This window comes from Stenella coeruleoalba, assembly GCF_951394435.1.
Source record: "Stenella coeruleoalba genome assembly, chromosome: 4".
Taxonomy (NCBI): domain Eukaryota; kingdom Metazoa; phylum Chordata; class Mammalia; order Artiodactyla; family Delphinidae; genus Stenella; species Stenella coeruleoalba.
Window position 1 is genome coordinate 144725151 of NC_137149.1, and position 72089 is coordinate 144797239.

Consider the following 72089-nt stretch of genomic DNA (forward strand, 5'->3'; position numbering starts at 1 on the left):
CTTAGTACATACCATCAGGGGCTCCAATATAACAACAGTGGATTAGGCTGGAAGAGCTGTGAGACATAGACTCTCTCTAAGGAGGACCACTACTTAGGAAAGCCTGAAGTCAACAGGGGAGAAAGAAGAAAAAAAAGAAAAAGAGGATTTTAGAGAAATTTGAAGCCTCTGGTACTTACAGCACTGACATAGACATTAAACACAAGTGAGTTCCTAGCCCGACTAATATAAAACCTCACCCTGAAGACTGTTTACCTTATTACCTGATATATCATGTCTGGCTTTTAATAAAAATATTACAAGGCATGCTAAGAAGCCAGAAAGACCAGTGTGAAGAGGCAATGCAAGCATCAGAACCAGGCTTAGATATGACACATATGTTGAAATTATGGGACAGGGAATTTAAAATACTATGCTGAATATGTTAAATGCTCTAATGGAAAAGGTAGACAACATGCAAGAACAGATTGGTAATATAGAGATGGAAAACCTAAGAAAGAATCAAAAGGAAACTTCAGAAATAAAATACACTTAGAAATGAAGAATGCGTTTGATAAGCTCATCAGTAGACTGGATGTGAGATCAGTGAGCTTGAGATAGGTTCACAGAAAATTTCCCAACAAAATGCAAAGAAAAGTGTAAAAGGACAGAATAAAATATCAAAGAACTGTGGGACAATTTCAAACGGTGTAACATATGTGTAATTGGCACACCAAACAGAGAAGAAAGAAAAAATGGAGCAGAAGAAATATTTAAAGTCATAATGACTAAGAACTTTCCAAAAGTACTGACAGATAGCAAATCACAGATCTAGAAAGCTCAGAGAATACTGACTGGGTATATTCACCCAAAGGGGGATGTCTGACAATACACTGAGTAGGAATAAATAAATCTTTAGAGCTTCCCTTTGTATTTATTTTTTAATTGCAAGAATTTCGGAAAAAAATAAGCTTTATAAATATTGCCTATGGATTGACCCTGTTGTCCTCATTCTGTCTTTAGATTAGTACTGATTTCCCTGTAATAAGAGAGGTATGATTTTTTCAATTAACTAATTTTTATTGGCATATAGTTGCTTTACAATGTTGAGTTAGTTTCTGTTGTGCAGCAAAGTGAATCTGCTATATGTACACATATATCCCCTCTTTTTTGGATTTCCTTCCCATTTAGGTCACCACAGAGCATTGAGTAGTGTTCCCTGTGCTATACAGTAGAGTCTCATTAGTTATCTATTTTATACATAGTTGTGTATATACATCAATCCCAATCTCCCATTCACCCCCACCCCTTCCCCCTTGGTATCCATACATTTGTTCTCTGCGTCTGTGTCTCTATTTCTGCCTTGCATCCTAAGGGGAGGATGACGGTCCCCCAGGACAGGGGGCTTCATAGCAGAGTGCACCCTGTCCTTTACTTGAAGTATACGGTAACACATTGAATTTTAAGTGTGACTTAAGTGGATTTATGGCTTACATATGGTTTTACGATATGTGATATATGATAGATGGTTTTAACTAAAGTAGCTCTCGTAACATGTACAAGCAGCTTTAAAATATTATTCTAAGAAACCAGTGATACTAGTAAAGCAATTGTGATGCTAGTAAAGCAAGCAAGAAATAAGCAAGGATACTGGTAAAGCAGCAACGGCAGAGCTGAACCTCCTGTTTCTTAGTAAGAGCTCTTTTTATAGTTAACAGTACAGTATTATATAATTCAAAGCAGTTAAGAGACAAGATCTTAAATGTTTTCATCATAAAAAAGAAATGATAACTTTGTAAGATGATGGAGGTGTTAGCTAACCCATCATATTGCAATGTATAAAGGTACCAAATTGTTACCGAATCAGGTCCAGCTGCTCATCACTCACAACATTAATACTTGGGCTTCCCTGGTGGCGCAGTGGTTAAGAGTCCGCCTGCCAATGCAGGGGACACGGGTTCGTGCTCTGGTCTGGGAAAATCCCACATGCCGCGGAGCGGCTGGGCCCGTGAGCCATGGCCGCTGAGCCTGCGCGTCCGGAGCCTGTGCTCCGCAGCGGGAGAGGCCACAACAGTGAGAGGCCCACGTACCGCAAAAAAAAAAAAAAAAAAAAAAAAAAAAAATTAAGCCTCCCGAGGATCCAGAGGCTAAACCCTTGATTTCTTTTACTCCCTGGACTAAAGCTGAACTGTGAGCCATAGTCAAAAATTTTCCCAAAATAACCCAAGATCCTGCCAGAAATAGTGAGGAATTTAATATAGTCATTCAGACGTATCAACCTGGTTTCTCTTTCATCAGCTAGTTTATATGCTTGTTGGTGAAGGCCAGACCCACATTGGATGAAAACCAGTAATTGGGAAAGTCCTGACAGGTCTCTAGAATTACACCTAGGAGACCATCCACTAACTTATTATATGATCGGGCTCAAGCAATTGCTAGGTGTGTTCATCAGGACATTTTTTCAAAGCTTGTTAACTGGAACAAAATTCAGGCTCGCACATAAAATCTGATGAACCTGTTCATGACTATTCTATGGACTTCCGATTATTTATTTATTTATTTGCGGTACGCGGGCCTCTCACTGTTGTGGCCTCTCCCGTTGCGGAGCACAGGCTCCGGACGCACAGGCTCAGTGACCATGGCTCACGGGCCCAGCCGCTCCGCGGCATGTGGGATCTTCCCGGACCGGGGCACGAACCCGTGTCCCCTGCATCGGCAGGTGGACTCTCAACCACTGCTCCACCAGGGAAGCCCGACTTCAGATTATTCTTTTTTTCTTTTTTTCTTTTTTTTTTTTTTTGCAGTTTGGGGATGAATCTCTTCCAGTCCTAAGTGACACCAGAGCCACACACTTGGTGTTCAACCCCATTATTATAAAGCAGCCCCTGCCTCAGAATACTAAAACAGTTCAAATAGTGGGGATCTCTAATGAACCTCAAGAGGTTCCTGTCTCTGAACCTGTTCCCTTTTGTTTAGGCCCTTTGAGAGATACACACCATTTTCCCCTTTGTTACTCTGACCCTATCTATTTATTAGGCTTCTTGGAAAACTATCATACTGGAATGTCTTTCTTCCAAAAGGGGAAAATAATTCTAGAATTTGACAGTAGTCATCAAAGTAACCAGCCAAGTGAATTAAATGACCCTTTGACACCTTTTATTTGCTCCATCTCTGATGGTACTAGAGCTGATTCTGGAAACACTTATCATTTGTTCCTATTGAATCAGCTACTAACCTCCTTCTGGGGAAAATCTCCAACTGATGTTAGCAAAATTCACCGCACACCTCCCATCATGATTCAGATAGATACCTCAAAATCTCTACCCAGAATTAATCAATATCCTATAGGATATAGAGTCCTTTACCATAAGGACGTAAGGCATAAAGCCCACAATAGAAGATTACAGGGCTTAAGGCCTCTTATCCCTGTACTAGCCCCTGTCACACTGTCATTTCACTATTAAGAAAACTTAAGGACTAAGGATGGAGGTTTGTCTGGGACCTCTGAGCAATAAACGACATTGTTATCCCTTGACACCCTGTTGTTCCTAATCTCATACTAACATCCATTCCCACCAGAAGTAAATTCTTCACTGTAACTGATTTGTGCAGTGCATTCTTTCATATTCCAGTTGATGAAGCTACCCGATATCTTTTTGCCTTCACTTGGGAAGAGAAATATTCACCTGTACACGTGATACTAATATAATACTGTAAATCATTTATACATTGTCGACTGAAACAAAAATGCACAACCTAAAAGTTGAGAATTATGTTTTATTTGGTGGACATACTGAAGACGTAAGCCCAGAAGACACCCTCTCAGATAGCTCTGAGGGACTGTTCTGAAGGGGTAAGGCAGGAGCCAGGTATATAGGGATTTTTGCAAAAACAACAGCAACATCAAAAAAGCAAAACAACAACAAAACACAAAACAAACAAACAAAAAAAAACCAAAACAGGTAGCTAGAAATCAAAAGATGACTGTTAATTAAAGAAAACCAGACATCTCAAAGTAAGAGTTTAGTGCTTTTCTGTGTATGGGAAGAAGCAAGAGTCTGGGCTCATTGAAATCATTCCTATGATGTGTACCTTAACGATCTAGGGCCAGTGTCCTGCTTCTCTCCATCCTGAATGTCCTCAGGGTGCACAGTCTGGGGTTCCTGCTGTGGCCGATGGCTTGATGGCCACAACATCCCTTTGTTTACCAATATGGCAAGCAACATTCCTTGTCCACAACATCAATTTCAATAAAAGAAAAGAAAAAGAAAAAAGAGTCCAAATGTAGAATCAGGCCTACCTGGGGTGACATGCCAGCTCCCATCCAACCAGCGCTGTGATCTTGGGTATGTTTATTAACCTACCTAAGCCTGTTTCTTTGTGTGTGAAAAGAGGATAATAATACTTTGCAAAGATTAAATATGATGTTTATAAATAGATTAGCATAGTGTTTGGTACCTGAGAAGCAACAGGTTGCAAGGTACCTGGAGATGTATCTTCCTGTTCAAAATCAAATAGGGGAAAAAAGCAAGAACAAGGAAATAACTTTTTTACGATTTTATGATTCACATTTGCTTCATCTTAATTTGTGCTTAATACTTAATCCACAACACTTGGAATAATTGTGTTTTTATTATTTTTTTCCTAAAGTAAGAATGATGTTAAGATGTCGTGATCCTTTTATATAACCCGATAAGTTTTTTTGGCATTGTGAATAACTTCACTCCCTAATTTATCTGTGTGCAGTCAACATATTTAGGTATTAATCTTAATTATGTTTAATAATATAAAAAGCTAATCCATGTGTTGAGTGATACAGCTCTACAGAAAAACAAAAACAAAGACAAACAAACCAAAAAAGAACAAAAATATTTCATCTGGACAGTAATGTCTTAAGGTTATACTGACAGTCCTTCTTATTTCTTAGAAATCCTGAAGTCTGATCTGGATGATATAAAGTCCCTAGAGGTTCTCTTTGTTGCAGTATGTGGATGATTTGCTTCTTTGCTCTCCTTCTTAAGCTTCTTCACAGGGAGACAGCATCCACTTCCTAGAGCTTTCAGGCTTAAAGATACAAAAAGTCTCCAAAGAAAGATTGCAGTTTTCCCAAACTCAGATTTGGTACTTAGGGGATCTGATATCAGAACAAGATCCACATGACATCATGGTGTCCTCAGTTTCCAAAAACCCAAAACTAAACACCAACTGTAAGGTTTTCTCAGGATAGTTGGTTATTGCCAAAACTGGATTCCAAATTTCTTCCTTATGGCCAAGCCTTTACATGTTTTACTCAACAGTAACAACGTTGACCCAATTTTATGGGAAGAACTTGACAACATAGCCTTCAAGACTTCAAATGAGAGTTGGATGAACCCACCTGCCCTTGGGCATCCCAATCATCAGATTTCCTTTCTCCATTTTGTGTATGAAAAGATTGGAACACCCTTGGGGTACTCACCCGAAAACATGGGGACCACCATCGACCCATAGGGTATTATAGCCTACAACTGGACCCTGTGGCATGGGGATACCCCCCTTGTCATAAAGCCATTATGAAAACTGCCCTTTTGCTTAATATCTCCAAGAAAATCATGGGATTCCCTTTAACCATTTTTGTACCTCATGCAATAGAATCTCCCCTGAATTCTCATCGCACTCAACATTTCTCAGTCAGCAGCCTCAACTCCCATGAAGTTCTCTTTAACTGCCCCTCACAGAACCATTTTACATCGTAATAATCTTAACCTGGATACTCTTCTTCCCTCCATCACTGACAAAATCCCTCTCAACTGCTTAATGCTGACAGACCACTACTGGCTCTTCGTAATGATCTACAGAAAACTCCTGTGGGTAACTCTGACCTCAAATGGTTCACTGATGGTTCTTATTTAAAAGGTGACAATAACAAATATTGTGCTATGTATGGTATTACAACTCCTTTTAACGTTATTGAGGCAATACATTTACCTCTGGATACTTTGGCCTTATCACCTAAATTATACACTCTTACAGGGGCTTGTACTTTAGCCAAGGACAAACCTGCCAATATTTATATTGATGGCAGATATACTCTTGGAGTAGCTCATGATTTTGGAATGTTATGGAAGCAATGTGGCTTCCTTGCTTCCAGTGGAAATAAAATTTAAAATGGCCCCTATGTTCAGGAATTATTGGATGCAATAATTTTACGTGCCACTTTAGCTATTATTAAGATCTAAGAACATTCTAAACTTCACTGTCTGGTGGCTATGGGAAATTACTTTGCTGACATTTCCTCAAGGAATGCTGTCCTTAAAGGGACCAACCAGCAGCCAAGCCTCTGTCATGATTCAAAGGGATATTTCCCCAAATGAGAATTTTAAAAAACTGGCTAAAGAAGCCCAGCAATTGGCCTCAGAAAAGGAAAAACAGGACTGGAAATTCAACAATTGTCGGTTTGATAAAAGAGAAAGCCCAAGTTTGGACCAAATAACAACCCGGTTCTAGCAGACACTCTAAAATTTCTCCCTACTGTACGTGCCTTAACCCATCAGTCTACTGACAAAATGAGAGCCTTCATGAATCAGTGTTGGTGGGGAAACATTAACAAGGCTTCAAAGAGTGTCTACCTCCTTGTCTCACTATCCAAAGTACAACTCGGGGAAGCATGTTCATCCTGCTCTGGGGGCATTTTAAACCACCTAATGGACAATCTGAGGTCTGGAAAATGGATTTCATATAACTTCCTCCTCTCATGGATATAAATATGTTTTAGTCATGGTGTGTGTGTTTTCACACTGCACTGAAGCCTTCCCTTGCAGACAGGCTACTGCCTCTTCCGCAGCTAAAATCCTTTTTAGCCCTACCTGAGGAACTCCTCTCAAACTTTATAGTGATGGAGGAACCCATTGTACCAGCCAGGTACTTTGACAAGTCTGTGCTCTTTGGCCAGCTTTGCAGCTCTTTCTTTAACTGCATTATCGGAAGACTCAACTGGCAAAATCTGTAGAGGTGCTAGAAATACCTTGGCCAAAAGCATTGCCCTTGGTCCTTTTTAATCTCAGATCCACCCTTTTTGGAACTCATAAACTCTCAGCTTTGAGGTTTGTCACAGATGCTCGATGCACTTGACTCCTGCTTCTTTTGACCCACAACAGATAAAAGGAGAGACACTCCGATATTACAAAGACCTAATTGCTTCTCTTAAAAATAACCATGTTTTGGTAGAGCAACCTTTTCACAGTGTGCCCTTGAGAGACACAGACCCTAAGCATCATGTTTTGTAAACTGGAGATTTTGTTTATTGGAAAAGACACCTCCCATAGAACTCTCTCCACCCTCACTGGAGACACCCCTATCTGGTACTGCTAACCAACTCTTGTGTCGCCAAACTCCAAGGGATAGACTCTTGGATTCACATGACACCTAAAGAAAGCGCTGAACCTTGACTGGACCTGTGCATCATCTGGTGACCTGAAAGTAAAGATTTCCTGCAACTGAAGCAGATGACATCTGATGAGACAGCTTTCTCAAGATAGCCAGACCAAGGCTGTTGGAAGTTTGTCACCAGACCTTTGATGATGACTTAGCACTTCAGATGATCTCCAGTGCCTATGCTCTTGATAACATATGGACTTCTCCCTCCTACCCCTCCTTGTTACTTGAATGTGACCTTAACAGGTTTCCAATCTGTGCACTTTCCCTCCAATGTGAGACACTACACCCAGGAAAGGTCCTTTCTGACACTGAGGGACAAAAAGTCAGTGAACCTAGAAAAACTAACTCTTGATCAATGATGCTTAGAGAGAGATCTTGATCAAGAGGGGGAAAAGTAAAAAATGTAATAAACAGAAAACTCAATTAAATAGAGTTGGGAGACCAGAAGGGGGATCTCTCACACCCTGTGACAACAGCAGAGCCCAGCAGGAAGAAGAAAGACTCCTCTTCTTTCTTGGCCAAGCCATGGATTCTTTGTTTATTACATCCCTCCCAACTTCCTTTTCCTCTCTATAAAAGCAGTCTCCTTCCCTTGCCATGCGTATGGTTTGCCATGATTACAGACCCAGAACTGCAATTCTCTGCTGATCCTGAATAAACCCATCTTTGCTGGAGAAATATCAGTTCATTTGTTTCAGATCAACATCAATATGAAGTTCTTCTACTTTCTTAGATTCTTAGATTCCTGGTTCTCTTTAAAAGTCCAGCTCAAATGTCATACTTGTTGAAAAGTCTTCCTTCACTCTCCCATCGCTTTCTCTCTCTTTCGTATTCCTTTGGTACATCCCTCTTCTGTAGTACATGCTTGTACTATAATACATTTCTCTACTAAAGTACTTATGGCTTGCTTCCAACTTGTCTTTTTTACTAAACTGTTAGTTACTTAAGGGCAGGGACTGTGTTTTTCACCTTCCTGTATGCCCAGTTCATGATGCAGTGCATAGGCATGCTAGTAAGTAAATGATCACGGAGTGAACAACTAGGTATTTGAATTGTTCCCAAACCTATGCTTCTGGTCTTAGCCTTTCTATTCAACTCCATTCTCATATTTTCAAAGGGCTGCTGGCATTTTTCAATTGACTGTGTAGTTTTTCCTCAAACTCAACATCACAAACTCATTATGTTGTTCCAACTTCTCCATCTTTATCAGTAATACCAACTTCCTTCCAGTTTCCTTGTTAGACATTTTGGAGTACTTTGAGTCTTCTTCTGATGCTGAGGATTTCCTTTACTCTATTTCACTGACTCTAGCCTCTGTTCAGACTTTCATCACTCAATTCCTGGAAAAATACAAAACCTTTTTGGCTGGCTGGAGGGTATTCTGACTCAAATTTCTTTTCTTCTTAAATTAATATGCATATCTCTGCAAGATCATCACTGAAGTATCATTTTATTCATGTCCATGTGTTGTTCTATTTATCAAATAGTTTTGTGAATGTGTATGACACATGCCATTCTCTTGCATAAAAACTTAATTAATGTTCACATGAACTAAATGAGATAGTATTTTTATCTCTATTTTATAGATAAGGAAAATGAAATTTAGGTATGTTAGACTCTCTGCCCAAAGTCAGTTACACCAACAAGGAAATGGTAGAGCTGAGATTTGAACACAGGTCTATTCAGCTGGGAACACTGAGCTCTGCTTAATCACTGCATTAGAGAACAGTTATCTCGAATTTAAATTCCTGCCTCTTTTTGGAAGGTCTCCATGATACAGCCAATCAATCTTATTTAACTTCCTTTCACATTTCAAATATCTTTCTCGTTATCTCCTGTGCGTTGACCTTTTAACTTCAATTAAATTGTAAGCTCCGGAGACTATGCATTATTCTTGTCTTAATTTCTATGAAGGTCTAGTACTGTGGAGGGCACACAGTAAAACTCCGTGAATAAATGATAACGTCTTTGGTACAGTTCTCGGCACATATGCATGCTTAATCAGTGGTCACGACGATTATTATTTATTATTACTCGAGGGGTGGATGCATCAAGCTGAAGTCCTAACAGAAAACCAGAAAATTCTGATCTCTACCTCAATCCTAAGAACTTCTTCCTTGCCTTCCTTATGACCCAGAATTATGGTTTCTCAGGCCAAGTTAGTCATTTTAATTACATCCCACCCTTTCTGCGAAGCGGTATCAACTATAACATCAACCAGCAGCAACACTTTTTCCACGATTAGTGCTCTCTTTAAATTGGGAGCGCTTTGGAGGAAAAAAAAAATGGAAGAGTTGTAATCGTTTTGAGATGGATGGTCATCGTGCTTGCTGTCTATCCACGGCTGGAACTCCATTTAACTTTAAGGAAGTCTACTAGAAGTGCCTGCTCAAGGATTCCTGGCTCAAGTTTCTGATGTGTACGGTCTCGGCCCATCAGGCATCTCCCTGTCCTGTCATCCCTCCTACCAGTCTCCGCCTCCGCGGAATTGTCCCAGATCCTGCAGCAGCTGCAGGAAAGTCTCTCCATCCCTCTTTGCGGAGTGAGACGCACTTCCCAAGACGCAGGAAATTCGGCGGCTTTCGGACCCCGCGGTCCAAGCTGCAAGGGCCTGCGGCCCGGCCCCGCCCGCCCCGGCCCCGGCCCCGGCCCCGCCCGCCCCGGCCCCGGCCCCGCCCGCCCCGGCCCCGGCCCGGCCCCGCCCCGCCCCGCCCCGCCCCAGAGAACGCCGTCGCGTCTCTCTACGTCACGCGCTGCCGGAAGTGCAGCTGCGTGCACGGCGGGGGCACGTCTCCGGACGGTTCCGCGCGCTGTTCCGCGTGCGGCTCCCCGAGCAGCGCGGGAAGTGGCCCAGCGCTTCGTTGTCGCCTCCGCCGCCGAGGTGGTGTATCTCCCCGCGCGGGCGCTCCGAGCGCGGCGCCATGGAGGTGGTGGAGGCCGCCGCCGCTCAGCTGCAAACTCTGAAATTCGGTGGCGCCGGCGTCGGGGTTGACCAAGGTCTGGCCGTGCCGGCTCCGGACCCCGCTCCGGTCGCAGCACCGGGGGCGGACGAGGGGGCCCCGGACCTTGCGGGGGAGCAGCCGCCTCAGCTCGCCCCGCCGTCGCTCCCGGAGCCGCATCCCGGAGGGAGCAGCCTGGAGACGTCGGACTCCGACTCGGACTCCGACTCGGACAGGTCGGGCGCCCGGCGGTCCGGGGCGCGGGGCCTGGGGCGGGCTCGGGGAGCGGGAGGGCCCGGGGAGCCGGGGCGCGTTCCTCGCCGGCCCCTGTGGATCGCGCTCGGGGCCTGAGCATCGCCGTCAGGGCCCCTCGTCCCCGAAGTCTGGGGGTCTTGTGTACACCATATCGTTTTCAGCTAGAGTATAGGAAATCTGTGGATATAGGGTTGTTCCGTGACCAGTCGTGTGGCGTGTCCTTGGTGGTTATAGCTTATAGTTTGGGGCAGAGCCGACTTTTCCCCTTCCAGTTTAGTGTGTGCGCTTGTTTGTGGAGCCAGATAAATGGAGCATCAGGTGAAGGATTTTATGTGTTTACAAGTTAGGTCCCGGCAGTTTTGTTCGTAGAAGCTTTCTGGTGAGGAATTATTAATGAAATTAGCGAAATATTGTTATTTTAGTGTTAGTGCAGGCTTCCGTAGGTTTTATGAGCCACCTCCCCCCTCTCTCGCGGTGTCTTTTAAATATGAAAGTTTTGTGGAGGGAGGGGACTTCGGCGTGACGTTACTACACCACGCTGCACATCGTCTACAAGTGTTTGACTGTGTCTTGTGCGACGCGGTTAACAAAATAGATACTACCCCTGCCCTGCATTCTGCTGAGAGGGACGAAAAATAAAAGTAAACATACCAATCAGCCAATGAGTTGGTGACAATTACCACGAAGGAACAAGCTAGGCACTGAGAAAGTAATAGGAGAACCCAACCCGGTCGGACCCTCTGGCCATGATAAAGTTTTAATTCTAATGGGTGGAGAAACTATTGAAGAATTTTTGAGCAGATAATTGACATGCTCAGGTTAACGTTCTGATGTTTTGTTCTGTGGATAAGGAATTGAACTGGGCTCAAGAGTGAAAGCAGAATGGGCAGGGTTAGTGTGGAAGCAGTTGGAAAGATGTTCCGTTAGTCCACGATGTGACCATGTTTGGATTGAATATTTTGACATCTCCCTGATCAGGGTCGCTAGTAGATGTTGTAGTGGCCGAGTCAGAGAGGCATCAGTTGGGTGGATGGTGGTGCTGTTTACTGGGATGGGGGCTGTAGACCAATAGGAGTATTAACTTCGGACAGTTAATTTGAGGTTTCCCTCACAACAAATTGGAGATGTCATGTAAGCAGTAGGATGATGAGTTTAGAGTTCAGAGGACAATTCTGGTATGGACATGTAAATTTGAACATCAGATTACAGATAAAACTTACTTGAACTTTTTAATATGGATGTTTTCAAACTCATACAAAGTACAGAGAGTAATACAATGAATGAACATATACTCATCACCAAACTTGACACTTTCCAATATTTTGCTCACTTTGTTTTATCTAACATTTCTAACATTTTTTTTAACCTGGTAGTGTTAAAACAAATTTCAGACAGCATGCCACCTTACCTGTAAATTCTTTACTATTCATCTCTGATAAAATACTTTTTACATAACCACCATGTCATTATAAATCATAGTAAAATGAACCCTAATTCCTTAATATCACCTAATACACACTCTGTATTCAGATTTTTCTAGCGGAATAGGAGTCACGTTTACCAGTTTTATCATTGACTGAGAATGCAATAGCTTGAAATGATTCCAAGGTTTCTACCTCTGGTGACTGGATTGAGGACTAAACAATGAAATAAAAGTAGAAGCTCGAAGGCAGAAGCAGATTTAGTAAGGAGAATGCACTTTTTTCTTTTAACTTGTGAGTGTGAGACATGTATAGGTCATTCATACCACAGTTGCTGGTAAGCAGCTAGAGATCAGGAGAGGAGCCTGGGGATATCAAGGCTGAAGATTTGGGAGTTATCTGCACATTGGTAATGATTGAGCTCGTTGGAGTGGATGAGGTTATCCATGGAAAGAGTACCAAAGAAAGAAGAGAACATGAGGATGGGACTCTTAGAAGCAGTACATACAAGGAGCTGAAGTGGCTACCAGCAAACAATTTAAGAGGAGAGTTACTGGCACTGAGAATTGCTGTGGAAGTCAAGGGCTAAAGGAGATTTCAGAGAGTAGTGTTCAGCATGGTTAGTAACTTTGAGAAGTTGCCAAATTGAAGACTGAGAAGAAACTCTCTTGGCTTAGTTGTGATTTGGTCCTTGGTGACTAATAAGAGAGGTGCCTTTCCCAGAATTCTCGTCTGTCAGTGATTTGTCACATGCTTAATTATATTCAGACTGTGGCATGACACGTGAGGCAGTTGTAATAAGAGGGTTTGGGTTATAGCAGGGATTTTGTGATCAATGGATTAAAGACTGCTTTCCAAATACCATAGTCAGTTTCGAAATGCTAAGCTTTTGAACAGCAGCCATAAACACCTAGTAAGGTAGATATTTCCTAGTTGAATAATCGTATTTTGGTACCCTCATAATAATGCTTTTGTACTGTTTTCAATTTTTTTCTTCTCTACAGTGAAACAGATTCCGATAGTTCAAGCTCCTCTTCTTCCTCCTCATCATCCTCATCGTCTTCATCCCGTATATCCCTCCCTGCAGTGCTGTCAGATGGAGAAGATGATTTACAAGTTGAGAAGGAAAATAAGAATTTTCCTCTTAAAACAAAAGATGAGTTACTTCTGAGTGTAAGTACTTAGATTTGTTACTGAACTTAATTTGCATGTTCTAAAATATTTTATGGTACCAGTATTGATCTCATTTGGCCTATATCTGCTCCATAAATTTGAATACCTTTCTCAGCTTTTATTGGTCATACCTTTGCCATGCCTTGGCTTTCTTAAGTAAAAGAAAGTATTGATCTGAATAATTTCTCAGGTTGCTTCCAACGCTAACATTTGACAGTTGTGCTGGGCATCAAGTTTGGCTTGCTGCTTTTCATTTTTTATCTTCCCTAAAGAGTGTAAAGATTTTTTTTTTTTTTTTTTGCTCTACAACTCAGGAAATTTTGCTAAGTAGCAATTGAAATTATTTTTTTAATCGACTGCATTTAGAGAAATAGTGAAATTAGGTCGGTTGCACTTTTGAGGATTTATATTTACGTGAAGTTTTTGCAGTGTTTTCATTATTACAGTTGGAAAAAACTTGTTTATTGTGGATTGGTATTGACATTTGATAGGTTTGGTCTATAAATTTAACTCTTGTGTGCTTATTTCCTTCTAAGCTGTTACTAGGAGGTTGATGGTAGTCTGGTTGAATGAAACCTTATGATCCAAGAGGAAAGTCTTCTCAGAATTTCACAGGATATTGCCACATGTTTATTCTCCCCACTCCCACGTGTACTTTAGTTATTATTAAAGCTTTTAAAAACCTTAATGATCACTGACTGTAATGATATAATACTTAAATCAATGAAGTAGTAAAGCAAGATTTGAAAAAAAATTTTAAAGCCTAGAGTCATTCAGGCACCTTTTCATGACTGTATTCACTCAATATTATTTCCTTTTTCTCGTTGTAAGAAATTTCCTATCTCACTTAACACCTCATGTATTGAGAACCCTTGGATTTGTATGCAACTTCATCATTAATTTATATTTCCCTAGTATAGACATTGATCTCTGTCAGTGGTCTTTTTACACAAAGCCTCTCCCAACTTATGACTATTTTCTGAAAGTATTGGGAAACTTGATCTTTTCCCTGTATCTTGATCACCTTTTTATTTAAGTTCTCTCTTAGAGTATAAGAGTCAACAAATAAAGGACCACAGTACTTTGATTTATGTATGTGTTTCTTATTTATCTTACTAGACCTGGAATTTTTCCCTTGGAATTTAATGCAAAATATTAGTCAATATACTTAGGTATTTTTCTGGATAGAGTGCTCGTATTTTCATCAGAAAGTCAAAAAGGGTCTGTGTCCATAGAGGCCAGGAACCACGTTCTTGAGGACTGAGTTCAGACCTGGTCTTCGCGGTTCCCTTAGAGCTCAGCAGAGTGCTTTTCGGTTGTGGGGTTCTCAGTCAACGGTAATATGTGATTGTAGAATGGGTGAGTGAACAGGCATCTTACATTCACCCACTTTTAAACTATTACAGCACACCTGCCATATGCCAAGTGCTGTAAACAAGACCCATCCCCTTTCTGCTGTCATAGTACCTACTGGAGAGAGAGAGAGAGAGAGTAAATGAAGCAGAGACAAATACAGTCACTTGCTGGAAGTGCTGTTGAATTGTGAGTGTATGCTTGGCTCATATCAGAAAATTGCATTTTTGCTGGGAAGGAAAGTATGTTAGCTTTTAAAACTTGGAATAGTGTGCTGCTCTGTTCCTTTTTGTGCCAGTTCTGAAGGATCTTTGGGAAGGATGGAAGGGGCAATTATAGTCTTTATTTTTAAATTTTGGGTTCTTAACTAGCTGTTTACTTTATATTTTCATGATTAGGAAATAAATGTACTAGAAGTTCCTAGTCTTTTAAGCCACTCTGGTGCCAGAGCTAGGTGCAGGAATGAGTTCTCTGGTCTGCCCTAAATCTTTTTGACTTAGGGTCTGAAAGAGTATCTGAGGACTCCTTCAGGACTTTAGCTCTGAAGTTCAAGGGAAGAGAATGACTTGGCCCTGAACACCAAGGATGGTGTGGCTACAAGTACTCAGTATCTTTAGGACTCTGCTCTTTTTCTGTTGCTCTGTAGGTGTTTCTGCGCAGGGCTGGTGGCTTGGCCACTGATACTCCTGTATGAAAGCCATGGAGAGAACTTGTGCTGGTTTACCGGGGGCTCGGTACTCAGGCCTGAACAAATAATTGAGTCTAGTGAGATGAGTATTCGGATTGCCTGGACATGAGTTACCTAGTCACTGCTCTTCTTGTGGAGAGTGTGTAGGAAAGTGTGTGCTTGAGAGAAAGCACAGGGTGAGTGTGAGAGCCAGGTGACAGAAAGGAAGCGTGAGAGCGTGTGGAATTTGAGGAGGGCGGGAGCTGGGTGGGTGTTTTCAACCCCATGCAAACCACAAGGAATGGGTTCTTGGTCACAGGAAAGGGAGGCTTAGAACACTTCAGACGGGGTTGCTGTTCTGTCAGTAATAGTATTTATCTTCTGTGGAGGGGAAGAGGGAAATAATAATACTTGGGAGCAGTTAATTACATGACTTACATTGGACTCTTGTGGCGGCAACAGAGACCCTCAAATTGCATCAAGAGAAGGGGGATTTGTTGGAAACTTACTTGGATAGGAAAGCCATCGGGAACCAAGCTAGCTCTTGTGGATGGCCATGCTGTTTCTTTTATACACTTCTTGGGACTCTCATCGATCCAAGTGTCATATTCTTGTTTCCTGACTCACTTCTTCTGTTTGCCTGCAGAGTCATCTTTTTAATTCTCGCTTACACCTGCATTTCTCTTCTTGCTCCTGGCTGTACGTCTGGTCTCTCCTACTTTAAACTTCTCCACGAGCTGGCTATTAGCGCCATATTCTTTCCTGACTATGACAGCTTAGATTTGTCTTTTTTCAGAAGACGGCAGTCCGCGCTTCCTGGGAAGCATCCCCTCCTTTGTTACAACTAGCTCTGGCTGGTATTGAATGTGCCATTTGTTCAGGTCTACTGGTGTGTGTCTTCTTAGGCAGCAGGGGTTGTGCAGCGGAACTGTTTGCTCTGTGTAGTCTATTAATTTAATTTCCTAATGAAATTCTGAAGAAGATGAGAGAAATATTCTGTGTTGTCTTTGCCAAAAGGCATACATAAATTAAAATGGGCCAAACAGTTAATACCAGTTTCAGAGTTTGTGCTGGATCATTGAGATCTTTAGAACATAAACATGCCCAGTTTAGCCCGGTTTTATGTCCTACCTCTTTATGAAGTATCTCATATGCCAGGCTGTTTGCTATTGTTGTTCAGGCATGCCGAGCTTAATTTTTACCTCCATTTAGCCTGTTTGTCAAACAGGAATGTTGCCTTCCTGGGTCGAGCTTTTTAAATCTTTTCCATTGTTGCAAAGTTAGGTCCTGGTGATCTACCTACTAGCTATTGCGGATCTCTCATTGTAAGAATGTGGGAGCTACAGTGAGGTAACCTCGAGATTGTTCTTTTAGAATTAAACAGTTGCTTTTTAAAAAAATTTTAGTTAATTTATTTATTTTGGGCTGTGTTGGGTCTTTGTTGCTGCGTGTGGGCTTTCTCTAGTTGCGGCAAGTGGGGGCTACTCTTTGTTGCGGTGCGCGGGCTTCTCATTGCGGTGGCTTCTCTTGTTGCGTAGCACAGGCTCTAGGCACGCGGGCTCCAGTAGTGGCTCGCGGGCTCTAGAGTGCAGGCTCAGTAGTTGTGGCACTAGATTTAAACAGTTGCAACAATCTCTTGGGATGACAAGATGTGGTATAACTTGTTTTAAAAAAAGATGAGAGGAAGAGGAAAAACGAGGGATTGGTCAGCCATAGAGGCATTGGAAAGGAAAATAGACTTAATTGGCTTTTTTCTTAATGTCACAATTACATAATATATGACAAAGTTAACCAAGTGGAATCATTCTTTTAGAACATAAACCCTTTAATGCTGAGAAGGTTTATATTAATATGTAATCTATACAGTAAATATAAAGCAGTATGCATATTACAGTTTTGGAACTACATTAAACCACATAGGGTTTATTCAGTGTTTCAGTGAATTGGAAAATTAGGTTCTATTTGAAGAAGTTTCTCATCAATTTATGTTCTTAACTGTTCTTTCAAATAAATCTGATGTAATTAAAATTTAGAATCATAAGGACATTCATGGGATTGTGACATTGCAAAGTCTTAATCAGAAATGAATTGTATAAATTAGTACCTATTGAAAACCTGAAGTTTTTACATAATATTTTAAAATTATAATCACAGTGCTTTTGGGGATAAAACATAGATAATACTGCAATATAGATAATGTGTATTTATACATGTAATATAACATGACCAAGAAAAAAACTTAATGCTTGTAGGCAATTCTTGGTAAATTTACCTTCATAATTTAGAGACTGCCTATATTATGTTGTATATATACCATATATATACACAATATATGGTATGTAATTTACAATATACAGTATATAGGCAATATACAAATGCAATGTATGTATATATACAATATACAGTATAATATAGGTAACATACAAATGCAGTATAATTAGGTTGACCCTTATAGTTGTAGTTAGGGTGAGTACACTTTTTCTGATTCTGGCAGTGCAGACCCTTATCCTAACGTGAGGATATGGAAATACGTGGGCCACCTCAAGTGGTCAGAAGTTACAGTGGATTATTTCACGTTTTTGACTTCCCACCATCTTGAAATTGTATTGCACCTTGTTCTACAGTTAATAATCGTTGATTGAATGTGGTGTTTTCAGGGCCCAACTTGGTTGATGAGTTTTGTCCTAAATGCAGGCCTTGTTCAACTTCAGCTTTTTATGACTTTAGTATATCTGGAATTATTATATCATATCTTAGAATACCGATGGCACTTACTAGCATTCTCAAAATACCTGATATTTAAGAAATGGCTTATATACTTGAGAGGAGGTAGGTTTTCATTAATACTTGGTGCTTTTTAAAAACAGTGCTCAGATTTTTTAAAAAATTAAGATTTTGTGCTTCATTGCACAGTTTTTTCAGTAAGGCTTGTATGAAGCACAAATAATCCTGAATAAATACTGATTTATTCAGTAGAGTATCCATATATACCCTGTGTATATACATGTATATGATCATTATTACACAGAAACATTCCATTTATTAGCTTTCTCCATCCCCAGTAGATTTAATAAGTGAGTTGTGATTGTTTTTAGAGAATAAAGACAAATGTCTGTAGAGAAGACTCCAGCTAGAGAGTGAGCATACACACCTGGCTGAAAGCAGAGTAACAACAGAGTTGATGACTGAATGCCCAGTGAATTGTACCAGGTACAGGAAGCTGAAGGAGTGAGTGGAAGGGGAGATGAGTTGCAGCGCAGTGGTCAGGGAACACATCGTGGCTTGACCTTAGATTGAAAGGTGGATAGGATCTCCATAGAAACGGACAGGTGAGCAGGATAGGAAATTTTCCAGTGAAAGAACCAAGTCTGTCGCAGCGGAGTTGTGTCCCCGGTGTTGGTTACGCTGTAGGGGCTCAGGAAATGTTTCTTTGTTCACTCATCATCCATGGGAGTGTTTTCAATTCTAAAATGGATACTTTTTAACCTTTTCACACTTCTGAAAAGTTGGGACTAATAATTGATGGCAGTGATTAGCTTCACAGTTTTTTGGCAGTGCTTTTAATTTTGTGGTATATAAAGTCAGTGTCTTAGATTCCGTGAGGTACGGACTCCTCAGTTAACATAAAAGATAATGCTTAGGGTTATATTCATCATTGAAGGTTTTTTCTTATGGAGATGGATTATGATTTTATTTTACTTTTATATTTATGCCAGTTAACTTTCGAGAGTATTCTTATGAGCTTTGTTTTTGTGACAATAATTTTAGAGAAAGATGGGATGAGAACATTGTAGTTTACTACAAAAGGAGAATATAAAGAAGATAAGAGAATATAAAGACATTTCAAAGAAGTGTTCACTTTCAACTTTTAGGTGAAAATATTTAATGGGCTAATGTGAATCTAGTGTCATATATGATAGGGTAATTGATGAGGGCAAATTAATGCTTGTTGGTGATGGCTAAAGGAATAGCTGAGTTCCATGGAATGTTGTAAAAGTACTTTCCGTGGAGAAGTTGATGAATCCAACTAAATGTTATATGAAGTCCTAGTTGACTCACAGTGTAGAGACCTAATCCATTCTTTTTTCCAATATGTTTTACCAGTTATAGGAAAAAAAAGTTAACAATCATGGCTCTCAGTACTCCAGAGATTGGATGCTACTTTCCAACCATATCTGAAAAGTGAAGGCTCACCTAATAGCATCAGGTAATTGGCCTCCACGTGCATGTCCTCTGTTCTTGGGTAACATGAGAAAGTGGTCAGATAACTTCATTCCACTTTCCTCACTTTTTAAAGTTCTCCCCAAACTGGCACCGAAAGAATTTGTTGCCATTTGGAATGTTTGATTCCTTTTCCACTATCTGCTGCCCTTTTTCTGTATTTGTGAGTGAAAACCCAAATCAAGGTTCTTTAGGTAATTTTACCTCAAAAGATCATAAGTTACTGATTTTTTTCCCCCTACCCCAGTGATAAGTCTTCATAGAGCTAGGGAAGTCAAGGCCATTGTAAGGTATGACTGTCTTCTCAGCGGGCCATTTTTGACCCATTAGCTCCTTCCGTTTTTGTGCTGGAAGTTTTAGGCACTGTTTTTTGACTGGTGTGTCTACAGTTTAATTTTTAATAGGCTGGATTTTTAATGTTCAGTGCTTCTCATTTGAATTTTCGTTTAACTGAGCAAACATGTAGGCCATAAAGATGTCTGAGAATCAGAATATAATCATATTCTTCTGATAGACAGTGGTTGATCTTTCACGACTGCTTGAGAAGTGTGGTTAGGACCTTGCATTTCTTTAATGCCATAGCTGTGAGCATCTGTTCTCCAGAATCAGAGTAACTTTGTTCAAGTCTGGTATGTAATTTCTGTATTAATGTTCTGTCTTTTTGATTGCATGCTGTTAAACATTTTTTAAAATTGTATTGTTAACCACTTGTGTGAATTATTCAGAACTTTTTTTGCTTAGTTTCTCACTATTTATAGCTAAGAAGCCTGAAGTAGTGAGTGGAGAGGAGCAGATTCAGAACTAGCATCAGGTGGATTCCAGGCAGCTCTGTTTTTAGTTACTGTTGTGGAGGCCTGCTTAGCAGCATTGGAATTTGATCATTTGAACTTCCTGATTATTTCCTTTCTGAATAATATAGGATAATTTGTCATGGTAGAGGCTGATTCTGTCATCTAATTTACGCTTTCCTACATTACTGTAAGAAACCCTACATTGCCTTTTAGTAAAGCCTTTGACTTGGAGGTATAGAGTGTGTCAGAGTAGAGGATTGGATTTCTTTAGTATGTTGAATTTCAGGAGTTCATTTGCCAAATGCTGTGACTTTTTTCTTTGCCTGATGATGTGAGTGAAATACTTTTCTTCCTTTCCTTGTCTACTCTTTGTTGTTAAATTTGTCATTACATGTAAACATTTTGAATAAATATGTCCATAAAAACTGTTTTTACTTTTCTTTGATTTTTGGATCAATAAAGATAATATTAATTTTATTTAAATGAGTGCATAGATATTTATATCTAGTTGCAGATACTGTACATCCAAAACAGTTGTTAGTTTGTTTTTAATTTTGGAAAATAACAATGATGACAACAGGGATTTATCACACACCTTCATTTCTGCCAGTGGAGTATTCAGGTTAGTGTTCACACCTAATATGGTGCGTGATGTCAATAATATGGCCTTAAAATTATACTTGTATTAATGGCCGAAAATAGATTGGTCCTCCTTTACCTGGGTATATATTTAGTAATGGAGGGCTCTTTGGTTGTGTGAGGGTGTAAAGCAGTGCTGTCCAGTAGATCTTCCTGCAGTGATGGAAATGTCCTATAGTGACCCTGTCTTCATACCATAGCTACAGAGCACTTGCATGTGGCCAGTATGACTGAAGACTGCAGTGCAAATTTTATTTACTTTTAATTAATTAAATTTAAATAATCAAATGTAATTAGTGTCTTGTATTGGATAAGCAGAATAGAAGGAGTCTTTTCTACTCCCTCATTAATCTTTCCATGGGGGTTGTAGGTAAACTAGGCTCATATGTTAATCTTCCTAAGCGGCTGTAAATAGCCTTCTAATCTTTTGTTTTCATTGCACTTGATTTTGTTTATATGATGAAGGGTCCGGATTTCCCTCATCAGCTCTTCCTTCAGTTTTTTAGTTTATCGTTATGCCTCTTATTTCTGATTCTTTATATCCTCTGCACTGTCAAGGCTGTAGTGTACTTTAATATGTGTTCTGGCCCCTTGTTTTTGGTTATTGGAGTGTGTCTGTTTCTCCTCGTTTCTGTCACACACACACACATCCTCTCTCCACTCCTGGAAAAGCAAAGTGCTTGATTTTTGTTTGAAGGAGATTATGAGACAGAGCAGATTCATTCATTATCTTACCAGGGCAGCCTCTGTGTTATTAGCGGGCCAGGTGTTAATCTAATGGCTGTAGTAATGTTTGACACTGCAAAGCTGAGGTATCTGTGCATCAGTCCTGGGCAGTGAAGCTTAATTGGAAGCCTGCCTTTTTTACTTTGTTATTGAGAAGGTCGGGTTGAGGTCCTTTTCATTCCTTGAGGATTCTCTTTTGAATTTTAAGAATTGTATTTTCATTATCTAATTTCTGCTCTGACTGAAAAAGTCTGCGACCTCTTCTGAGATTTTTTTTAGCTTGGACTGATGAGCTAAGCCAGTTCATTTTACTGAGCACCTACTATGTGCTCGCCATTGTTCCTCCTATAGCAACAAGCAAGGCAGACCTGGTGCCTATAGTTGTTGATGGATTTATTGTCTGGTTAGGGAAAGACTTTAAGCAGGTAAACAAATAGTATGTTAGACAGTAATGTATTTACAAGAGAGCAAAGCCACAGGATAATTTGATGAAGAGTGACTAGGCTTGGTGGTGGTGCAGTTCTTTAGATTAGTAGTTCTTTAAATTAGTAGATAAGGTAACTTGTGACATCTACATATCAAGATCAGATCTTGTATTAATGGTCTGACATTGTAGTCCAGAAACTTTCCCTTTGAACCTTCTGAAGTTCTGCCTTCAAACCTGCCAAAAATCTTCGTGGAAAGCACATCCCTTGGATGAATTGTTGAGGGAGTTTGGGAGATTTTTTTCTCCCCCTTTTTCCTTCTCCTCTCCTAGTATCCTCGTTTAAGAGGAGCTAATATCTCTTTTCTCCCTTGATTCAGTCCCCAAAATGCTATTTCCAAAGCAAATATATTGTTTGACTTAACTGGACTTTCAGAGGCTCCAGAACAGGCTCTTAACCTGGAATTATACAAGGCTGGTTTTACTTCTTGATCTCAACGTGGAATTGCACTAGGCTGATTTCACTTTTCTCTTAACAAGTTATATGTATAATATTTGGTTCTTTATATACCTTTTGTGTTCTGCAGAACATTTGGTATAGAGACTTCATGCATATCGCTTTTATAGGTAGGGTCTTTTACCATCAAGAAGCAGTGTGATGCCTTCATTGGCCTTTTTTAGGAATCTCAGAACTATGCATGCATTCCCCCATTACAGAGTACTGGGGTAGCTGAATTGGAATTAGAAGTGTGGTGTCTGTGTTCTAAGTTTTGGTTCTACATGAGATCAGAGATCCTCCCCATTTGAAGGCAAAACTTTTTGTTCTGTTAGTACATAGGTTTGAAACAGGGTAGTAACAGGAGTTAAGGGAGTCTCCCAGACTGTGTTTTGACCACAGGTGTGAGTCCCTGCCTCACTACAGATATTCTGGCTTTGTTTACCTTCCCTTGTCTCCCTCATGCTGGATGTCTCATAGATGTCCTTAGAGCAGGACATCTGGACTCCATTAGACCCTGTAGTCTGACCTGCTCAACTTACAGTAAATTATGTGGTGATGATATCAAAAGATGATGAAAGGGCATTTGGTAAAGTTCAACAGTCATTTCTGATTTTAAAAAACCAAACACACACAAATAGGAATAGGTGAATACTTTTCTTAACCTTATAAAAAGTTCCAATCAAAATGCATTATTATGCTTACCATTTGAAACATTCCTAATAGTCAGACATCATGCTCACTATCATCACAATTTTATTGTGGTCATACCAACCAGTGTCATTTGAAAAGTGAAAAATGCGATATACTAATATTGAAAAGGAGGAGGAGGACTTACTTTTTTTTGAAAATATGGTAATACAGTGAATACACAAGAAAATCACTAGACATAAATCTCAGCATGGTGTTTTCTTGTGTTCAGACAATTTTAAAATTTGAAACTAGAGAAGCAATGAAACTAGAGAAGCAATGTCAGTGAATTTTAAGTCATCTTAGTATAGGGAAGGTCTTTCTAAATGTGACACGAGTTTTAAAATCGAAAAAAATGAAAAGATTGATGTATTTGGTGTAGTCAAATGCCAGTTTAGTAAACAACTTAAATGCCAGAAAACATGGTGAGAAGTAAGGGAGTGGATATTTGCTACGTAGTTGATAAAGAGCAAATGTTCTTAAAACCCCAAAGTTTTCTTATAAATTGATAAAAAGATAAACCTTCCAAAAGAAATGTGTATAAAGTATACAAGCAATTCATAAACACACTCAGGTAGCCAGGAAACATGTCGTCCTGATTAATGAAGAAAATCAAATTAAGGCAAGATACTGTTTTAGACCTATCAGATGGGCAAAGATTTAAAGTTTGCTTCTCAGTGATGGCAAGGATGTAGGAAAATCTCTCATACATTTTTCGTGGAAGTGTGAATTGATGTAACCTTTTTGAAAAGAAATTTAGCAGTATCTGTCAAAATTAAAAATGTTTATACCTTTGGATATAGCAGCTCCACTTAGAAGAATTTATCATAGGAGTTACACAAAGATATGTTTTAAAGAACGTTCATTGTATCATTTTGTGTAATGATAAAAATTAAAACTGCAGATAAATGTTGTATCAGGTGATTGGTATACTAATTTTAGGACATCTATACAGTGGAACTGTAAGAGTGTTTAAATAAAATAGATACTTATGTTTTGGTGTAGAAAGATGTGGAAGATAGATAAAAAGGATAGCTTATATTACAATGTGGGTACTTTAATTAAGTGAAACATATCAAAGTTAAATGTTAAGTTTGTGTCCGTTTAGTAAGTGTATTTGAAAGACTGTTAACAGCTATCTATGGAGAGGAACTGGAAGGTTGAAAGGAATAGGGTGGGGGAAATTTTTGCTTTTTACTTCGTATCCTTCTATACTACTTCAGTTTTTATTTTTTTTAAAAAAGGGACATGTATAACTTCTGTACTTTAAAGTTAAAAAAGATCAAAATAGTACCAGAGTTTAGGTTTGTACCAAAACATAATTATATTGCATGGGCCTTAAATTCCTCCTAATAGAACACACAAAACAAGGAGCCTTCCATTTTGTGGTCAAATAGCATTTATTTATTTGAGAATAGTGCTGATTTTGTGTCCTAAGTGTTAACGGCATACAATCTGCCCTTCTACCCAGTTCAGAGGTTTTCATAAAAGATCTAACAGCATTTCCTCTTTTCTTCCTTTCCTCTACCTACACAGTCCTGGCTTTATTTAACCAGCGGGCTTTATCACAGTCCAGAAGGAATGAAAGTTTTTGCTCTAGACCTTAACTATAATTTGGTGAGGCAGCGGGGCAGATTTCATCACTGTGCTGCTGCATTAGAAGCTGCCATTCGCCTCTTGTAGGAGGCGCTACTCTCAGAGCCAGAGTCCTTGTGAGATGCCTGTCACATTGCCCTCTATCACTAAAGCCTCCTGCCTGCAGCTCCCAGCATTATAGTCCTCCAGTCTCATATTTCATAGGGTACGGAGTTTCTTCAGCTAAGAACTTCTTAAACAAGGCTGTTCCATGCCACATTTACCAGTTTGTTCTAACAACTGAACCCCCTTCTCTATTCTGATACACACATGGAGCATTTTCAAACCATGGTCTTTGCCAAGAAAAGGCTTTTCATATTTAATATGATAAAATGACAAGCGGTCGTCCTCTCCTTAAAAGTAGTCAGGGAAATTCCGACATATAAAGCACAATCATTTCCTTCAACACAGGCCAGGCTAACCATACAGAGATACGTCTTCTGCAATGAGTTGGCTGAGACCCTTAATGTGGCTTTTCATAACTACTCCTTGATCGGAAGGTAGCATCCGCAGAAGAAAGTTATGCTTTCGCTCTGGTTAAGTGATTTTGTTAAAAACCTCGATTTGAGTTCCCATAGAGGAAAATGATTACCCAGGATATGCTCATCCGCAATGTACTGTATAATTTAGGTTTTCCTGTCTTTTCTAACATTTCTCCCAAAGTTACCTTTTTTCTCTCAAACTAACCCCAACATGCCATTAATAAGATCTTTGCACTTTCAAGCCCTTCTTAAGGAAAAACTTCCTTCGAAGAATCAGTTGTGATCATTTAGCAAAGGTGAAGAATAGAAAGCTCTGTTTATTTAATTTAAAGCCTAAGGTCTGCTTTATTCTTAGATTTCTCTTCAACTTCATCTCTACTTCAATATCTAGTTTCTGTAGCAGCTGACATTCAGTTAACAGCTGGGTCAGAAAAGAGAAATCTTTAGATGTAAAAAAAATTTGGATTTTAACCTAGACAGGGAAGATAATCAGGCAACACCTTCACAACTTTTTGGACTGAAGCTTACATTCTGTTTCCAGGAATTCTGTACTTTTTCTTGAAGAGGCCAGAAATTCATCTCTTTCACACAGCCCCAGAAAAGTTAGCTGTTACTCTGCTTAGCTGTTTAACCACAGTCAAATTAATTAACCAACCACATTAAGGCAGCTCAGAGAACTCTCCTTGTGTGGAGAAACTGGAAATATTTCTCTTCGAATGGAATGACTCTGGGAGTTACTATGTGAGTTGTCTCTTTTCTTTACCTTGGATTCCTTAACAGCAGTTTTTGGGGGTAGGGGGAGGGTGGTTTCTTGTTCAAGTATGATTAGGAAAATCTAGAATGGTCTTCAGGCCTGTGTTCTTATGGGTTAGGCTGTAGACACTAGATCGCTCGAGTCACTTAGGTGGGGAGATGTTGAAGCGGGGAGAAATGCTCAGACACTGAAAAGGACAACATCCAAGAGATGACAAGTACTTAATGTTATGTCTCAGAAACGGGTGTAGCACTCTACATGGAAACCGTCCTTTTTTTAAAAGTTAACTTGTTGAAGCTGGAGGAAGGTTAATACTTTCTTATATTTCAGGAACTACCTACTGTTGAAGAACTCACTATTGTTCTGCCTGAAGGTATTGAATTAAAGCCTCTTGGGATGGTTTCAAGTATTATTGAACAATTAGGTATGTAAATATTTTTATTAATAAGAATTATCATTTATATCCAAGCATGTACTAATAATGAAATCAAAGACTTAATGACTGGTAAATTTTGTCTGAAAGATGTAATAACACTTCATTTTACAGTCATTAGGTTTGAACAGATAAATTTAGTTTTTGCTTATACAAGTAATACATAAATACAGTGTCTTTATAAAAAATTTAAAGTGTGCTTTTACTGACATACTTCTCCAGAATTTCTTTGATTTGGTATATTTTCTATTGCTGTTAAATTACTACAAATTTAGTGGCTTAAAACAACACATTTATTAGTTTACAGTTCTGTGGGCCAGAAGTGTGATATGGGTCCCACTGGCTAAAATCAAGGAGTCCATCAGGCTGAGTTCCTCTCTGGAGGCTCTGAGGGAGAATCCTCATATTCCTGACCTTGTCAACATCTAGAGGCTGCCGCCTTCCTTGGCTCATGGCCCCCTCCCTTCATTCTCAAAGCCCATAATGTAGCTTCTCTCTGACCTTCTTTCCTCATCACGTGTCCCTCTGACTGCAGCCTGGAAAACGTTCCCTGCTTTTAAGGACTCCTTAGGTGGGGTCTACCCACATAATCCAGGATCATCTCCCGTTTCAAGCTCCTTAACCTTAATCACATCGGCAAGGTCTCCTTTTTAACATAAAGTAACATCCACAGGTTCAGGGATTAGGGTGTGGATGTCTTTTTTTGTTTGTGGGGTGGTGGGTAGAGGACCGGTAATCTGCCTGTTGCCTTTGATTTTATCTTATAAACATGTAAATTAGAAAGTTCTGTGATTTAACACCGATATTAATATCATGAAATATGAACCCACTGGAATACATGGGAACTAGATTCTACAGATTTCTTTTAGCCCCAGGATGTGAAGTACATATAGGAGAGACTTTGAAATTAATGTCACTACCATTACCTCTCTAGTAATAGACTCCTAAAAATAGGACTCAGAGTTGACAAAGTCATAGGATTTCTTTAAAAATATTTTATTTATTTATTTATGGCTGTGTTGGGTGTTAGTTGCGGCGCGCAGGATCTTTCGTTGTGGTGCACGGGCTCTTCGTTGCAGCATGCTGGCTTCTCTCTAGTGTGGCATGCAGGCTCCAGAGCATGTGGGCTTTGTAATTTGCAGCACATGGGCCCAGTTACCCCATGGCATGTGGAATCTTAGTTCCCCGACCAGGGATCGAACCCTCGTCCCCTGCATTGGAAGGTGGATTCTCTACCACTGGACCACCAGGGAAGTCCCAAAGTTTTAGGATTTTTGAACTGGGAAAAAGACCTAAATTGTCCACCAGTCCTTAGTTTATGACTTAAGAGGCATAGAAAAATTCAGGTCGGGGCTTCCCTGGTGGTGCAGTGGTTGAGAATCTGCCTGCTAATGCAGGGGACACGGGTTCGAACCCTGGTCTGGGAGAATCCCACATGCCACGGAGCAACTAGGCCCGTGAGTCACAAGTACTGAGCCTGCGCGTCTAGAGCCTGTGCTCCCCAACAAGAGAGGCCGTGATAATGAGAGGCCCGTGCACCGCGATGAAGAGTAGCCCCCACTTGCCACAACTAGAGAAAGCCCTTGCACAGAAACGAAGACCCAACACAGTAAAAATAAATAAATAAATTAAAAAAAAAAGAATAAGGTCTTAAAAAAAAAATTCAGGTCACTTGCTCTTGTGATCAGTCAATGGTAGAAATGGAAATCTGTCTTTTTGATCTTTTTATGTGTCCATATCACTATTTTAAAAATTAATTCTTATCTAATTTTGCCATTTATTAATGAAAATTCCAATTAAAATGAAACTTTTTTACAAAAATCATAATTAAAACTCTTTACATCACTGTTGAGTCATTACATTTACTAGTTTTTGAATTACCTTATGGTATTTAATATGCACAAATAAGTCAGGAATTTATTGGACTTGATGTAGATAGAAGAAATTTAGGTCATAATGTTTATTCTCAAGGGAAAGAAATGTAAACTATATGATACACATGGACTAATGCTTTTCGAAGATACTGTTTTGAATAACACATCTTAATAGACTAACAAAATTTTCAACCTGGTGGGAATAAAGAGTAATGAATCAAACAGCACATGTTACTGTTGTATCAATAAATGCTTGTTGCACACTCTGTTTGGAAAGCTTAAAACATCTAACACTATTTGGACCTTTTACAGAAAGGAGTGTACAATAAGTATTAGTCCACTAGGTTGTGGTGATAGCTCTGTCTGGATTTGACCATGTAATCATGTTAATCTCTTGAGTACTGTTTTCTTACCTTTCTATAAAATGAGGGTTTTGGATTAGGTGATTTTTAATTTTCATGTAATTTTTGACTCCTTGAGAGGGGTATTGGGAGGGAGAGAAGACTGAGAATAAATTCTGCTCACTGTTATTACCTATCCTTGTCATCTTTATTCCAGGAGCAGATCTAACTCAAAAATTGTTGACCTGTGATCTGTTCCTTATGTGCATGTTCAGAACTTAGAAGCACTAGCTCTTGAAATTAATTGGGATACAATTGAAAATCTTTGAGTGGATTTTAATAATCTGAACTAATATTTCAAGTGGATATTCAAGTGGAAATACTTCAATATTTCCACTAATTTTCCAAGTGGAGATGGCATTATCTGTTTAATGTGACAGAGTATTCTTGTTTGTTGCTTTAATTTTCTAAGAACCTGTTGTGTGTGTGTGTGTCTGTTTGAGGTGTGTATGTTTGTTTTCCTCTTTGCTGTGGTAGATTGGTTGTTTGACATTTGTGGCACTTACACGAATTGGAGATTCTGCTAGACCAGTGGAATAATGCTTTTTGCCTTTTGAGAAGGGAAATGATAAAAATTACTGGGAGTTCTATCATTCTTACTTCAGCTGTTCAGAGGAAAATATATTTGTGAAATCTAACTTTTTCATATATCAGTAAGTAATCAGTGCTTTGCAGAAAAGAATTTCTAGGGTGAGAAAGAAGACTAATTTCTTCTAAAACAGGAGTTAGTGACTAAATGTGAGATTATTCTTTTTAGGGTAAAAATTGCTTGAGAAAATGATCAGCTTGAATTTGTTGTCTTAATGGATGATTCCAATTTTCTGTGAGATTTTGTACTTTAATTTTTTTTCTTGGAACTGTAGCTTTCATATAAAATAAAATAATGTAGAATTTATTTCCCTGTGCTACTTGGTAATAAATAGACTTTGTTTTTTTATCCAAGAGAAATAGTTACTGAGGTATATTATCCCACCTTAAATTTCATTTTAAATTATGTTGGAATTAAAGCCTAAATTCTCATTTAAATTCTACATTATCTTCTGATTAAATCTTGAAATAATCTTTTTGTTTCATTTTTCAGTAATAATTGAATCTATGACTAACGTACCTCCAGTTAATGAGGAGACTGTAGTTTTTAAAAGTGATCGACAGGCAGCAGGAAAGGTTTGTAAAAAATATTCACATCCTACTAATTACCCTGTTTCTTTGTTGATTGGTTTTTCTGACTTTCACTGTCTTAAAAAGTTTATTAATTTTAGTACATGAGCAATCTAGAGCTCTCAAATTTTAGTACATTCCCGATTTTCTTCAGTACTTCGTGTCTGCCTTTACATTGGTTTAATACTACTTATTATCCTTTGCTGTTTGTGTCATTAAATACACATGTATACAGATTTTTCCTGATGTTTGTCAGGTTGTTTGCCAGGCAGTGGGTCTGTGTATTGAATAAGATACAGTTCCTCCAGGTACTCAGTTAGGTGCAGGAGACTTTCCACTGCATAGTTGTTCATACACTTTTTTGGTTTGTGAGGGAGGCCCTTTGAATAGTGACTCTCAAAACTTTTTAGACTTTGCCTTCCTCAGGTGGAAGCTGAGAGTGGAATATTTCAAGTGGAAAAAGATTTCAGTGATAGCAGTAAAGTGTCACCGTAGGCACTTTCTGGGGAATTATGAATATGTGTATCATCGAAAGGTTGGGTCCCTTTTAACGTCTTACTAATGGAACAACCCCACATGCTGCATGTCCAACCTTAAGAGGGAGGAAAGACCCCACATTTTACCCTGCAAATAACAATTCAGAGCGGTCAGCAGAGGACGTAAAACCGTCCAAGATGAAGAATGTAAATACCAACCAGGTGTTCTTTTTCTGGCAGCAGGGACAGAGTTATATTCACCTCGGGACTCCCCACTGTGTGTAGTACAGTCCTTTGTAAATTATATGTGCTGAGTAAATATGTATTGAGTTGAAAACAAACAGGTAAGAAACCAGCTGCTATCTTTGGAGAAGCAACTTTCTGGGTTTATTTTTTCCTAGATAAGCAACAGTTGGTGTCTTTTTTTGTTCGGAGAGATATAGTTTGTGTTTAATCAGAAAAAAGCATGTATTTTGAACTATATTATTAGATCAACTCACATAACTTTCCCTTTTCTATGCCTTTTCCTGCTGTTCTATTCTAACACAAATTAGAAAGGGATCAGGCTTTTATCAGGGTCCTGCCACCCTGCACTACCTACTTTTTAGGTCACCAGACTAATTTACCAAAGAGAAATGAGTCTCTTACGATTGCAAAGCAGTCAGCAACAGAATTAATTGGGGTCTAGAGCTAATACTTTTTGGCAATTCTTGAGAAAGTTTGCAAAGAGAAGAAAGACTTTTTAATACTGAAGGATGGTGCTGTGCTTTTCTCCCTTTCAAATACTTAGGCTTAGTACTTTTGTTTCAAGTATGAATCTCAGTGCTTTTGATTCAGAGGAAGAAGTACTGCAATACAGAACAAACCCTATTTACTGCTGGTGCCTTTGTAAGGGGTTAGAGAGATTCTAGGGGCTTAACCTTGGAGGCCGTTGAGAGAGAGAGGAGTGGAAGTGGGTGGACACTGCTGGGGAGGGAACTCTCCATGTACAGGCAGGCTGGTGTGCCTCCTCAGGGGAGGCCAGGTAGCAGAGGCAAGGGAAATGCACTTCCTCCTCTTCTTGACTGAATTGAAACTGATCATTTCCATGATTCCTTTTATTTATGATTTTCATGACAGTTCCTTTTTCTTTAATAGCTAACTTAGACAATTTCAATTTCAGTATACTCAACACTTCACTAATTTTGAAAACCTCTAAACTCACATTTCTTATATCCCCCAGGACATTTGAATTTTCAGTCCTGAATAATATTAATACTCAGCCCTTCTGTCATTTGACCTTGGAACAAGTCGGATAAAAATATAATATTTACGTCTTTAACTTTAGCTATGTGGTATAAGTCTAGAAAGAAAAATTAAATCTCTCTCCAAATTTTACATAGAAAGCTTTGTAAATTCAAGAAGTGACAAGTCTTTGAAAAATATTTGATTATAAATCTAAGCACCTTGAAATAATCCCTAAGATAATGGTGGAGGTGTGGAGGGTTGAGAGTATCAGTTAAACAAACCAGTGATCAGAAAATGAAATTGAATCTCTTAGATATTTAGCATATATTATCCAGACACTAGATTGGTTTTACGTTTAATGTTAAACCTTTGCACGTCCTTCCTTTTCCCTCTCCTCTTCAATAACAATAATGATCAGCTACAGTGTCGAATGTTTTGTGTATATTTTAAAATTCACTGAAACTCTGTAAGGAAGTGGAATTATCCCCATTTACTCAAAAATCACAATAGCTAAAAAGGAACAAAGTGGAGTTTACAACCCAGGTGGTCTGATTTTTTTTTTCCCCTTCCACCTCCCTCCCTCCCCCTTTTTCACTGATTTAAGGAGGGCAACCTCAGATTTGAATTTCTACTTTTGCACTTTAATCCTAATAATGATTAGTTCCTCTTGATAATTAGTGAATGGAATTCCATTTTTAATGTGAGTTCTTTAATATTAGGGGCTTTTTAAAAAGTGACTAACCTATATCACCTGTTATATCTATATAACTTGAATTTCTTTGCATTTAGTTTTGAGCATTTGTTCAAGCAGGTTTTGTTTTTGTTATTTTTTGTTTTACTTTTTAACAAATGAGAACTTTAATAATCAAAAATCAGCAACTGAGGATGTAATAAGATAGGTACTTTTAATGCAGTTGGTTTAAATTGGTCTAAGGTATTTGGAAAGTTGTTTAGTAGTTTAAATCAAGAGTTTTAATAGTAATCATGCTTTTGGCTCCAATAATTCCATTCCTTACAAATCAATTTTCAGGAAATCTGAAGTACAGAGATTTACAGATAAAGGTATTTATTACGGGGCATCAGTTCTTACACTGAACAAATTGGAAGCTGTCTCAGTGTTCTACAATAAGACAAATTAAATAAATTCTGCTAAATGTATAAAAGAGTGTTAAGTAGCCACAGAAATTATGCTTATGAAGAATACATTTAACATGAAAAAACTTAAAGAAACTTCAGGTTTTAAAAGAGAGCAATAGATCAGTGGAACAGGATAGAAAACCCTGACATAAACTCATGCACCTTACGGTCAATTAATTTACAACAAAAGAGGCAAGCATATTACAATGGAGAAAAGACAGTCTCTTCATTAAGTGGCGTTGGGAAAACTGGACAGCTACAAGTAAAAGAGTGAAGTTAGAACATTCTGTAACACCGTATTACAAAAATAAACTCAAAATGGATTAAAGAGTTAAATGTAAGACAGGATACTGTAAAACTCCTAAAGGAAAACATAGGCAGAACACTCTGGCATAAATCGCAGCAATATTTTTTTAGATCCGTCTCCGAGAGTAATGGAAATAAGGGCAGAAATAAGCACATGAGACCTAATTAAACTTAAAAGCTTTTGCTCAGCAGAGGAAACTATAAACAAAAGAAAAGACAACCTACAGACTGGGCGAAAATATTTGCAGATGATGCTACCGATGGGATTAATTTCCAGAATAAACAAATAGCTCATACAGGTTAATGTTAAAAAAACAAATAAAAAACCCAATCAAAAAATGGGCAGAAGACCTAAATAGACATTTTTCCAAAGAAGACATACAGATGGCTAATAGGCAGGCACATGAAAAGATGCTCAATATCTCTAATTATCAGAGAAATGCAAGTCAAAACTACAATGGGGTATCATCTCACACCAGTCAGAATGGCCATCACTAGAAAGTCTACAGATAATAAATGCTGGAGAGGGTGTGGAGTAAAGGGAACCCTCCTACACTGCTGGTGGGAATGTAAACTGGTGCAGCCACTACGGAGAACCGTATGGAGGTTCCTCAATAATCTGAAAGTAGAGTTAGCATATGATCCAGCAATCCCATTTCTGGGCACATATCTAGAGAATACTGTAAAAGATACATGCTTCCCAGTGTTCATAGCAGCACTATATTTACAGTAGCCAGGACATGGAAGCAACTTACATGTCCATTGACAGATGACTGGATAAACATGTGGTATTTACATAGAATGGAATATTACTCAGCCATGAAAAAGAATGAAATAATGCCATTTGCAGCAACATCGATGGACCTAGAGATTGTCATAGTGAGTGCAGTAAGTCAGAGAAAGATAACTATTGTATGATATTACTTATATGTGGAATCTAAAACAATGATACAAATGAGCTTATTTACAAAACAGAAATAGACTTGCAGACATAGAAAACAAATTTATGGTTACCAAAGGGGATAATGGGGTGTGGGGAGATAAATTAGGAGTTTGGGATTAGCAGATACACACTACTACTATATTAAAAATATACAACCAGGACCTACTGTATAGCACAGGGAACTGTACTCAACATCTTGTAATAATCTAATGGAAAAGAATCTGAAAAAGAGTACACACACACACATGTGCATTACTGAATAACTTTAATGTACACCTGAAACGAACACATTGTAAATTAACTATGCTTCAATTTAAAAAAATAGTTAAAATAAAACGGAGCAATATACAAAAGTATGATATAGTCTCAAAAGAAAAAAAATTGTTAATAGGAAAAAGACTGGAAAAATCTACACTGCTACTGATCATGGTCTAGTTTCTATAATGTACATTTATTATCAGAAACATATTTAAAAACTCAGGCATTTATATTGGGAAGAGTTTGAAATCAAGAGGTTCCCTTTCATCATTTATAAAACATTTTCAAAAATAAAATAATAGATATGCTAAAAGCAGTTCCTTCACCTAAAAGTTAAAGGCTGTATGGTATCTTTGGTTTTTGAGAAATAAACAATTTCAAGTTCAGATCTACTTTACTACTTTTTGAATTAAAAAATGTTGTCATTTAATATTATAAAAATGTTAACAACTCTGGAAACGGCAGAAGTGACTGAATCTAAAAGAATCGAAAAGTTCCATTTCATAAGATTTTAAATGACAGCATTATATTTCTCAAACATTACCAACTGTAATTCTTTTGTTTGTATCTTATAACTTAAATGAGCAATAACAAAAACAATTTATTTGTGTCTAGTTGGTAATTGGTACCACCAAAATGATTTAAATTTAGCAAGGAACAAACTTGTCACAGTTATTTTAGATTCATAGAAAGGAAATCTGGAATAAGCTAATGCATTTTATGATCAAAATGTGAAGGCTTTATGAGTACGCAGAAATGACTTAAGCTTTTATTGGTTTTATATTGACAGCAATTACCTTTGAAAACATTTATCGGGTTTCTTTATTTTGCAGTTAAAGGAGAACTTTATGTGTCTTCTTTTTCATAGATATTTGAGATATTTGGCCCTGTTGCGCATCCATTTTATGTGTTACGGTTTAATTCTTCAGAGCACGTTGAGAATAACAGTATTAAAATAAAGGACACTATGTATTTTGCTCCATCAATGAAAGACTTCACCCAGTATATATTCACAGAAAAACTTAAACAGTAAGTACGTTATTGGCATGCTATTTCTTTGCTTATCTAATATTTATGTTTTAGGAGTAATTCTCAGTGATGTAGTTTCTTGTAGTTAAAGTGGTATCTATCTAACAAAGAGTTCATTTGTCTTCCTGGTAGCATCTCTGAAAGCTACAGTTGTTATCAGATTTTATAGGTCGAGATCATTTGTATCTTTTGCCCAAAATGACATGATCAACTAGTAAGAGCATGTTTGGGCCATATACTTTTGTCAATTTTAATTCATTATTTTTTCCATTATATACCTCCTTTCATATATATGCTACTTTACCATTAGTATTATAATTTTTTAAAAAAAACCTTTTCCATTTTAAATAAAAATTTCTTTGGATTACATTCATAGGCTTCACTATTTAATGAAACTATAATTCTCAAGAAGAAAAAAGCAAATGAGTAAATTTCAGGTTGCTTATAAATTGTTAACTTAATAGAAGAGAGAACTAAAATGTGTGTTGTGTATCAAGCCATGGTTAACAGGGTTGACTTCACCAGCAAACGAGTGGTCTCCCTTCTGTCTGGATGCTATATGAAATATGCTATATGATGCCTGTGGCATGTGTCTGATAATATTTCTGTTCCCACCGATGAGCTGTATATTTGCCAGGTGTAAATTGTGTTGCCAGGTGTTAGCTGTAGAGCTGTTTATATCAGTTAGGTTTTTTTATTATAATTACATAATTAATTTTTGCACAAACCAGTGACATATGAATTCAAGTAGAATAGCTTTTTCTATAAACATAAGTTAAATGCTTTGGAAAGATGTAATGAATATGAGCCAATAAAAATATTGCCCAGTTAGGGGCAGAAGAAAAGACCTCAAGGGATTGGCAGAGAGTAGATCTTAAATCTGAAAAGACTTTGCACTCAGTTTGTCACAGAAGTCCCTTTGAAATCTACCTGTCTTTCAGTTGGAAACTTGAAATACAGGTGAAGCATTAGGGGTGTGGTTTTTGCAGGAGCTAACAGTGAGTAGTAACCCTGGTGCTTGTCAAACCCTGGTGCCAGTCCCAGCTGCAGGCCACGAGAAGGCCTCTCTACCACCTACATATTAAATCCAGTCTGAGTTTCAGTTATGGGAAATAATCTCTGAAATGAGATGAACATTTTATTCCTGATAATTGATTAAACTCATGTTTAAGAAGCCACACGATTATCTGAAGGAACTTAAGGTGTTCTTCAGGTTGCATAAGGTTAGTTTTTCTAAATATTGACAAGAAAGGTGAATTAAATAGACAAAGTCATAGAGGTTTTAGTATGTTTTAAAATCATGCCTTAAATAATTAGCATTTCATTCTGTTTGAATATTAGGCTGTTGCTCTGGATGTGCCATATATTTAGCTTTTAACAGATAAAATATTTTAGCTAAAAATAGATAGGTTGAAAATATTTTCTGAAGATGTTTTTAGATAGATTTAGAAGCAGTCTTTGTACTGATTTGCAAGAACAAGAATTTTGTCCTAGAAAGAAAGAACAAGAAACTAAAGAATTGGGAAATTGAGCCCACCCTGCAGAAACCCAGCCTGACAAAGACTTCTGTTCTAGGCTGCGTTTTTTGTGTCAGTCGTGGGGACTCCTTTGCCTTTGAGGTGGAGAAGTTCAGCTTCTCTCCAGCTTACCTTCTTCTAGTAAGGCTATTTTAATCTTAGCTTCCCATGAACTTAGTCTTTTGTTAAAGATGCTGTTTGAAATGTTGCTTGATCTTTTCTATAGTAGATTTTGATTTTCTGTGGTGATACCCTACTTGGGGAGCGTTTACCATTTACATCTTTAAGATTCCACACTAAGGGCACCGCAGGCCATCAGATGGTATCCATACAAAAAGGAGTCCTGGAGCTATGATAAATGCATGGGTGTAAGATGATAATTAAAAGCAGAAAAATCATTGGTATACATCGTATATAATGTCAAAATTCTGAATTAAAATTTTAGAGCAAACTTAATGATTTCATGTCGTGCCAGCCCACAGACATCTGTAAATTGATTTTAATGGATTGTGGATTAATGGATTAATGATTTTAATGAATTAATTCCTGAGAATCTTCCATTTATTTTTGAGATTTGGTTTCAAGCAGGGAGGACAAAATCTACTCCTAATACCTTGTAATATTTTAATGTAATTGAATAACAAATATTGTCAAACTCTGAACTCAAGAAGATTAACCAGACAAGATTTAAAATGAGGTTTCAGAAATTATAATTGTACTTATAATAGATGTTCGCGCTTTTGTTGGTCATAGAGTGTAAAACTTTCCACCAAAAGTAGTTAATGCTTGTGATGATACTGTCCTTTGGGGTCTCCGAAGCTCCTCCTCCTTCCCAGACTAGATGCCCTTTGTCTCATCCTCTCGTCCTTGAGAGTCAGTCTTAGAGCAAGCCTTGGTTACTCAGGGAGGATCGCTGATATTCCTCAGGTAAATCGAGGAAGAAGAATTTCATGTTGTGATCTCTGTTGTTGAACCTGTGAAGTCTTAGACAAGGGAATGCCTCGTATTCATTTTTGTGTCCTTGGCACCTGGAACAGCATTTTGACCTTGTGGTATTGGTTAAGCATCTATTGAAGGAAGTTTATGAGCTGAGCTCAGGTATCATGAAACTGTCAGTCAAAGAGCATCTGGAGCTACTTAGGAACTGCAGAACCACTTTGCCCTGCACAACACAGCCTCGGCTTCTCATTCTGATTCCCCGCTCCTAATAATTACGTGTGCCTTTCCCACGTCTTCTTAAATGAGGTAAAGAACACAAAAATGAGCCTTTATTCTTTGTTCTTATTTTCATATATATTGCAAATTAAGATTGAGCTTAGGTCTTCTACTTTATTATTTTCCATACTATTAGGTTATAAGCACTTAAATCTTAGTAAGTACCTTGACCCTTTGACCTTTGTTTTTCCCCCCTAGGGATAGGGGATCAGATGCATCATGGAAGAATGATCAAGAACCACCACCAGAGGTACACGTATAAGTCTTTTTACACAGTATTTGAGAGAGGAAGGTAGGACTCAATCTTATAAATCCATCATTTTACACAGTATTTGAGAGAGGAAGGTAGGACTCAATCTTATAAATCCATCAGTCTTGTAAATCCAATCTTATAAATCCTGAAGGAGGTCCTCAAGGCTGCTCACCAGTTACGCTGCCTTTTGCCAGCCTATGTGCTCTCCCCTGTCCCAGATGGCTTTTATACCGCCCAGCGTTTGCGATCACTTCAGGAAAAAAAATTTTCAGTCACATTTTAATAATTATCACCTTATCATTTTCCTTAAAATGTCCTATTTTTATCAATTCTGTTGAGGCCTGGCAAAGGCAGAATTGTCACTATTAAAAAAAATTGTTTTTCTTTAGTAAGTTCACCATGTGGGACGTGATTATACACCATCACATTTATTGATGGTGCTTTTAATAAGCTGCTTTTCTTTTGGAGGTACAGAATCATTACAGTCTTACCTACTTCTCCATTTTTTACAGTATAATTACCTCCCTAAAAAGAGTGTTCTTGTATTTCTTTCTTAAATCCATGCCAGCAAGACTATTTTTTTGTCTCAAAGTAGCTTGATATATATAGTCTTCAAGTTATTAAAATATGAAAATTACAGCAGTGAATGTATACATTTATTAAAATAGTGTGAATTTATACAATATAAAAGAAAAATTGTAATTATTATAAGTGGGAGTTTTTAAATGTGCTCAGTAGTTCTGATGAAGTTTCTCAGTTTTGTAAATTCTTGGTATTGCAGATTTAATTTTGGTCATTTTAGATGTTCTCAAACGGTGCTGAAGGTTCATGGTCTATGTTAATTTCTGATTTTGCTGAAGCATCGGTCAGGGAGTGCCCACTTACATAGTCACTTAACCAGTGAGCAGTCCTAGTTTAGTATCCACACTGCCATGGGATTATGTTTTCTGATTTGTGTCATGTGTACATGTGATTTCCACTAAGACCCTGAAGATTCACTTAATTTTCTTAGTTATGTTCAGGACATCTTAAAAGTATTTGGAGATTCACAAAGGTCTTGAAACATATTTCTTGTGAAATCCATATATTCTAATACATCCCTGTTGTTTTAGACCTAAGCATTAAAGTTGTTAATTATGGAATTGTTAATAGTTTATAAAATTGATTTGATTGGGTTAATTTTAAAATTAAATCACAACATAGTTCGTGGGAATTGTTTTTTCCAAGTAGTCAACTGGATGTCTCTATTTCCGTAATATGAGAAACTCTGAGATTCTAATTTTATAATGATCAGATTTTGTCATATAGGATTATTGCCTGGTCTTAATCGTAGACTAGAATTTGGAATTTGTGGGGTTTAAACTTAAAAAAAAAATCATGCCCTGAAAATAGGAAATACTGAACTGGGATAAAGGAGCATAATAGTGAATACATCTTATTCATCTCCACATCCATTTCTAACATGAATACATAATTTGAGTTGAATAAATGTGTTCACTGAATGCAAATTTAAATTAATTTTAAATTAATAAGAAAAATGTGAATTTTTCTCTGATTTTGTGAGGTGGTAGCAAAATATTGCCAAAGTAGTCGCTCTAAAATAAACTATTGCCAGTTAAGATCCTTTAATACAGCCCTCCTGCTTTTTTTTTTTTCTTAACATCTTTATTAGCATATCATTGCTTTACAATGGTGTCCTCCTGCTTTTTAGGATAATGTCCAGTTGTTTAAACTGGCCCCATAAGGGTCTTTATTAACTTCTCCAATTTCATCGTCTCAAAGTTTGCTGTGTAAGAAGCTTTCGCTTTGCCTTAGAGAACCATTTGTACTTCTCTAATATACGGTGCCTTTGCATGTATCCCCCACCCACCAAAAGTTTCCTTCTCCTTGTTCATTGCTGACTCATCATCAGAGATTCATCCTGGGTCTTCCGTATCAAGTCTTCCTTGCCCTCTTTCCTCTTTCTTTTGCTCCATAATCCCAGAGCACTGTCATAGCACTTGTTTATTGGCTTATTTATCTGTTTTCTCATTTGAACCGTTTCAGAGAAAGCAGTGTCTTCCATCTGATCTCAGTACTTTCGAGTGCCTGGCTCAATACCAAATTTAACATGAGCTTAAAACTTTTAGCACATTAAAGATCAGTAATAGAAGATCATGTGTTTCAGGGTACTAAAATTAGTTGATGTTTTTGAATTTGATTATAGATTCTGAGGCATATCAACTCTTGGTTCATGGAAGATTCAATCTAGAATATATTTCAGCAAGACCATACTGAAAATCCCATACAGAAACTTTCATATGTATTTTATTTCTTCCTTTTAATTAGGGAACACATGTATACACAGTGACCCTGCTTTTGTATTTTTTTTAACAAAACATAGTAATTTTCTGAAATTAATAGAATAGTAAATTACCTGAATTCCAAGAAATCATAGAAGTTATACATAGCTAATAGGTCTTGGTTTTTGGTAGGTTGTAACAGTGGATCCCAATTCTTAGTAACATCTGAATTTTCCCTCTTGTAATTTAAAACGATTTCTTCTTGGAAGTTGGGTCATTCACGTATCTGCTTATCAAAGCCTTTTCCTACGGTCCTATCCAAAGGGCATCCTAGTGATTTTCCCCACCCTTACTTTGCCTTATTATTTATTTATATCCCTTACTATACCTCACATTGTATTATTAAAATAATCCCTATAAAGTGTTTAAAACAGTGCCTGGCATATAATGGGTGTGTGTAAATTTTTGAATAAATGATGGGTATAACATTCACTTCCATTTTTATATTAGATCTGATAATTTATGTATTTGCTTATTCCTAACTACTCCTGTCTTTCGAATTGTTTGGCAGCTGGCACTATGATGAATCGTGACTCTAAGCTGGAAGTCAGATTTCTAGCGAGGGAATGCCCATATCTGAAGGGTGTTTAAGATCAGCATTTTAAAGTTACCTATCTGAAACTTTCTAGGCATTCAAAACAAAACAATATAAAAAAAATCTTCAGTACTCATCTTCTGTGTTAGAGTCATTAGGCATTTATCAAAAAATATTTTATTTTTCTATCATATCTGATTTGAATATTACTGGTAAATATTAAGTATTGAAAAGGGTAACTTTTCTGTCAGGGTCACTGTTAAATATATACCATTGAATTGGTAAATGCATGTGACGTAAATCTATTTTTCTGTGGAAGGCCTTAGATTTCAGTGATGATGAAAAGGAAAAAGAAGCCAAACAGAGAAAAAAATCTCAGATTCAAGGCCGGAAAAAATTCAGATCTGAATTTAATGAACCAGGTGAGTTAAATGTAATATATAGTCATTTTTTCATCTTCATTTACATCTATGTAAGTTCCTCAGTAATAAAACTGAGGGAGACATCTGGGGGTCTTCTCTTTACGCTCTGGCATCTGGCTAGCATTGGAGGCATTACGCACAGCATGCGATGTGGTGGGAGAGTCGCAGGGGATATTCATTGGTGGTTTTTCAGGCTCATGGATGTAAAAATGGCTCCTAGGGGTAAAAGGCAAACTAAGCCTTGGTAGAATCATTTGTACTCATCAGTACTTTTTTTTTTTTTTTTACAAAGCTGTTTGCTTCCATTTTTAGAATTAAATGATATGGTGCTTAAGCTAAAGTCAAGGTGTTTTATTTCCTATTGACATAATGCAATCACAGAAGAAAGTCTTCATGTTGCCTTTTTATATCCACATCCACTTCCCTCCTCCTGCCTCTTCCTCAGCTCCTGACAGCCACTGATCTTTGTGCCATTTCTGTGATATATTTTGTCCTGTCAAGGATGGTTATATAAATTAATGATTGGGTTTTGTCACTGAGCACCGTTTTCTGGAAATCATCTAGATTGTTGTATGTATCAAGTTTCTTTTCATTCCAGCGTAGTATTCTGTGGTGTGAATATACCACAGGTAGTTTAACCATGCATCCATTGAAAGACATTTGGATTGTTAACAGTTTGGGGTTTTATGAAGAAAGCTGCTTTATATGTTCGTGCACAGATTTTTATGTGAACACAAATTTTCACATATCTCTGGGATAAATGTCCAAGAGTACAGTCGGGTTATATGATACAGTTGCAAGTGGACAACTTTGGGGTCAGGGGCACTGACACACACACAGCCCAATGTAGTTGAAAATCTGTGTATAACTTACAGTTGGTCCTCTGTATCTGCAGTTATGCATCTGTGGATTCAGCCAACCCTGGATAGTATAGTATGTATTTATTGAGAAAAATCTGCTTATAAGTGGACCTGTGCAGCTCAAACACATGTTATTTGAAGGGTCCACTGTAGTTGCATGTTTAGTTTCTTGCGAAACTGCCATACTGTTTTTCGTGTGGCTTTACCACTTTACATTCCTATTACCAGTGTATGAGTGGCCCAGTTTGTCTGCATTCTCACTAGCATTTGGTATTGTCATTATTTTTTATTTTAGCCATTCTGATAGGTATGTAATGATATGTAATTGTGATTTTTAACTTGCATTTTCCTAATGACTAATGATATTGAACAGCTTTCCATGAGCTCATTTGCTATCTGTGTATCTCTTCAATGATGTATTTGTTCATGTCTTTTGCCCATTTTCTAATTGTATTTCTGTGTTTTACTCTTGAGTTATGAAAGTTTGTACATAATTTCTTCCAGTCTATAGCTTGTGTTTTTATCCTCATAAAAGGATCTTTTGCAGAACAAAAATTTTTATTTTGATGAAGCCCAGTTTATCTGCTTTGCTTGTATAGAGTCTGAGAATTTCTTTCCTAGACCTACCTCCCAAAGATTTTCTCTCTCTCTTTTTTTTCTGAAAGTTTTCAAGATTATTTTAGCTATTTTAGTTCCTTTGCCTTTCCATATGAATTTTAGAATAAACTTCCCTATATTGACAGAAAGTCTTGCCAGGATTTTGATAGGAATTGGGTTAAACCTGTATGTTGGTTTGGAGAGAATTGACATCTTAACTGTATTGAGTCTTCCATTCCACAAACATGGTATATATACATCACCATTAATTTAGATCTTTAATTTCTTTCACCAGCATTATGTAGTTTTCAGAATGCGAGTCCTGTACATTTTTTTGTCAGATATACACCTGAGTATTTCATTTTTGGGGAATCATTGTAAATGGTGTTGCATTTTTAATTCATGTTCATGTGTTCATTTCTAGAATACAGAAATACAATTACTGTTTCTGTGTTTAGCTTGTGTATTGTGAGCTTGCTGAACTCACTAGTTCTAGGAGTTTCTCCCTTGAGATTTTCAATGTAGACAATTATGTCAATGGAAGTTAAGAACAATGTCCCCCCCCCACAGTCTGTATGCATATTTAGCTCTCTTTCTCACCATTACTAGCTATAATTTCTGGCACTATATTGAGTAAATATGTTTTGTTCCTGGTCATAGAAGAAAACATTCAGCCTTCCACCATTAAGTAAAATGTTAGGTGTAGGGGTACTGTAGATGTGCTTTATCAAGTTGAGGAAGTTTCTGTGTAGTTCTGTTTTCCCTGAGGTTTTTTTCAGGAATCATGAATTTTGTCAGAATTTTAAATTCTGACAATTGTTTTTCTGCATTGATTGATAAGATCACATGACTTTTTCATTACCTTGTTAGTAAAGTAGATTACATTGGTTTTAGAATATTGAATGAGCATCATGGGAATAAACTGTGGTGTATAATTGTTTGTATATGTTGTTGAATTTTGCTCATATTTTGATAAGGATTTTTATGTTTATATTCATGAGGAATATTGGTCTTTCTCTTCCTTCCTTCCTTCCTTCCTTCCTTCCTTCCTTCCTTCCTTCCTTCCTTTTTCTTTTTCTTTCTCTTTCTCTCTCTCTCCCCCTCTCTCTCTCTTTCTTTCTCTCTTTCTTTCTCTCTCTCTCTCTCTCTCTCTCTCTCTCTCTCTCTCTGTCCCTCTCATTTTTTTTATGTGGTTTTGATGTCGGCAGAAGCTTCCAACTAGCTTCATAAAATGACTTGGGAATTTTTTTTAAATTATTTTCTTGAAAACATTTTGTAGATTTGGTATTAATTGTTTAAATGTTTGGTAAAAAGTCTCCAGTGAATCACCTCAGCCTGGAGTTATCTTTTTTTGGGAGACTTTTAATTACAAGTTCAATTTCCTTAATAGTGATATCTTTTTCACATTCGATAGATTATAGTAGGTTGTGTTTTTCAAGGAATTGGTCCATTTCATCTAATTTGTCAAGTAATTTGTGTAGAGTTGTTTACAATATTGCCTTAACATCCTTTTGATGTCTTTCCTGATATCGATCATTTGTGTCTTCTATTTCTTTGTCAGTTTTGCTTGGAGGATAGCCAATTATGTTGCTTTTTCACAGAGCCAGTTCTTTACGTCATTTAATTTTCTTTATTGTTTTTCTGTTTGCAGTTTCATTCTTTCAGCTCTTTATCATTAACTTTCTGTTGCTTGCTTTGGGTTTATTTTGTTCTGGTTTTTCTAGGTTCTTGAGGTGGGAGCTTATATTATTTACTTAAGACTTTACTGCTTAAACTTGTTCCACAGATAGTGGTGTGTTTTATTTATTGTGATTTAGCTTAATGTTCCTTTGTTTGTTTTTATTTACCTTGAGACATCCTCTTTGACCAATGGATTATTTAGAAGAGTATTATTTAGTTTCCAACTGTTTGGAGATTTTTCTGTTATTGATTTCTATTTTTGATTCCATTGTGGGTTGAGAACGCAATCTGTATGATTTCAATTCTACATTTTAAAAAAAGTTTTGTGGAATATGGTCTATCTAGGAATATGATTTGGGGCAGTTGAAAGTAATGTGTATTTTGCTGTTGTGTGGTGGAGTGTTCTATAAATGTCAATTAGATCTTGTTAGTTGATGGTGGTATTGAAATTTTCTCTAGCCTTAGTGATTTTATGTATAAGTGTTTTGTCCGTTGTTGAGAGAGAGCATGTGGTTGGGGCATGCACATTTAGGATTACTATATTTTCTTGGTAGATAACCCCTTTATCATTATAAAATGTCCCAGTCTTTGCTCTGAAGCCTGTTTTATCTGATATTAATGTAGCTAATCCTTCTTTCTTTTGATTAATGTTTGCATATTATAGCTTGTTCCATCCTTTTACTTTCAACATGACTGGATCATCTGAAATGTTTCTTGTAGATTGTAGTTATGTTTTTTAATCCACTCTGCCAACTTCTGTGTTTTAATTGGTATATTTAGACCATTTATATTTAATGTAATTATTGTTATGTTTGGGCTTTAAATCTGTGTTTTTCTGTATTCTCTCTAGTTTTTATTTCTCTGTTGTTTTTCTGCCTGCTTGTGGTTACTGTAACATTTTTTAGAATTCCATTTGCATTTATCTGCGGTGTGGATTGTATCAGTTAGTGTGGTTTTCTTTCAATGGTTGCTTTAGGTCTTAAATTTTATATACATAAGTTATCACAATCTGCTGTTGTCGTTTTACCAGTTTGAGTGCAGTGTAGAAACCTTGCCTCTCTAGACGTCCCTTTATTTTCCCTTGTTAATAATATAAATTGCTTTAATGTTTCCTATGTATACAATAAGAAACACATTAGCGGTTATAATTTTTGTTCCAGCCATCAAACATAATTTAGAAGACTCAGTCACAGAAGGAAATTCTACTGTATTTACTCCTGTTTTTGCTTACTGTGTTCTTCTTTCCTTCCGGATGTCTTAACAGTCTTTTCTTTTATTGTTTCGGTTTAGAGAACTTGCTTTAGTCATTCTATTAGGGTAAGTCTGCTGGAGATAAATTTGTAGCTTTTCTTCGTCTGAGAAAGTCTTTGATTTCCCTTTTTCCTTAGGATATTTTCACTGAATATAGAATTCTAGATTGCCAGTTTTCTTTCAGCACTTGAAAAATGTTGTGCCACTTCTTTCTGGCCTCCGTGGTTTCTGAAGAGACATCTACTGTCGTTCAAATTGTTTTTTTCATGTGGGTAAGGTATCATTTCTCTCTTCCTCTGCTTTCATGTTTTTTCTTTGTTTTTAGTTTTTAAAAGTTTGTGATGTTTCTTGGTGTAGACTTCTTTGGGTTTATCCTGACTGAAATCTATTTCGCTTTTTGAATCTGTGGGTTTATGTCTTATGCCATATTTGAGAAGTGTTCAGTCATTATTTCTTGAAATATACCTTCTCCCTCATTTTTCTTCTCCTTTCCTTCTAGAATTCTGAAGATGTAAATATTAGTTATTTTGTTACAGTCCCACAGATCCCTGAAGCTCTCTGTTTATTGTTTCCCCAGTTTATTTCCTTTCTTCTTTTCAGACTAGATACTTTTCGTTGTTCTATCTTCTCTCTTCTGTCCCTTCGTTCTACTGTTGAGCCCTCCCTTCAGTTTTTAATTTTGATTATTAAATTTTCAGTTCTGAAATTTATTTTTCTTCTTTGTATTTTTTTTTTTTTTTTTGCTGAGGCTTTCTATTTTTTACTTGTTTCAGTGTGTTCCTAATTTTTTATTGAAGTGTTTTTATGATGACTACTTAAAAACATTTCTTGATAATTCTAACATCTTTGTCTTCTTGATGTTGGCCTCACTTAGTTTTCCTTTTTCATTGAGTTTCAAATCTTTGTGGTTCTAGGTATGACGAGTGGTTTTTAATTGAAACGTGGACATATTAGTTATTATGCTGTTTTTGTTTTTAAAACTGTTCTGGCGGGGAAAGGAGGGAGGTTGCGTTATTACTGTTACTACCAGGTGGGGATAGGAGTTAAGCTTTTCTTTATAACTTCTGTTGACATCTGAAGCCGGGGGTGAATCATTACTGCTGCACACGGGCATGCCTCCTCTTGTGTCTGGTGGGGGTAAGAGTGCTTCTGGGCAGGCCTCCTTTTGTGTCTGGTGGGGGTAAGAGTGCCTCGTTACTGCTCCTGACACCATGGGGGATGGCCTTGTTATGCTGGGCACTGATGAAAGTCCTGACTCTCCCAGGTTTTCTCTGACTCCACCCCAAGTACAGGAAGTGGAGGAACACTGTGTTGCTGCTGGTGGAGATGCAAGTCCAGGTTCCCCATGAGGTCTCCACTGTCTTTGAGGGGAGGCTGGAAACTGGCTCCCTGCTCAGCCTCTTCTGACCACCCTGGTTGGGAGAGCTAGCCAGGCCCCTTACTCAACCTTTGAGAATGTGAGTGAGGTTCCTGTCCAGTTTTCTCTGTGATGTTTGACTGAAATCAACTGGTTATTGTCTCAAAGTTTTGTCTTGCTTTCCCTTACCTGATCTCTGGCCTTTTGGATTCATTTAAAATTGATAATTTTAAGCCTTATAAAATTGTAATTACTGTAAGGTATACTGGAAGTTAAAGAAGACATTATTGAAATTTTAAGCAGTGGTTTTTTTTTTTACTAGGTTTTTTTTTTTTTTATAGAAGCCTCTAGCGTTATTCTTTTATTTATTTATCTGTTTAATTTATTTATTTTTATATTTTATTTTTGGCTGTGTTGGGTCTTCGTTTCTGTGCGAGGGCTTTCTCTAGTTGCGGCAAGTGGGGCTCACTCTTCATCGCGGTGCGCAGGCCTCTTCACTCTCGCGGCCTCTCTTGTTGTGGAGCACAGGCTCCAGATGCACAGGCTCAGTAGTTGTGGCTCACGGGTCCAGTTGTTCCGCGGCATGTGGGATCTTCCCAGACCAGGGCTTGAACCCATGTCCCCTGCATTAGCAGGCAGCTTCTCAACCACTGCGCCACCAGGGAAGCCCCTAAACAGTGTTTTTTGATGTATTAAAGTTAATTTTAATTTTGTTTTTATGCTTTTTTCCCCAAAGGTGAAGATTTTGCAGAAGTACATCAGAATTGGAATGTTCATAGCTCTGCTTCAGAGCCTTCAAAAGGATATCACAGCAGAGAATTTACACGAGGGTTTTCCCGGGGCAGATATCCTCGGTCTTGTCCTGGCAGGCCCCCACCTCCGCAGTTTTATAACTCAGAGCACATGTTACCTCAGGAGACTTCAGGATTTCCACCCCAGAGACAGGATGGCCCTATGATGCCACAGTATCCCTTCCCTCCTCCCGGGTTTGACATGCATAACTTCTCACTCCCTCCCCCTCCACCACCCCCACCACCTGCATCTGCAAACATGGGCTGGGCTGCCCCTGCTGTGGCACCTCACCCGTTAATTCCCCTACCGTACTCCCTCCCCCCACCTCCGCCCCCCCCACCTCTGCCTCCCCCCTCCTCTTCTGGAGATAGTAATGCTTCTCATTTTGGTCCTTACTATTAGGTGGATGTATGCATTTCCTGAGAAATGTGGACTTTATATATATATATATATATATATATATATATATATACATACACACACACACACACATGCGTGCACACGCGTGCGCGCGCGCGCACACACACACACACACATATATATATAGGAAGGATTTTTTTAAAAGAGATTATGTAGCTAGATTTTTAAAACATTATAAATTACTAAATGGTTCCTTCAGTTGTAAGTTGATATATATTGTAATCTTTGTGAAATTGTATTCATGAAAATTTAACATTAAACTTCGTGGGGGGGATCCAATTATGTGGTATTAAAACTTTGAACACCACCCAGTTAAACAGTATGTGTAGATCTAATAATAATAGATCTGGAGCAACTTTCATCATGGATTAAAACGTACTGAGCATATTGATTATGTTTTTGGTATATCTGAAAATAAGATGTTAAGTCCTATTGAGAGTCTTTAAAATAAACTATTTTTATAAACTTATACTTTGAAAATTGATTTTCATTGTAAATGCCGTTTACTAATAAACATAAATGTCCTAACTTTTTTTTTTTTTTTTTAAAGCAAGTGAAGGGTACAAAGAAGAAAAGCCTTAGGTCTTGGCAGCAGTCATGTCTATAATTAAAGTTAATATTTATTTATTTTGCACAGGCAGGCTTTCCATTATCTATGCAAATTTCCATTATTTGGGCATGATCCAGTAGGCTTTACTGTTTAACCACGTAAGGAGACACAAGGATTATTCACAGTAGCATGTATTTACCGCCACACTAGGAGACTGTGTCTCCATATCTGTTTCCCAGATGCTCGGATGCCTGGCACAGAATAAGTACTTAATAAATATCTATTGAACGACAGACTGAATTTAGAGTTTTTAATTAAATGACCAGTGAATATTATTTTACATGATTCATGTACTCATGAAACATAAACGTAAGGAAGTTAGAGAATTTGAGAGATAGAAGAGGCCTTGGGAATAGCCGGAACTAGTCCTAATTTAATAAGTACGGAGCAGCCTGACTAGGGGCTCCAGGGAAGTTAGGTCACCAGGGTCGCCAGTGAGGTGGCAAGGAGTTAAACCTAGTTCTGATTCTCAGACCAGCACTTTCTACTAAATTGGTGTTTTTCAATCTTTCGTTCCTTGACGCTCTTACAAAATAGTACTTGTATGCACATTGGGGTAATCTGCTAATTTATCACAAGCCCCTGGACTCTGGTTGCACCGAGACCCCACTTCGCCTCCCTGTGGGCTGAGGAGACTCTTTTCAGGGTTACCGGGTAATAAGGTGAGAGGTTCTTGCTCTGGTAATACCTTGGCTTTATCATGTTGTGCTTTATGATTCTTTCTTGAAACATTACTGCAGCTTCTCTTTAGGAGTTGTCTTCATAGATTATGGCGCTGTCTTCTGGTTGATGGAATATTGTAAGAGTTAAGTGAGATTATATCTAAGAACACTAAGAAAACCCCAAAACTTTTTTATAAAAATGGGAAGAGTGAGATGTTGCCATCCAGTTACAGCAAATCAGTAAGCTGTTATAATCACCATGGCATTTAGAAAATCTTTAGACCTCTGTCCAAAAGTAGTCGGTAGATATTTGACAGTAGTTATTTAATATCTGAAGAAACTTAGAGCTGAACCATACCATTTGATTTCTGGTTTCAATTAAGCTGCTACCTTAAACACTTAGATCCAACTTGCCTTCCTCTCTGTACTTAATTCAAGGCTTTTGAAACTTCAAAAATCACTTGAGTTTTGGATGGTTTGTTAACAGTGCACATTCTTGGACTTTATCCCCAGATTCAAATTCAGTATACCTGAGATGAGACCTAGGAAACCACTTTTAACAGGTACCTGCAGGTGATGAATCTCAGGATTTACTCTGTGTAGATTTCAGGGTAGATGTACCTACTCCAGCTTCTCGGCCCTTCACTCAGGGACTGAAGGGAGTTCTGTTTGGGGTAGTGGTGAGGGTGTGGGGAGTTGATAGGGAAGAAGAGGGAAATAAAACTGGCTACTTAAATTGTATCCTTGCCATCTCACTTGGTTTTCAGAGTTGTATTTTTTCAGCTGTATGCATCTTTGGAGTTTAAGAGGAGGAACCAAGTTGTCTCTTTCATTTGGAAGAGAGAAATATTACAGTCTTCATCATCCCAAGGTTAATCTTGCAGTGCTGCTTTTAAAATCATGTGGCCCTAGATCAACTACTAGCTGATCTAAAGGTAAAACTTAATGTTCTTCTCACACCGTTTCTCACCTCAAATAGAGAATTCTTTATGTAAGTCTTTTCGTATAATAAAGTAGATTGACATTCACATGATTGACTATAGATAATGTTTTTGCATGTCTACAGTTGTAAATATGGCAAAATGAAATTAAAATTATGGCCTAGGCTAGTATATTTATTTTATTAAGGTCAGTATCTCTTCTCTTTTTTTTCTTTAATGGAAAAGATAGTGAGGTCCATGGTCATTGGATGACTTGTCCAATATTAGAAATAAATATTGAAAGAACTGGGTTGAGGTTGCCTAGACCTAGAAGAGGAGGTACAGTTTCAAAACTTAGCAAAACACATTTCTCAAAAGCCTTGTGGTCAAGTCATAAAGTTAAATCCTAAAATGTACCCATCTCTGCTGTGTAGCTGATTAGTAGACCCTATTATCAGTACTAGTTGGATACATTGGCAGGGACCCATGTGCCGGGGTCTCCACTCTTGTGGGCGTTGAGGACTGCAGGGTGCAGCCTTTTCCCTCTTTCTCTTCCCCCCCATTCTGATTTGTTACTGCCTGCCCTCCACCTCACTCCCTTTGTGCTATCTTTCCTTGCTTGGAGTTGGTGAAACTAAGTACATTAAAATTTCAAGACATGTGATGAATAAGAAATGAGTAGAATCTGAGTTCCAATCTACTATAATTTTAAACTATTTGATAAAAAAAGAAGTGGTATTTAAAATCCCCAGGTGTGAAAAATCTTGGTATATTTTTTACGGACAAGTTTTCTTAATGATTTGGGGAGAAAATCTCAGACATACTGTGTCATTCATATATATTCTGTTTCAACAGTAATTGGCATTTGCGTTCAGTATTATGAATTTAAACATTTTAAGGCAATATGATTAACTGGCTTAATGCTTTCTACCAGTTACTTTGCACAACGTCCGTTGTTGATTTCTTTTCTATTGTGGAAAAAGGCAGTCCTTCCCCACTCCAGATGATGACCCAGGTCAGGGAACATAGCAGAGGAAGAGAAAGAATTTGTTACATGTTTACCTCTCGCCCTTCCCCACTGCTTGGCTGGGGTACCTGAGAAAACACTTAGCACACTATCTTCACAAGCTCATCAGAATAGTCTTGTACTTATGTATTTGTGTGCTAGGGAAAATAAGTATGCTAAATACTAGGTCTTTTTAAGAAAAGAATTAAAAACTAACGTTTCGTAGAGTGAATTACTTTGTATGTTCCCACAATTTGCGTTCATAAAATCTTCGTTCTGACATTGCATATTTGATTCCAATAATAATAAGCTCTCAGGTGTAACTATTTAAAACTAGATACTTTTAATAGAATACAAGCTGGAAAATAAAAAAAATAATTATGAGAAGTCATTGTCAGGTTATGTTGCAGATACACTATGATTTAATACAGTCTGCACTATATTTATGATTTAATACATTCAGGGTAAAACAGTACACATTTGTGTCCTTCACTGCAGATAAATTGCCAGTATTCCAAAATCCATTCTCTCCTTGACATTCTGACCTAGTCAGTTCCTACATTTATGTAGCAATTATGTTCCATCCCCAAAAAATCCCATGGAAACAATTACTATACTGTGCCTGAAATTAAAGTTGGGAAATATCTTCTTAATACCACCTGTCAGGCCCAAGTACTTGTTTTGAGCTACTAGCAGCAATGAAATGACATCTCGTCTTTGACTGTGTACTCTGTACCTAACTTGTTATCATTGGTGGATTAGACTCGATCAATTACTGAGTGTCCTGGAAATGAGGTACACAGTTGTGTATCAAATGGTAAAATAATGAAAATAGCCAATGAGGAAAAATTTTCTTCCCCATATTCAATAAAAAAATATGAATAATTATATATATATTATATGTATACTTTCATATATATATTTGAAGGCTAGTACAAAAAGCCTGATTGATATGCATAGTTTAGTTGTTCAGTACCTTTTATTTCTATTCATAAGGTTGATGAAATGGGAATAAATATTACATTGGCTTATTTCGTAGTTACTGCATTACACCAGCCCCCAAAGAGAACAAACTGACCTTACGTGGTAAAAGCTTTTTATTTAAATTGAGCATAAACATTATCTCTAACAAGAGATGTGACCCAAACAGTAATAAATACAAAGGAATAAAATCTGTTAGCGTAGAATCCTTATTAAAATGTGATATATAGATGGTGGTGGTCTGTAATGTTTGGATGGTAGAGATGAACTTCTAACATGCTCTCAGTATCCGTAGCCACTGCGATGTGCACAACCGTTGCGGCAGCTCTTGCAAACTTTCACGTGTTGTCCCGTGACACACAGGAGGGATGCTCTCCAAATGCCTGCCTGACCTTGAGTCACACGCGGTACTCCATCTCAGCACGTGGCACTGTCAGCCCCAGGTATGCCAGCTGTCTTAGTGGCCAATTCATTCAAAGCAAATGATTAATTTTCTTTAACACCAGCTTGCTTTTTGACCAACTGTAATTCCTGGTATATTTATTGGCAGCACCGTGAGTTTTCTGTTTAGCAAAATTATGGGTGGAAAAATACTTAAGGGCAGAAAAAAATAACTGTAGGCATTAACTTTATTAATACGTTCAGATACCGTTTGACCCCTATGAAATTGCCTACAAAATGGCAATGTCATACGGTTCAATCTTAAATATGGACTCCATAATGCATTACTTCCTACACATATTTTTCTTCAGTGAACATCTCCCTGTCCCATTATTCTATAGGTCACATTTTGGAAACAGTGTCATAGATAATAGCTGGAAGAAATTCATGGTGGGGCACATTTCTCAGAGGTACCTGGTCTTGCTAAGAAGACAATTTATTAGAAGATCCTGGGGCCTGGAAGTAATGTTAAATATGTTGTATTAGGTTAGGAAACCACTGTTCTTTAGTATAGACTCTGTAGTTCTTAACCTGGTTTCCCTCCCTCCCCAAACCGCCCCTGCCCCCTGCAGTGTTCTAGAGCCTACTAAAAACCTGTGAGATGTACATTTTTCTAGGAAGGAGGAGAACTGAGGGTCCGTGGCTTTGCTCCTGTTTTTAAAGAGAGAAAAAGAAAGGGGCTGGAAAGAGAGTCTCTCTCAAGGTTTTCCCTTTTTTGGAGCACGTATAACACAAATCTTTTTCAAATTTGATAATGCACAAACCCTTAAAAAAAAAATAGTTGTGAATCCCCAAGACTACTCAGAGACCACGTTGGGAGACACTGAATTATGAAACTAAAATTTCATTCTATAGAAATGCCTCTTTGATGTCTTACAGAATTTTTATACCTGCAAGAATATATCTGTGGATACATTCAATTTAAAAAAATTTGGCCTGAACAATGTTGGATTTCAAATGGCTTTATAGGCAAAACTTCCAAATAATTACAGCCAGGAGGAGAAGAAATATTTAATGGTCTTAGACATTTAGAAAATGTCTTCCAATTGTTTCTGCCCAATATGGAGTTGTTTTTTTTTTTTTTTTTAATATATTTATTTATTTATTTGGCTGTGCCAGGTCTTTTTTTTATAACAACACCTTTTATTAATTAATTTATTTTTGCTGTGTTGGGTCTTGGTTTCTGTGCGAGGGCTTTCTCTAGTTGTGGCGAGCGGGGGCCCCTCTTCATCGCGGTGCGCGGGCCTCTCACTGTCGCGGCCTCTCTTGTTACAGAGCACAAGCTCCAGACGCACAGGCTCAGTAGTTGTGGCTCACGGGCCTAGTTGCTCCGCGGCATGTGGGATCCTCCCAGACCAGGGCCCGAACCCGTGTCCCCTGCATTAGCAGGCGGATTCTCAACCACCGCGCCACCAGGGAAGCCCCCAATATGGAGTTTATTTATAATTTAGACCGTGAACAGGAAATCACTCTTACACTAAAAGAAAGGAATTATCTTCACCTTAACAAATTTAGTTGTCAGTCTCCGTTTTACAAAGCTCTCTCCAGGCATACTGTGACAAGGAGTGAAATCTGGGTAAGTTTGAAAAGTCTAAAAACATTCTACAAAGACAAAAATGCCCGTACACAAGAGCAACAGACAATAGCCCATGATATGTGGTAACTAAACAGCTGGTGTCTAGGGAAGACAAAGTTTTAACTGATCAAGTAGCTGCTGACAGAAAACATTACTGTGGAAATAAAGAATAAGGACTTTGCATTAGGTGATTCTTCTACGTTGATTGGAGAGATTGGAGAAGAAAAGAGTTGAGCCCAGGGCTTTAAATTCTAATCCTGCAACCTGGGTAAGGACCAAGAAAACGTCTATATGATCCTGAAATAAACAGACAGTGCCAACTCCTTCACAAAACTATCTCCTGTTAGCTGCAGGGTTGGAATTTCCAAAAACCAAACCTATGTGTGATCCTGTGGTTGCCTGAACACTGAATGACCCTCAGATGAACACTGTGAATGAACCTCAAAAACAATGTAGAGCAAAACCACCAGACACAAAAAGGTATGTTGTTTGTTTCCATTTATGAAAAGATGAAAAAAGAAATGTAAAAACCAGTTAACCTGACCTTTAGTTTTTAGGGATACACACTTTGATAGCACAAATATTAAAAATGGAAAAAAAAAAGCAAGAAAGGAATTAACTATAAATGTCAAGAGAGTGAATGCATTAACAGTGAGGAAGAATAATAATTGGGAAAGGGCAAAAGGGGGCCCTTCTACAGTTCTGGCCACACCCCAGATACAGTTATATGGGTGATTGCTTTGTGATAATTTATTAGGCTGTACATTTATGTTCTAAGCAAATCCATATGTGTATATTATTCTTCAAAGTCAAAAGGATTAAGATAAACAACCCTTGTATGTCTTCCCATCCCACTCAGAGAAAAAAGACAAGGTCCTTAAGTGGCCTGCAAGTCCCTCAGTGATCTGGCCCCTATTAACTGATTTCTCAATTCCCCTTCCTTTAAAGACCTAAACAGGCATTTCTCCAAAGAAGACATACAGATGGCCAACAAACACATGAAAAGATGCTCAACATCACTAATCATTAGAGAGATGCAAATCAAAACCATAATGAGGTATCACCTCACACCAGTCAGAATGGCCATCATCAAAAAATCTACAAACAATAAATGCTGGAGAGGGTGTGGAGAAAAGGGAACCCTCTTGCACTTTGGTGGGAATGTAAATTGATACAGCCACTTTAGAGAACAGTATGGAGGTTCCTTAAAAAACTAAAAATAGAGCTACCGTATGACCCAGCAATCCCACTACTGGGCATGAATCCTGAGAAAACCATAATTCAAAAAGAATCATGTACCACAATGTTCATTGCAGCACTATTTACAATAGCCAGGACATGGAAGCAACGTAAGGGTCCATCAACAGATGAATGGATAAAGAAGATGTGGTACATATATACAATGGAATATTACTCAGCCATAAAAAGGAGTGAAATTGGGTCACTTGTAGTGATATGGATGGACCTAGAGTCTGTCATACAGAGTGAAGTAAGTCAGAAAGAGAAAAACAAATATTGTATATTGGCACATATATATGGAATCTAGAAAAATGGTACAAATGAACCTACTTCCAGGGCAGGAGTAGAAATGCAGACGTAGAGAACAGACATGTGGACGTGGCGGAGGTGGGGTGGGAAGGAGAGGGTGGGACGAACTGAGAGAGTAGCATTGACATATATACATTACCATGTGTAAAATAGGTAGCTAGTGGGAACATGCTGTAAAGCACAGGGAGCTCAGTTTGGTGCGGTGATGACCTAGAGGGGTGGGATGGGCGGTGGGAAGGAGACGCAAGAGGGAGGGAATATGGGGATATATGTATACGTATAGCTGATTCATTTTGTTCTACAGCAGAAACTAACACAACATTGTAAAGCAATTATACTCTGATTAAAAAGAAAATTCTCCTTCCTCTTTCTCATTCTGTTCCTGCAGTTGCACATCTATACTTGAACATGAGTGGAGAAAACCAAACCACCATGCTGTCTGGATCACTTGAAATTCCTCAGCACTTCCCCAAAAAATGCACCCTTAGGGCTGCCTGGAAATGCACCATATTTCGCTAGACTGTTCACCAGTCTCCACCTAGGTGACAATTTCATGCCTCTCCTCTATCTCCAAGCCCTCCACTTCCCCCACCTGCTATTTCACTATTCTTCCTCTCCTGGGTATTTTGCCTGCCTCTTTGCTCTGAGAAAATGGAAAGGATTCTATTTGTTGGACATAGAGGTGTATCACCCTTTCAAGAAAAACGCCATTACCCCAGCTGTTGGGAGAGCTGTCAGATATATGCCTGAAATCAGCTCCTAGCAAGAGCCCAAGCATAGACCCTTCAGAGGAACCCAAATCCAATGTCAGTTTAGAGGGAAGAGGGTGGCAGCAGCATAAAGACACCAGGGACAAATCCAAATCTGTCTTTGGAGTTGGTTTAAGGCTTTGCCAGGTATGAACTGTACTTTGAAATTTTCTTCCAAACAATCCTGTTTCCTCCCTCTCCCTTCGTAAGTGTTGATCCCTAGTATTCAGCATTCCAAACTCCAGCTTAATTTTGCTTCCAGAACTCATTCTGTGACACCTCATAAAGGATCCAGATTCATATCGCCATGTCCGTATACCAATCTGCTTCTGTTCCAAAGTCCTATGACTGCCTCCTCTAGGTAGAGCTCTTATTTAAAGCAATCACTTCATTCGTGTACTGTTTTTGCTTACTCAAAGACATCACTCTAGCAATTCTCTCCTCTCCCCTGACATCACCAATCTTTCCTTGTTGGAAAAATTTCCATTATTTGTCCCATCCTATAATTAGAAAAAAAGTAATTCTTTTGGCCCATTCACCAGTTACTGCCTTGTTTCTCTGCTCTCTTTTGCAAAAAAATGACTTTAAAAGTGATCTATTATCCCAGTCCCCAATTCCTCTTCTCCCAACTCTCTTTAGTTTATTCTAATCAGGATTTTGCTCCCACTAATGGATGAGAACCACTCTTGTCACAGTCATTCCGTGCGTCCTACAATGCCAGCTACGATGGTCTGGTCTCAGCCTTCGTCATACTTCACTATTTTCATGAAGGCTGATACTTTTCTACTCTTTGAAACTTTTTCCGCTTGGCTTCTAGGATGTCAAGCTCTCTTGTTTTTCTACCTCACTGGTCACACTTTCTCAGACCAGCCACAGGTCTAAGTGGCACTATTTACTTAAACAAAAATATGCCCAGGTCCCTGGAGATGTGCCGTGAGGGGCATTGCTGTCAGTCTCCTTTCCTGGTTTGCTCTTTGCTCTGCCTCTTAGGGAGCACGGTCACAGGGCTCTGTGCTTGGTGCACTTCTGTTTTCCAATTACACTCATCTCTACCCCAGACTTTGCTCAGAGTTGGAACTCCACAGACCACCTGATGTTTCACTCCGATGACTAATCCACACCTCAACATGTCCACCACTCAGTTCTAAGCTCTCACTCCACAGTTGCTCCACCAGAAGTGTCTGCTCTCTCAGTGGTGACAACTCCCTCCTTGCAGTTGCTCAAGCCTCAGATACCTGCTTCAAGACAAAGCAAATGGAAAATCAATAAGGACTGTATATTTTACTTTATGATCAGGGATGGGGATGGGAGGGTGGTGGTTAAAGTAGAGAAGTAACCTACTTCCCAGTTTGCCAGGAGTAGTTCTCTGGATTTAAATACTCCACGTGGGTTGATGACAAGACCAAAGGGATTAACTCGTCTCCCTCCCTTTCCACCAATAATCATTCCTGCCTCCATTGAGTAGGATGTTACCAAACTCAGGTCCAGCTGCTGGCCTCTCGAAAATCAATACGAGAGAGAGAGAAATGTTGGTAGAAAGGAAAGTTGCTTTTAATCAGAATACTGGCCATCTGGGGAGAAGGTGGACTCAGTGTCTGCAGTAACCATCTCTGAAGGTTCTGCTTGGCCATGAAAGCTTTTAAGGGGGAACAGGGAAGTCATTTCAGTTAATCATTGAGATGGGGGTCAGCGTCCTCACCATCCCTCACTGTGTGCAGGCTTGTCGACTCCTTGCGATATTTCTTTAGATGATCTCTTGTTCACACAGCTTGTTCATGAGATTACTGAAGGGGAAGCTAGGGAAGAGATCTGTTAATTACTTATTCTTCATTTCTACTTCTTTGATCCATGGAAAGAACCAACAGTTTAGGCAATGTATTGGGTGATCAAAAGATTTGAAAGGTGTGCTAGGGCTGGAATGAGTAGAGCATGGGGTGCCTGGTTTAAGGTTAGTGACAAGACCAAGGGGCCTCCTGCATAGAGCTGCTGACAAGGATACTCATCTATTTGTTTAACATCAGATCAGTTTTTTGGGCTTCCCTGGTGGCGCAGTGGTTGAGAGTCCGCCTGCCGATGCAGGGGACACAGGTTTGTGCCCCGGTCCGGGAAGATCCCACATGCCGCGGAGCGGCTGGGCCCGTGAGCCGTGGCCGCTGAACCTGCGCGTCTGGAGCCTGTCAGTCTTTCAGCTTTTTATCTAGAAGAATATATCCTACCCCTGTCACTGGGAAAAGCAGCAAAGGGTAGATATGCAATGGCTAGAGTCACATCTAGAAAGGAGAGATTTTTGCCAGAGCCACTTAGATAAAGTATTTTCTGAGGAGCCTTTGAAGAGTAATTCCTGGGCTTAATTAGTTATTATAGTTATTGTAAAAGGGAGAAGCAAACTCAGGCAGCTCTATCAGTTTTCATCCAGGCCTTTAATCCATTTTTTAAATACAACTAAATCAGAGATTATGGTTCCTGATCCCTGGGACCACAAATATAAATATCTGTGTTATAAAGTGGTTAGAGCTCATCAGTGGTGGGTTCAAAAATACCCATACTAGAGTTTAACTTGATGGAAACAAAAAGAGAAAAAAACACATATATGTGATATCATATGGTATGTGTTTTTCTGTTTCTGACTTACTTCACTTAGTATGGTCATCTCCAGAATATGACACAAAGGAACTTGTCTATTAAACAGAAACAGACTCACAGGCAGAGAGAACAGACTGGTGGTTGCCAAGGCAGAGGTGGGGAGGGTAAGTGAGAGATGAATGAGGAGTTTGGGATTTGCAGGTGCAAACTATTATATATAGAATGGATGAACAACAGGGTCCTACTGTATAGCACACGGAACTATATTCAGTATCCTGTGATAAACCATAATGGAAAAGAATATGAAAAAGAATGTGTGTGTATATATATATAACTGAGTCACTGTGCTGTGCAGCAGAAATTAATGCAATGTTGTAAATCAACTATACTTCAATAAAATATTTTTTTTAAAAAAGAGAAAAAACCAAAAGCAAAACTAAAACTCAGCTTGAAATCTGCAGGAGTGTGTTGAGACACATCTACACCACTTTTCCTTGACCTTAGGTTTCCAGAGGAGGGAAAGAAGAGTCCAAACTTGCACTCACCGTGCAAGTTCCTGTTACAGTTAAGAGCCTGCCACTCACTCACGGAGGCTGGCAGTGACTTCTAAACAGATCACGTGTGTGAGTGATCCCGGCCAACAGCTTTCTGTGTCAACTGATGTCAGGTTTCCACTCCCCATGGAGAAGCTGTCTCCTTCTAACAGTGGATCTCGCTGTTGTCACAGAGCAAGCTGTGGCAGGTTTTTCTCGGCTCTGTGAGGTCGGTCATTATGTCATCGTCCCCTCGTTACACCTGTGTTCTTTCTCTGGGTCCCTAAATGTTACTTCCCTTCTTCACTCACTCATAGGAAAATACTGTAAACAAACATTAGCCTTACAATAAGAGGATTTTTTTCTTCCTAGACAAATTGAAATGTTTTAGACGGCAGAAATAAAGGAATTTTAATGAATACAGAGTGAATACTTTCAACTTCTTTTTCTCCTTTCCCAGAATGAATAAGTAACAATTGTAGGCCAACATTTTAGAGTAATCTAGCCAGGGCGTATAAGCTTTTTAAGTATGAAATTATTTTAAGCGCTTCATTTATGGCATAAATTGTGACTTTTATATTGGGATGGGGCATATGAGGGTAGGAGGTAATGGAGGGAGAAGAAGGACATGTTCTTGAATTGTATTTGAAAGAAGTGATTTCCTCTAGCTGTCTTCTCTCAGCCCTTGCAAGGTCAAGTCTCTACATGGGCAAAAAGAAGATGAAAGGACAACACCGAAACCTTGTCCCATGGAGCTGTTTTAATGAAGAGCTTGTTTCTGCCCCAAGCAGAAATACCTTGGAATGTGAGAGGTACAGATGGAGAGTTCTAAAGAAGTTATTGTCAACATGTAGTGATGATTTGGGGAGAAAAAGGAGGAAATGGGGAACTATTTCCTCTGCATGAGCCTAATTTCATTAAGGAGCTGTAACCCAAGGGAAAGACACAAAGCCCTCCACTTGCGAGGCTCTCTCCTGAGAAGGAAGGAGCTCCAAACACGAGCAGGTTGGTCACTGGGCCCCAGCTCCTTTAGATGCACGTGTTTCCTCAAGCATGTGGTATCCACAGGGAATGTTTGTTGAATGAATGAATGAAGGAATAATTCAAAGAGTATATTTTTGCCTATTATTAAATACATTTTAAGAACACTTATTACACTTTAAAATCTCATATTCCTTCTTATTATTACTAGTGTGAAGCATAACAAAGGAAAATATAAACAAAATGCCTTATCTGTTGCCTTAATTATAGATTCGTTGATTCATCAACTAATATGAAGGAGGAAAGCTTTGACTAAATGAAAAAAAATGCAGATTAGTGTAACTTTTAACAATTATTATATTAAAGTATGACTGACTTTCTCATATTGAATTCAGTGCTCAACATTTGAATATTATTTTCTCTTTTAGGAAATTGTAAAGGATTTTATTAACTGAGAATGGGGAAATAAGAGATGCTTTCCAAGTGCTAAGTTAGGAAGTTTCAAAAGAGACAGAGTAAGCTATTCGATAATGAGTTTGAATAAACAGCTACTGGGAAATAAACAATGTGCTATTATCTAAGTATCTTCATCTATTTCTTCCCCTCCTTCAATACCCTTACCCAATCTTCCCCTTCCTGTAAGCAGTTACAGGAAAATGGAGTAGAATGACCTAAGATCTCCAAGGTCAAGGTCTAGTGACTTCAGAAACTGTGACCTCTCAGAAAGCCCAGAGAGGTCATCTCCTCATTAACCTACTGATGAAAGCAAAGAGAATGTATGCAGGAAGAAAGGAATATTTTCTGAATCCTGACACTCAAGTGAGCTATAATCTTTGAAATATACGCACAGCTCACTGCAACATAGATAAAGAATCTAGGAAATAGTACCTATTTCCGATATTTCAATTCCTGTTTATCAGGCATTATCAAGGGAGCTATATCGTCTCCAAGGAGATAAGACTTAATTCTTAGAAAGTGAAAAATTCTTAGTCTTCTTCTTTTTCTGTACACAGCAGATACACATACAGTAATTATGTATTAGATATATATAATTATAATTAGATATACAGTATATCTGAGGTATTAGAATTTCATGCTGGGAAGATTAGTTAAAAATGCCTAAAAAGCAGGAATTCCCTGGTGGTCCAGTGCTTAGGACTCGCGCTTTCACTGCTGTGGCCCGGGTTCAGTCCCTGCTTGGGGAACTAAGATCCCACAAGCTGCCGGGTGCATCCCAAAAAAAAGCAAAAACCGAAAAACAGTATTGTGCATCGGGCTTTTTGTTTACTAAAGGTTTTTATTCTCTCCCCAGTTCTGGCTAATGGAGCAAATGGTAGAGAAGTATGGAAACCAATTTTTTAAATACTTGAGCCAATACAGAACTTTCAGGTAAAAGATTGTTTTTAGAATATGCCTAGATCTGAGACTGGACTGAGGTCACTCTTGTCTGAATTGAAGTCATTTCATTCCTGCAAGATGGTCTAAACTTTGTTGTTGTTGTTGTTGCGGTACGCGAGCCTCTCGCTGTTGCGGCCTCTCCCGTTGCGGAGCACAGGCTCCGGACGCTCAGGCTCAGCGGCCATGGCTCACGGGCCCAGCCGCTCCGCGGCATGTGGGATCTTCCCAGACCGGGGCACGAACCCGTGTCCCCTGCATCGACAGGCGGACTCTCAGCCACTGTGCCACCAGGGAAGCACTGTTGTTTTGTTTGTAAACTTAAAACGTCCTAATGCCCGAAGAGGCACTGAACAAATCATTGAGCCGTCGCTATAATTAAGTTGGATTTATCTTATGCACAAATAGTAGCTTTCCTGATTGTTTATACTAAATCGCTAGGAATTTCACCAGATGTCACTACTGAGGTTGGAAAAATACTCTACTGGCATTCTCATGGAACCACTGCCCTGATGTTTTTCAGAAAGTGAAGCTTATCATTTCCAATGCATTGTAAGTTGTTTCTCAGTGAGCATTCATTATGACTCTGGTTAATAAATAAATGAGCTTAGAGACTGGGATAGGTGTGTCTCAAATATAAATGTTCCTTCTTGCTACTTTAATACAGATGAGTAATTTCAGACATTAAAAAATCACTATCTTTGTATGTCCGTGTTTTGTTATATTCAGTAAAACTAGGAACAAAAAGAAATTGCATGTATGAAATATAACAGAAAGAGTCCAAAATTAACTATATTTTTATGAACATCTCTATAATAGCATCTGTTTTTTTCACTAAGTAGGTATATTCAATTTTATTAAAAGCCCATTTTTATAAAATGCTTGGTGCACCAAATATGGCACAATCTGTAGTCTTAGCCACATGTTCATTTACACAGGTGTCCAAGGAGCTAATGACATCACCCAGTCAGTGTACTGTCGAAGCAGAGTAGCTGGGCCAAGCAGCTACCTAGGAGATATTTTCCAAATCTGCAAACAAGCTGACAATCTGTTTCTAACCAAAAGAAACAAATGTCTAAGAAACGATCAGAAAAATTCCAAGTCAATGTATTAACAATTCAAACTTTGACAATCATAACTTGGGTGGCTCAATTGAAATGCAGCAGTGCTGCAGCCGTTGTTTTAATAATACAACACTTGACCAAGACTCAAGTGAACTGCAATATTGAATAAGAAAAAAAACACATGAGCTTCCGGGGAGCCGCAAGTCCCAAACGTAAGGTAGATAGCTAGTGGGAAGCAGCCGCATAGCACAGGGAGATCAGCTCGGTGCTTTGTGACCACCTAGAGGGGTGGGAATAGGGAGGGTGGGAGGGAGGGAGACGCAAGAGGGAAGAGATATGGGAACATATGTATATGTATAACTGATTCACTTTGTTATAAAGCAGAAACTAACACACCATTGTAAAGCAATTATACTCTAATAAAGATGTTTAAAAAAAATAAAAAAAAGGTGGGAGAACAGGCCGGGCAGCTTTGGCCTTTCGTGCCCAAACAGAACCTGAGATGATTCCCTTTCTCTCCCTCCCCTTCTCCCTGCCTCACACTGAAGGGGACACATGGGGAGGGGCAGTCGGGAAGGAGATTTCTCTTCTTCATAGTCTGTCCTCTGCCAGAAGAAAGGGGAGGAGCCCGACTTTGAAGTCACAGCCGCAGGAAACAGAGACTGGAGGAGTTTCCTCCAAAAGAAGTTGCAGGGTTCAGTGCTGCTGCAGTCTGGATGTCTCAGAACTGAAACATGCCGATGGACAGTGTCTCTCTGAAGCCAGAAAGAAGTGTTGGATAAATAATGAGAACCACAAAACAAAGCTTCATGAGAATGGCACCAATGTTCACTTAGGTTTTTCATGAGCTTAGGCTTCTCCTATAAGATGATGCACTTGCCTGTTGAATGTTTATGCTGACTTGGTTTAGTAAAGGTTTAGTTTTGAAAACTGGAGAAGGTCTCCTTATCCTTTATGGAGATCAACCATTACAGCAGCAAGATAGCTGAGGTGCACGTCAAAGGAATGATTTCAGTGAGCCCAGACTCTTGCATCCTCCCATACTTAGAAAAGTGCTAAATTCCTTAACTTGAGATGTCTGATTTTCTTTAATTGACAATAATATTTTGACGTTCAGACCACCTGCCCTTTGCTGCAAAGGTCCTACATAACCTGGCTCCCCAGCTCGCCTCCTTGGAGCAGTTTTCTCAGGGTTACTGAAGATGCTGTCTTCCGGGCTTGAAGTCCTAAAAATTCCCACCGCATAAAACATAACTCTCAACTTTTAGGTTGTGAATAATTTTTTAGTTGACAAGCAAAATGTCTTGAAAGCTGGTACTGAATGATTCAGGAAAACTCAACTTCAGTGCATCTGTATGAATCTGCTCAGGCTGCCTTAACCAAATACCACCTGCGCGGATTAAACAGCATTTATGTTCTCATAGTTCTGGAGGCTGGAAGGTCAAGGCCAGGGTGCTGGCAGATTTGGTGTTTGGTGAGACCTCTCCTCCTGGCTTGCAGCCAGCTGCCACCTTGCTGTGTCCTCACACGGCCTTTCCTCTGTGCACACTGGGGAGACAGCGGGGTCTCTGCTGTCTCCCCCTCTTCTTAAAGGACACCAGCCCTGCTGGATTAAGGCCCACAGGGCCTCATTTAACCTTAATTCCCTCCTTAAACGTCCTGTGTCCCCATGCAGCCACACTGGGGGTTAGGGCTTCAACATTTGAATTTTAGGGGAAATAGAAATTTGGGGGGATCAAACTCCTCTATCTAGTTGATGACACTGTGCTGTTGGTAACTTAAAAGAAAAAAAAGCATAACCTAAAAGCTGAGAATTTTGTTTTATTCAGCAGAGTTGCTGAGGACTTCAAGGCTGGGGGGCAGCATCTCAGACAGCTCCGAGGGACTGCTCCAAAGAGGTAAGGGAGCATAGGTGTTTTTGCAACAAAGACCAGGTAGTCGGAACATCAAAAGATTACTGTTAAAGAAAACCAGACATCTCAAATTAAGCGCTTTTCTTTTTATGGGAAGATGCAAGAGTCTAGGCTCACTAAAGTCATTCCTTTGATATACACCTCTGCTCTCTGGCACCAGTATCCTGTTCTCTCCCGTCCTGAGTCCCCTCAGGTGCACCACTGGGGACAACTGCAGTGGCTGAGAGCTTGGCAGTGGGCAGCCCATTTGTCTCCATCCTGAATCCCCTCAGGGCTCACTGTTAGGGGAGCTGTAGTGGCTTGAGAGCTGCAGCAATCCTGTGTTTATCAATATGGCAGTTGGCAGTTTTCATCACACTGCCAAGTTTATTTTGACATGGCTTTTGCCCAGGTAGATATGGGCAGATGGGCAGCCTGCGGACACAGCTGCTTCCTCCTAGTGCCCTCTCTTTCCTTGGTCTCTCTCTCTCTGTCTCTCCCTAGAGAACCTAAAATTGGACACACATATGAGCACCTCACTATTCTTCTGTCTCTCTGTCCTCCCCACAATCCTGGTAAAAAGATTTTCTTTACAGCATCTCTTCTGATTTTGTCTTCTCCTCCTCTTTCTGACTCTAGCTAAAATTAAATATAGATAGCAGTTCCTTCTCTACACTATAAAAATGTCTGTGAGCTACGGTCTTCAAAATTGTTTGTTGATCTGCGACTGGGAAGAAAAATAATTAATTTTTAAAATTGTCAGGCTTCCCTGGTGGCACAGTGGTTAACAATCCGCCTGCCAATGCAGGGAACACGGGTTCGAGCCCTGGTCTGGGAAGATCCCACATGCCACGGAGCAACGAAGCCCGTGCGCCACAACTACTGAGCCCATGCGCCTAGAGCCCGTGCTCCGCAAGAAGAGAAGCCACCGCAATAAGAAGCCCGCGCACCGCAACAAAGCGTAGCCCCTGCTCGCAGCAACTAGAGAAAGCCCGCGCGCAGCAAGGAAGACGAACGCAGCCAAAAGTAAATTAATTAATTAATTAATTAATTAATTTAAAATTGTCTTTCTAGTCTGCCAGTGGAGTTATTATCTTGCTGCGTATTTTGCAATAATAACTTTAAGATTACTTCGGTAATATACATTTATGTGATTCATTTTATATGTGTGACTAGAAAAAAAGCAATCACAAGAAGAAATAGAACTTTTTGTATGTGTACAAAGTAAAGTAGAACTTGCAATGCAAGTCATTCTATTTACTGTAACAAGAAGAGAAATGTTTTTCATTTAGGTTCTTAAGCTCCCTATGTTAGGTAAGTGAGAGCGTTTATCAGTGTGCATTAATCCAGGGAATTGTTAAACCAAAGGAGCAAGTTGAATGAGCTACAGAGAAACTCTTAAGCAGAAGTGCTGAATTTCTTCTTATATAATTATCTTTGATTGCCAGGAAAGCTTAGAGATGATTAAAATAAAAAGGAGGTAAGTATCGTTAGAACACTTATGTATCTTGTCAGCAAATTGCTGAAACTCACGAAAAGGCACTGGACTTTAGTGCTCAGCTGGATCCAGAAGATGGAAATCATTTCTTTCCTCCTAAGTTCTTAACAGGAGTCCAGAAGCTACTAATATTCCTGAATTTTTATTCAGGTGTAAACTTTCACATTTTGTGAGCTCTATGCTATGGGACCTCTAGTTAATGGAATTCTTTCCCCAGATGACCCTTTAATAGAAAAGATATTCCTTAAGTTTCCTTATCATTTGCAATTAACAAGCCAGAAGCATAATAAGTGGCCATGAATTTTCCTTTATTTATTTTATAAATATTTAATGAGTATCTATGTGCCAGGTAGTGCTTTCAGTACTGGAAACACAATGACTAAATCACAAACTATACTCTTAAGGATCTCACTGTCTAGCAGGGATGGCGGGGAAAGGAAAGAATGGTTTCCATTCAGTGAGATGGGTGCCTTGGTAGAAATAATTATAAGCTAGAGTGAAGGAATAAAGGAGAGAGCAGGGAAGGCAGCACAGAGGAGGTGACATGTGTGCTGTGTCTTGACGGATGAGTAGGAGATTTCCAGGTTGATAAAGAGAGGGAAGAGCTCTCAAAATAGCTTACAACATGTGCTAAGACAGAGAATATGGAAAACCATGACTCTGAGATCACATCTTTCTTTTAGTCATGTACTACTTGACTCTAGGCAAAATCAGAATCAGTATATCTTTGATAAGTTATAAAGTAATTTCTTAAAAAATTGGAACCAGTAGCACATTTATGTATTTTCATACATTGGTCTTCAGGAGTGAAGTTCATCCTTAAATTCAGGATGAAGTTCAGTTTCATCTAAATTTTTTACAACATGTTTTCCTTCTATCTCTGTCAAAAAGATAAAAGCAGTTAAATGACAGCAATGCACCGAGAAGGAGAGGTGTTTATAGAGTTTCCTTTGTCGCAGCACTCACTTTGCCCAGAAAGATGCAGTTTCGGGAAGCGTGTCCTGGTGTGATGCAGGACAGATTTTCTTCCAGGTTCCACTTTGACAGCTGGGGGTGGAGCAACTTTCTGCTCTGTTCTTCCCTTCCCCTTCCTGCATCTACCTGAGGAAGAGGAGCTGCTGCTTTCAGATATAAGTAAATCCAAGACATTCCACTTCCTTCACCAGTGGTGAGATGGCTTTAAGTTAAAAATACATGTTAATCCAGAAATACTCTCCTCTGTTTTTTTTTATCTTATGGGGCTGGGTTAGGCAATTCACCGACAAACTCAGCAGCTCTATGCCCGTTTTTCTCACCTAATAAAATAGACTTACATGATGGTCGGGTCCTCCCAAGATACAGATTTGGGAGGGGCCGGGTTAGTGTGGGAAAAGGTCATGCTTAGCCAAAGCCACTAAGTCTCTGCCAGAAATCTGCCTTTGTGGTCACTGGGCACTCACTGCACCAAACTATCCTCTTGCCCTCAAACAGTCCTCTCCTTCTCCAGTATTTCTCTTCTCAGTGAATGCCAGCAGTCAAAGATCCGCAGGAGACACGAGACAAATTTAGGTGCTCAAACAGGGCATGTGGCGTCTCAGCAGGGGTGGTCTGGGAGGGTAGACAGGGGAGATGGGCTTGGGTGAGATGACTGTGGAGACGGTTCACAAAAGCTGGCGTGGCTCTGGATTGGGTATCTAGGGCTGTGTTTGTGCTGGTGTGTATGTACAGCTGTCACGTGACATCATCCAGCCTCTCCCAGCTAGCTGAATGAATTAATAAATATGTTCATTAATTTATTAATTCCCAAGCTATTCTGCAGTGATCTTTGAGAACAGATTTGGGGGAATTTTTGCTTTAAGAGAGCCTTAAAATTTGAGATCTTTAAATGGTCTTAAAAGATTCTCATGACTTAACAAAATTTCAGATTATAGGTAGTTAACCTCTCAATAAAAAGCTGATGGAAGTATTTATTGAATAAAAAAGACAGAACCTCAGGTTTGGTATTTTAAATTTACTGAGTCCTTAAGGATAAAGTGGAAAGATGATTTCTTTGGAGTAGTGAAAATAAAGTCAGAAGTAGTTCTGTCCTCTGGGCATAGAAAGTGCTGTTTCACTTTTCTCTTTCATTTTTCTGGAAGAAATGGAGATTGAATCCTGGGGGGGATTCTTCAGCCTTAAACTGTGGAGTTGGGCTGTCAGAGGACTAATACCCTCACCCTCCTCAAACCTTACATATTGACTTTGTATATTTTTGTATTTTGTAAAATTTTAAGTTATTAATTTTTATAATTTAGTGGTGGATTCCTTTCAATTTTATGTATATAATAATAAAATTTTCAAATAATGACAAATTAAATTTTTTCTATTCTTCTAATTAATTGATTACCTGTCACTCTATCTACCTATCATTGAATTATTTAGGATCTTCAGTGCCACGTAGGATATATTTGTTGATAAGCGATATATCAGCCTGCTGTGGCTGCCATAACAAAATACCAGACTAGGCAGCTGAAACTACAGAAATGTATTTTCTCACAATTTTGGAGGTTAAAAGTCTTCATCAAGGTGTCAGCAGTGTTGGTTTCTTCTAAGGCTTCTCTCCTTGGCTTGTAGAAGGCTGTCTTCTTCTGGTGTCTTCATACGGTTTTCCCTCTGTGTGTGCCTGTGTCCTAATCTCCTCTTCTTATAAGGACACCTGTCATAGTTGATTAAGAGACACCCTAATGACCTCATTTTAACGTAATTACCTCTCTAAAGATCATATCTTCAAATACCTTCTGAGGGACTGAGGGACTTCAACATAGGAATTTTGTGGAGACACAATTCAGTCTAGAACAACAGGTATTCTTGTCTTGTTCCTGATTTTAAAACACATTTTTTCATGTTTTACAATTACATATAATATGTCAATTTCAGTGGCATTAACTGAATGACAGTTGTCTCTGGACCCTTCATTCCCCCCCCACCCCAAACACACCAATTCAGCAATAATTCATGGACGGATTCCTTTTGTGACGAATCAGGAACTAATTGAAAAAGACTTCTGCATCCCGGGAGAATGCAAAACCAGATTCACCAAAGCTGGTAGGAAGATTTGGGATGTCTTCCTGCCAGACAGTCTGCACCCAGCACAGTTCCATATGGTCAAGAAGAGGCCGCCTAGCTCCCAGCTTCACCCCGGGGAGAGGAGGAGTTGGTCCAGTGCCCCAAGTTTTCTGAAGGGGCTCCTCACTCAGAGGACTGGCTTTTGTCTTGTCTGTCTTGAACTCTGATGGGTCTGGGACAGTCTAGCTGGCCCAGGGGAATGGAAACAGCAGCTTGGGCTGGTAGATGCCTTAGCTCCCCACCCTTTCTTAGTACAGAAGAGCCGACAAAAGCCACATCTGCCTGCTTCTCCCTGGGGAGGGTTGGTAGAGGCCCCCGAAATCTCTGGCCAGGCTTTCTGGTGAGGGTCTTCTGTACAAATGGAGACTGAAATCAGAGCTGCTTTGTCCAGCACACAGACACCAACAGAGAGTCAAGGAAAATGAAGAATCAGGCAAAGGCATTCCAAACAAAAAAACAAGATGAGCCTCCAGAAACCAAATCTAATTAAAGTGGAGTTACATGATTTACCTAACAGAGAATTAAAAATAACTCTCACAAAAACCCACCGCAAAACACATGAACAAAGTGAGAATTTCAACAGAGATAGAAAATATTTTAAAAGTACTAAACAGAAAGCGTGGTGCTGAAGGACAAATAATTGAACTGAAAAATTCACTGCGTTATTCTACAATAACTGCTAGAACTAATAAATGAATTCGAAAAAGTTGCAGGATACATGATCAACATACAAAATCAGTTGTGTTTCTATATACTAACAATGAGCTGTCTGAAAAGGAACTCAGGAAAGCAATCCCATGTACAATAGCATCAAAAAGAATAAAATACCTGGGAATAAACTTACTGAGGAAATGAAAGACCTGTATATGGAGAACTATAATACAGTGTTGAAAAATTAAATAAGGCACAAACAGATGGAAAGATATCCTGTGTTAATGGATTGGAAGAATTAATATTGTTAAAATGTCCATACAACCCAAAGCAGTCTACAGATTCAATTCAATCTCTACCAAAATTCCAATGACATTTTTAAATAGAAATAGAAAAAAAAACACAATTCTATAATTCACATGGAAGCACAAAAGACTATAAATAGCCAAAGCAATTTTGAGATAAAGAACAAAGCTGGAGGCATCACACTTTCTGTTTTTAAAATATTCTGCAGGCGCACTGGAGATATTGCAGGCTCAGTGCCAAAACACTACCATAAAGCAAATATCACAATGAAGAGAGTCACAAGAATTTTTTGGTTTTCCAGTGTGTATAAAGGTTATGTTTACACTATACTGTAGTCTACTAAATGTGCAATAGCAGTTATGTCTAAAAGAACCATGTACATACCTTAATTAAAAAGTACCTTATTGCTAAAAAAAATGCTAACCACCAGCTGAGCCTTCAGTGAGTCATACTCTTTTTACTGGTGGAGGGTTTGAAAAATTGTGAGAATTACCAAAATGTGAGCACACAAAGTGAGCAAATACTATTGGAAAAATGGCACCGAGATACTTGCTCGAAGCAGGGTTGTAATTTGTAAAAAAACACAGTACCTGTGAAATACAATAAAGCGAAGCACAATAAAATGAGGTCTGCCTGTACAAAGCTAGAGTCATCGTACCAGTACGGTACTAGCATAAAGACAGACATATAGATCAATGGAACAAAATAGAAAGCCCAGAAATAAATCCTCATATGTACAATGAACTGATTTTCAGTAGGAGTACCAAGAATACACAATGGGGAAAAGACAGTCTCTTCAACAAATGGTTCTGGATCACTATCCTCCTTTCCAAAGGTAACAACTATCCTTACTTCTAACACTTTGTATTAGTTTTATTATAATGAATCTTGTGCTATGTATTCTTTGCTGTCTACCTTCTTTTACTCACCATTTATATATATATATATATATATATATATATATATATATATATATATATTTTTTTTTTTTTTTTTTTTTTTGTGGTCCGCGGGCCTCTCACTGTTGTGGCCTCTCCCATTGCGGAGCACAGGCTCCAGACATGC

The 72089-nt window shown here is 38.6% G+C and overlaps 1 protein-coding gene across 1 annotated transcript; it reads left to right on the top strand.

Moving 5' to 3' along the window:
* Positions 1–10170: 10170 nt before the first annotated feature.
* NAF1 (nuclear assembly factor 1 ribonucleoprotein) lies at positions 10171–49266 on the top strand. The gene is made up of 8 exons (XM_079920017.1): positions 10171–10570; positions 13015–13183; positions 26392–26485; positions 29851–29933; positions 35143–35303; positions 38234–38285; positions 41485–41587; positions 48069–49266. The coding sequence occupies exons 1-8, from the start codon at positions 10317–10319 to the stop codon at positions 48524–48526; spliced, it is 1374 nt and encodes a 457-aa protein (XP_079776143.1). The 5' UTR covers positions 10171–10316; the 3' UTR covers positions 48527–49266.
* The last annotated feature ends 22823 nt before the right edge of the window (positions 49267–72089 follow it).

Coding starts and splice junctions, on each gene's coding strand:
- NAF1 (XM_079920017.1), top strand. CDS start 10,317: ATGGAGGTGGTGGAGGCCGCCGCCGCTCAGCTGCAAACTCTGAAATTC. Junction 29,934..35,142: donor ATCGACAGGCAGCAGGAAAG/GTTTGTAAAAAA, acceptor TCTTTTTCATAG/ATATTTGAGATATTTGGCCC. Junction 41,588..48,068: donor ATCTGAATTTAATGAACCAG/GTGAGTTAAATG, acceptor TTTTCCCCAAAG/GTGAAGATTTTGCAGAAGTA.